This window comes from Pleurodeles waltl, chromosome 5, assembly GCF_031143425.1.
Source record: "Pleurodeles waltl isolate 20211129_DDA chromosome 5, aPleWal1.hap1.20221129, whole genome shotgun sequence".
Taxonomy (NCBI): Eukaryota; Metazoa; Chordata; class Amphibia; order Caudata; family Salamandridae; genus Pleurodeles; species Pleurodeles waltl.
This window is the reverse complement of record NC_090444.1, coordinates 219444548-219516636: the sequence shown is the minus strand read 5'-3', so window position 1 is coordinate 219516636 and position 72089 is coordinate 219444548. Positions and strand designations below refer to the sequence as shown.

The 72089-nt window shown below is 42.5% G+C and overlaps 1 protein-coding gene across 1 annotated transcript; it reads right to left on the bottom strand.

Annotated features, from left to right (window-relative positions):
• Positions 1 to 14382: 14382 nt before the first annotated feature.
• On the bottom strand, positions 14383 to 63585 carry RD3 (RD3 regulator of GUCY2D). The gene is made up of 3 exons (XM_069233936.1): positions 63281 to 63585; positions 22443 to 22751; positions 14383 to 15838 (listed from the first exon to the last, which is right to left on the bottom strand). Exons 2-3 carry the CDS (start codon positions 22739 to 22741, stop codon positions 15541 to 15543), a joined length of 597 nt encoding a protein of 198 aa, XP_069090037.1. The 5' UTR covers positions 22742 to 22751; positions 63281 to 63585; the 3' UTR covers positions 14383 to 15540.
• Positions 63586 to 72089: the final 8504 nt, after the last annotated feature.

The window sequence follows — 72089 nt, the reverse complement described above, 5'->3', positions numbered from 1 at the left end:
AGGCACATATTCAGTTATCCTAATAAAACAAGAATGTGATTGAAGGTGTTTGAAGAATAGGAGCAGGAGACTGAATTCGTCAAAGGGTACACAACAGTTGATAAAAGGTCTTCGAAGCAGAATGATAAAGAACATATACAAATACACATGTATTCGGGCATAAAGAATGTTTAGTTTTTTAAGCATTGTTAGACCTAGTATAAAGGATGTGTAGGGGATTAGGTTGAAGTTTAGGGTCAGAGGTGGCATGATGTTTTTCCACAGCTAATAGGTAACTATGTAGTGATTCATTGTTTGACGTTTTGTAATAAAGTATTATCTGACTCTGTATAAAAGAAGCTGCATGTGAAGCAGCAAATTGAGACCGGCTGTTTACTGGTATGGGCTTGCCACTCTCCCTGTCACGATAATAAAGAGCGGTTTTTACAATGCCAAGAGGAGTTTGTATTTCCTTTTATTTTTTAAGTTACCCTGCAACATGCCATACAATGCCAGCATTTGGAATGTGATATAAGTGTGCATGTTTGTATCCCACAAGGGGTCCAGTACAAGCTTTGAGGTACTGTGAAGCATAGAAACTTCTGTTTGCCTTCCTGAGGTATTTATCATGGTTTTCCATTAGCTCGGCCCAGTATGACTGTGCGTTCCTTTCGGAATGATGTTTGAAAGTACTATTTAGAAATAGCTGAATTTTGTAATGAGAATAGTTGGTTTATTTTGACATTAGGCCCGTTATTACTCACCAGTATTCCCCCATTTTTTTATGTAGTTCACAACTAGTTATTCAGTTATCCCACTGTTTACTCTCCAAATCTGCCTCCATACAGTGTGATAACTTGTACATATTGTCAACAGGTCGAATCAGGGATCAAGAATTCTGTATGCAGGTACACTGTTGCTTTTTAATATATTGACAGTGACAATGTGTTTTACCAGTGTGATCCTGCTTGTTCCCAGCATTTCCCATTCATGCAAAAAACTTTATATGCCCTTATTATGTCACAGGGCTGCATAATTGTGTACTAAGAAGTTCCCTCAGTTCTCAGTGTACGTGCTTCCACATTTCACGTGTGGCTCATATCTTGCGGTTGGTGCTTATGGCAAGAGATGACTCTTGCATGTATTAAGGGGTACTACCAGTCTGGCTGTTGAAATCAGTTATTTTCAATAAGATCCAGATCAGGGGTGTCTGATGTGGGCCAGTTAAGTACAGTAATTGGAACAGCATGTGTGCCATGTAGTAAGTACGCATGTGAGGCATGAATAGACCCCCAGATGTAATTTGTGCATGGAAAAAAAAAGTATGTCTTTGGTAAAAACAAATGTTTTATGTCTTTATCTAGTTGAGCCTGGATTAGAGGGCGTATCAATAGGTCAAGCGTCCCAAACATAAAATTATATCTGGCCAAGATCATCATTTTGCCCACTTTTACTCTGCCCCATATTGAAAGTTCTAGTTGTGTCTAACTTGTAATGTTTTGATTGTTAAGGTGATAAAGTTATATTTCACTATCTATTCTAGGCACTCCTTTAGCAAGATGCCCAGATATGTTAAGCCCTTGGGACCTATTGTATATTGTATTGACCTAATGTGTCTCTTTGGGGCTAAGGGACTTTGGCAGGGCTTTGTACTTTCCCCAATAAATACTATAGTCCAAAACGGCTAAGAAGTAAATTTTAGACATTGAAGCTCCTACTGGTTGATGGAGATTAGTGAATGCCATTAGAATATCGTCAGCATTTAAAAACAATTTCACTTGACCCCACAGCATTTCCATTCCTTTCATCTTGGAGGATTGTCTTATTGTAGCCGACAAAGGCTCTAGAGCCAGAAGAAAGAGTAATGGAGAGAGGGTAGTTGTGTCTCATTCTGCAATTGATTGGGAATGAGTTCAAGTTAAAGTCACAGCAGTAGTTAACATGTGCAGTAGTTCCACTATAGAGCTAACTTGACTTTTGAAATTAAGGGTCATGCGACCTATACCATCCCCCTACCGCCACCATGTGTGCGCCGTATTTAAAATACTGAGCACCATGGCGCAAGGTAGGGGGCAATAGTGTCATTTTTCATGATGCTATTGATGTACCAAAATATTGGCGCTACTCCTGCAGAGTACATAGGGGCCCATTATGAATAATGGAAGCCCCCTTTTAACGCTTGCTCTTTCACAATTTTTTTCGACCCCCCCTAATGGGGGAACGCCCCTTTGCATACATAATGCCTGCCTCAGGAATAATGTAGCACAAAGCATTACAAAGTGGCGCAGTGCATGCATCGCGCCACTTTATAAATGTGTCGTGAGGAGTTTGGCCTCATTGGGCCACAATTGCATCAAATAAAATGGCACTAATGTGGTGTAAGGTGGTGCTAGGGGCTTATAAATATATGCTTTTAAATGTTGGCCTACACCAGCTCATATAACTAGCTTCATTCAACACAATTAAATTACATTTCGGTATCAAGGGAGACCACTATAGCTTCCTGTGGGCTATTGCATATTTCAGAAAGTAGGTGGAATAGTGTTCACGTTTGGTTGTGCGATCAGCGGATTTTTGTATCAGTACTAAGCAATGACATAGGGGGATAGATGCTACATTTGGAATGGCTTTTGCCTTCCTTTGGAATGAGCGTTATTATAGCCTTGTTAAAAATGTGTTTTTGCTTCTGTAAATTTTTTGTTCAACATGCCTATTAGTATATCTCTACCAGTTTTCTAATATACAATATAAATGTATCTGGGAAGTCTTCCTCACTGGGAAACTTTTTGTACAGACATATCTATCTTCCTTATCTGTCCATAGATGTAGAACTTGTAGAAGGGGTTTCTGTATCAATGTAACATAGGTGGGTAACAGTACATAACATATTTGTTTATCTAGTGTTCTAAGTTACATATTTGACAACTTGAGCTTCACTCTCATGTATTTTATCCCATTCCAAACCGCATGGGAAAAACCTCCTTAATATTTATTGTTGCCCATCGATCATGTTCACTAAAAACTCTCTTGATGATTCCAAGAAGTTTGAAGATTCCAAGAAGTTTGATAACTGTAAAACTGTCTTTAATTAACAAAACAAAACCTCAACCTGTGGTACGAGCTTAACATTGTGACCTGCATGCTTCTTTCAAATCATGACTGATCACACCTTGTTAATATCAAGTATAATATGGGCCCCAGGTTTGCTGTGTTATAGATTTTAGTGGAAGACTAGAACCCCTTATTATACTTCACATTCCTGCTTTATTTATAACAGCAGAAGGTCCTGACAGTTCCTGTGATAAATTAAAAAAGATTAACTTCTTTAACAAGTATGGAAAGGATACCAAAAAGAGTGTGGCCATTTTGTTAGGTAAACCATTAGACACAATGAGTCCAGTCTTGAAACATTTTGAGATGGCAGAACAAGCCAAATAATCTAATCAAATATGACCATTAATCCTTCAGAACTGTTGAACTGAGTTCAACGGGTTACTTCTTGATTAGGAAATGCCTAATCAGCCATATCACAACAGTACCACAATGGTCTTTTGATTAGACTTGATCTTATATTAGATGTGATATATCCACAAACTTGCTCTTTAGCTCAGAATAGGTTCTTTGGGGACAATGTGATTAAAGAGATCTCTAAACATGTCACAGCTTTCACATCAGTTGACAAAGCACAGTCTTCTTTAAAGAAAGACGTTGATCCTCTGGTTTTTGCCTGGACCGGTAGATGCAAAGGACAAGTTGATTTTCACAACTCAAATAGAGGATTATTTAGATACCGATATTCCAGACCAGCTTTCTTCCCCTAATGGAATAGACGTTTGCATCAACACTTTAACAAGTGTCCATCAAAATTGTCTTTACCAACAGTAAGAATTCCAATGAATCACCCATTAATTGAAGAGCATATTGAACTACTTCTAAAATAAAGATCTTGTTTTATAGCCACAGATATATGAGTAATTCAAACTGACTAGGGGTTTCAGAGACAGCTCTATGACGATCCAATTAGGATTTTTTCCCCTACTTTTACCTTTCGTGCACAGATACTCAATTGTTAATCAGGAAATTCAAAGACTCAAAGATGTGGTGGTGAGAACACACTTACATCATATACTTTTGGTCAAAAAAGAAAGAAAACTAATCATCCTTTGTAATTTTAAATAATTAGTTACATGTCAACAGATTGGCTTGTAAAACTGGATAAAAAGTGTTGATTTCACACTTGTGCTATGTTTTGTTCCCTGGCAATTTAGCAAGTGTTCTTGGAAGGATCAGGTGTATCAATTCATTTATTTCTTTTGACCCCTGTTCTACCTCTCAATGTATCACAAGAGTCTTAAAACGTGTACTAGACATCTTTCTCATCTCTTAAGAGATGGACTTCTTCAGAAGTCCATCTGCCTACTACAAAATCAAGGGTTTAAAATCTATTAGGAACTGTCTCTTCTACCTGCATTTCTGACTAACAAGTTTTTGAGAATTCAAATCAACTCAGTTGCATGCATACTTCGGTGGCCACAATCAAAGATTCCTCTAAGAAAGAGAGAACATTTTTCTCTTTGTTTACTTTCACCCATATGGCACTCAGACAACTGGTGTGAGTCACCAGTCGCGAAAATAAGCTATTTTATTCAGAATTGATCCCTGTAGACATTGAAACCAAAGGAGAATCCTCCAAATGTTTAAAACATTTTGAAGCCTAGATCTGCAGAACTATTTTTTATTTCATCCAAGATCTTGTATTAGAATCTGATACAAGTAAGTCATGCTGGAGGTTTTGTTGCAGTTGGTTCTCAACTAAAAACCATGGTCTTTTAGGTGCATCATTTGTGTAGAGTGGCTTGCTGGCCTCTTTGCCATTCAGTCATTCTCAAAACATTGTGCCCCTTGTCCATTTTTTCAAAGAATGGGTAATTGCTGCAGTAAATATGTAAATCAAGAGGGTTGGAGGGGCACAAAATTAAGAATTCTGTCTGAACTATTTGGGATCTTTGTCCTCAAACATGTGTCAGTGAGGGTGGAATAAATTCCAAGCATATGCAATAGTAGCAGACTGATATTCCTGTGATGTAAAATGTTGCAGGTGGGGACTGGATCCAGCTACCCTTCTCATGGAAGTGTTTCTCCAGTTTTGGTTTCCAGATCTTCATTATGCTTTTCTTCCATTCCTAATGATTCTCAGATACCTGTTCAAACTATGGAGGAAACAGAACAGAACACTGTGATGCCCCTTTTTGGAATTCTCAAATCTGGTTCCCAGATCTTCTCTCAGTTTATCTGTGCCTCATTATCAACCTACAGGCCTTCTCAATGAACCTACAGTTCAGGCAATCTTTATTTGATGGCTTGAATGTTTTCTAGTCAAAACAGTAATTTCTAGACATGTTCTTTCCATCACATCAAGAATTCCTGGGTGTCTGGTACCAATAGTATTTACTGAGTGAATTCTTCACACACCGCAGTGAAAATGGAAGCAACATCTGTTTAGAAAATATGCCTAGATCAGAGCACAATTCTGCTGCAGCCTAATTAAGTTTCTGCCAGACAGTTATCAGACACATATAATTATTAATATTATTATTTATATTTATATAGCGCAAATGTTAATTTAAAAGGGTCCTGGTGCTGATAACCTACTAAAACAGATAGTGGACCGAAAAAACTTAAAGAGCGTAAAGCTTATTAATAAGCGATTCTGTGAAACTCATTAGAATGGCACGCAAACGCAGTGAAGGCGGAAGTGAATTCCATTGGTGCGCAGTCTGAACAGAAAAAGCCTGTCCGCCAGCGTGCGCCTCCCTGAACTTGGAGCATTGAGAAGATAGATGTTGGTAGAAGGTAGCAGTTTACTATGGTTGCTATAGCTGTTTTGTCTTAGCATGATCACATCGTTGTGATGCTATTAATTGTGTTTGACCAATGACTTTGTGTTTCACCACTGCGCATATTAGTTGCTCAATGTTCACCAGTAGCACATTGTATGTTTTATTCAGTTTAGCCACCTATTAGCTTTGACATGGCATTAGCCATTACTTTTTGTATTCAGTTTAGCCACCTATTGGCTTTGACATGGCATTAGCAATTACATTTTGTATTCAGCTCAGCTGCCTATTGGCTTTGACATGACATTAGACATTACATTTGATATTTAGGTTAGCTGCCTATTGGATTTAACGTGGAGTTAGACATTGTAGTTGAGACATTGCAGAGATGTCTGTGTTTTTCCAAGCTATGTTTTTCCACAAGATGAACCAAGCTGTTTTCTTCACACCAGACCTTAGCTGATAAGAGCACGTAGATTTTGTGTTTACCTCGCAATCCAGTCTGAGAGTGGAATGGCTCAGAGAACTGGCCATTCTCCAAGGCCGTTCAAATCTCACACTGAGTTTGCTTTTAAGGATGACTCTGGGCTACAGTGAGTTGGATTCGAATCTGCTTGACTTCAGGCTGGAGCTAGATGCCAGTTGCCAGTCTCCCGTTTGGGTAGATAATCTCTTTCTCGCAGTTGACCGGACTCATCAACTTGCAGACCCCAGAAAGATGAAGCTGAAGATAGGCCCTACTTGCCCATACGGTGATGAATTTTGACTTTTATGCTTTGCTATACTATAATCATACATATATTTGCTGTGTACATTGCAACTGAGAAGTACAATGATATATTTTGCTTTCATTGCTGCGACTACGTGTGCTTGAAATCTACTAATTTTGTCTCTCAAGAACTTGTGGGTGGGTGAGAATTAACAACAACAAAGATCTTCTTTGAACTCAGAAGTGCATTCCAGAGAGGTTCTCCAAGCTTCGATAGGAGATATGTAGGAAAGCAGAACATTATGGCGTAGTCAGCAGTCTTGAAAGTCGAATTATAGATTTCTACGTGCACAATTTAAAAGTGTAATTGTTTTTTGTTGTTTAGAGAATTACAGAAGCACGGCAGACCATGTTTGAAAATGCATGTGTAGTTAAACTGCCTGATGGTGCTGTGAGAAACATGTTTTCTTGCTGTGATAAAGCATATTTGAAAATGTGCCTTTTGAAAGCAATGATGTTCCTTTTGTTCTGGACAGAAGGGTTTGGAAAAATGCAGGAGAAATGTAGGCAGTTAGAACATGAAAATAAGAATTTACGTGAGCAAATTAGCCAGAACACATTAATGCAAGATAATGCTGAAAGCTATAAAACTGCTGTTTTAGAAGAATCTGGCTTTTCTCGTTCCAGTAATGAGGGGGTTAAGACAGCTGTGAGCCAGTCTGAGCCTCCGTGTGAGCCGGGTTTTTTGGCAGTCGAAGTGCATTCCTTAACTGATAACACGGAGAACAGAGCTCAGAATGTGATTTACGAGGTACCTTCGCAAAATGTGCAGCTACTGGTACAAGTAAAACAAAAGATTTTAGAGCTTCTTACTGTTTGCACTAAGCAAGAGACACTGAGTTTTTTATTTGCTTGTTAGATTTTTGGAAACAGTATAGCCCTCATCTGAGTGAAATCTTAACACTTTGGTATAAAGTCTCTAGGAAAGAATATAAGCAGCTGCACGCTTGTGATTTGGCAAATGAAATAATGTAGACTTTAGGTTTCTGCGCAGTGCAAGAGGAAAACACTGATTTACATGTAAATCGGGGACAGGGGAAGAAAAGAGTGCCCCTAGCTAGGATCATACACTGGATCTGGTACATGCAAGACAGGGCTAGAGTCACTTCAGCCCTACATGAACAGGTGCCACAAGCCCCTTTTCAGGATGTGGAGAGGGTGCAGGGAGTACCACAGGTAAAAGAGTCACCAGTGAGATTGAATGCACCATTTGAATTTGTGTCCCCTGAGGATAAAAAGCATGTTTGTTTGACTAATGATTCATTGACTGAAGAGCTGTTTTCTAGCACAGGAGAAGGAACAGCGTTTTACAATGTGTGTCAGACTTTAAAGCAAGAGCTGCGTGAGATGTGTCATTTTTACACTGATTCTTGGTTAACTGCCAATGGTTTAGCCGTTTGGTTTTCCACATGGCTTGTACATAACTGGTTCAATTCCCTTGCAGATGTTAAAAATAAAAATTCAGAGTCTGAAGTGTACACCCAGAATTCTGACTTAGTGGGGATGGCTAAGTGGGTGCACCAGAAATGTGGACAGCTGGGAGAAAAAGCCACTTACAGGTGGGCAGAGATGAGAGAGATGCACATTCTCCTAGATTTGATAAAAACTGTGCAGCACGCACAAGAGCAATCTGTCCCACAAGCAGTCACAGAGCAGTTGGGGAGAGAAAGGTTACCAGGACAGATATGGCAAATTGATCAGGTTATAGGGCGAGAGATTGCTGCAGATTAACAAGGGGAAATTAAAATTATGCTGTTAACTGGAAAAGAATCTGATTCATTCATACAAATTGGAGACAGAATGGCCCAACTTGTCAAAAATGCAGTGAATTGAGGTTTGGTAAAGAAGGAGTCTGCCCCAGCCCTTCTGACAGTGCAAGAAAAGGGAAGCTGTGGTGCAGCAGATAAAAACCTCAGTGCTGAGGTGTGGGTTGAAGCCTCAAGTGATCCTCCAGAACCTGCAGAAATCATAACAAAGGGCCCCAAAAACGTCCTGCTGATTATAAAACAGGGAAAGGAAGAGGAAGGGCACATTTCAGATGACAAATGTTATTCGCAACAAAAGTCATACTTTCTTCTTTTGCAGATCCTACCACGTTTTGCCACTGTCCCTGAGTGTGCTGTGTGGTCTCCCTTGGGTGTGTGCGTGTTTCCAAAGAAGTATTTGTATGCTGCCAATTCCCGATTGTCTGCTTTCGAGAGATAGCACCTTTGCTGCTGAATGAAGGTATCTGTTTCTACTTGAAACTTCAAGGCACTACAGTTGTTAAAAAGCAGAGCTGATCAGAATTCTTTTATGGCTTCTCTGCTTCCAGCGGTTTTCATACATAATAGATGTTGAATCGATTTTCATGTCCAACAGTTTATTACTAAATATTAGAACACTGGAATATTGGGAGGTCCACTGAGACAGTGGATTGGCCCAGGGCCAATAATGTCTGGTTCAAACCTTCAGCTCCAACATTCCAATATTTGTCTTTCTCTTTCTCCCTTAGGGGCATATATACAATCCCGAGCGCCTCCTTGCACTGCCCTAGCGTCTTTTTTTTTTTACGCTAAGGCGGCATTAAGTATGCCTTTTCCCTACGCCAGATTTACAAAGTGGTGCAATCCAAGCACTGCGCCACTTTGTAACCCCTTGCGCCACATTATGCCTGCATCAGGAATAATGTATGTAAGAAAGATGTTCCCCCATTAGGAAGCCCAGAAAAATGGCACCGTGAAATTTATGAGATTTCACTGCACCATTTTTCCTGTCATTTTTAATGCCTTCCCAAGGCAGGTGTAAAAAGTGATGCTCCCAATGTTTCCCATAGTCCTCCCCATGCATTGCTGGACTAGAGCCATAATTTTTAGCGCTAGTCAACCAATGCGCCACAATAGCGTCAAAAAAGTTTGACGCCATTGTGCTAACGTACGCCATGGTTGCCATATTGTAAATACAGTGCTACCATGGTGATGTTAGGGAGGCATGGGGGGAGGGTGGGTGCAAGAAAAGTGGCACATCATAGATGATGCACCACTTTATTGTTAATATGCCCATTAATTTTTAGAATATTGTACCCCAGTGGTTAGAATGTTGTAATAGCATTATAGCCCTTCTGTACGAGCTATACCAATTGTTCACACCCCACACCCTCATTCTAGGCCCTGGTCTGTGGCTCCAGCCTATAACTTGAGTACAGGGCCTATAACAAACATAATTTGTTTACTTTCAACACTGACCACTACGCCGTCTTGACTTCTGTTGTCACTTGTTTATTTGCCAGTAGGTATCTAGGTAATTATTTCTGAAATGTATCCCCAATGCACTAGTAACCTTCCTGCAACTGAAAACTTACAAACTGCAAGACGAGCCACACAAGAAGCTTACCTAGGGGCAACTTTTACTGTCCGTTGACACATAGATGTTGTTTGTTCTATTATCAACAGCAATTCTCCACCCAGGGCTATCCAGACTCACCACATAGCAGTGTATGTTTTTTCATGTTCAAGCTGCCAGATGAATTGCATCCCAATCTTCACCCCACAGTTTATAAATGGGTGTTGGACAGTAGTGGATAAACAGTTTATTGCACAGCCTCACCACATAACGCTTTTTTCTTCTTTCACTGTCTTACTAGCTGTGACTGCAGTTCATCCCATTCTATTCTACCTACATTCCATCATCCAATCCCCTTACCCTTTCACACCCCGTCTCTCAGACATGTCATTGTAGGGTTACTGTTAATAGTCATGTGCATGGAAATCTAAAAAAACAGATTTCATTAGCCTTCAACAGAGTCTTGGGGATTTTTGCACTAGAACAGTGCCCTTATTGTAGCATAAAAAGTGTTTTGCGTTGCATTGAGGTACTTTGGCCCATATTTATGAAAAATTATGCACAACTGCACTAGCGTAGATGTGCGTCATAATTTTGAATGCAAGCTAACGTCATTCCCTAGCGCCATCCTTGCACCACATTTTAAAAATTATGCACAATGGCGCAAAGGAATGGTTAGTGTCATAATAAACGACGTTAACCATTGTGACATGCCTTAAGGGAAAATTACACTAATGCAGCAACAGTATTTATCACACAAAACGGGTTAGGGCCATTTTTTTACAGAATTAGCGTCAGAAAACAATGCACAAGAAAGAAAACATACAAATTGAAACACAAGATGGAGATTGCAGGACAGTAGAGACCCCAGGGAGACTCCAATCACCCAAGTACCAGCTAGGAGGGTCCAGCAAAGTTCAAGGCGAAGGAAAAGAGGAAGCACAAGTGTATGCACTCGTAAGATCCTCTCCCTCCTTCTGCACTGCCTACGTGCTGCAGTGGTGGTGGATGGACCTGTTGTCGTCGTTGACGTCTGCGGGTGCCAAGCTGGATCAGTGGCACTTCCATGTTGTCCTGGAGGTTGCTAATGCTCCTTACTTGTGTTTGTCTTAAGTGGTAGTGTGTGGCCTCTCTTTAACTCCTGGTCTGACCAGGCGTTACATTTTTTATGCAAATTGGCATTAGCGTCATTTTTTTTAGGTCCACCTGCTTAGTGTGCATCGTTTTAGCGGCGGAATGCAAATATGGCACTGGAGGGCTAGCATAATCTTTTGGAAGGAAATACCTACCTTGCATATCATTGTCACAATGTGATGCAAGGTGGGTTGGCACTTCCAGAAAATGATGCTAACTCAGATATTGTGCGGCTAAGGTGGCATTAACTTTCCATAAATATGAGCCTTTGTGTTGAAGGGGCATTCCATGGGTGGTAGTTGGGCATTCCAGCACAACCACCTATGGTTTTTGACTCAAACCTCTGTCTATTAAAATTGTTAGACTGGTCTTTGCTTAAAAAAATTATTGCTTCTTGCTTGAACGAAGTTGGAGAAATCTTTTTATTTCTAACATTTCACACATTACATATGTGCCGAACTGTACAGCACACATCCAATGTGTGAAATGTTTTAAAGTGTGTCTAGCCCTAAGATTTAGTACTGGAAGGCTGCCCTTCCGTATAAAATGTATGCTACTCATCGCACACACACCTTTGAACCATGGTGCCAGCGTATGCTTGGTGCTAGGCAGCCTGTTTGTGCACCAGTGAAGGGCAATACATCAGCAGCCCATATTTAGTAAATATGGCTCTGTGCTGCTTCCTTCCCATTGCATAAACTTACGTTGCTGCAATGTGTTGCACTACAAGTTACTAAATCTCCCGCTTAGTGAGAATAAGGACAAAGCTGAAAATGTCAAGACATAGGGCATTTATGATTGCTTCTGTGAATCAGGCACATATTATTTGTGACCAAACTAGTCCTTAGGTGTTGTACAATTGCACATCTATTCCAAGCCTTAATCAGCGGGGGCCCGAATTAGAAAAATACAGTCACGTATCTGCGAGGAGCATTTTGCTCCTCACGGATGTATAGCTGTATTTGTTCTGCATGCATGTCCTGGACCAAAAGGCAGACTTTTATGGGGAGGAACCGACTGGCAGCACAATTGCTTTGCTGTCTTTCCTATTTTACCCTCCATGGGAATAAAGCAGCATAATCCCCACCCCTCGCCCACACTGTTTTACTGTTTGTTTGCTCCCATGTGCACGTGATTGGAGAGACAGGAACCTGTTACTGTCAGGAGGCCTTCGACTCATGAGTCAGGAAATGTAGTTCCCATCAAGGGCATGGAAATGCAGTTATGGTATGTTACCAGCATTTGTGCAGGACACAACAGCCATTCAGCATGTCATACAGAACATTCCAATCCTAAATCAGGAGAGGGAATGTAATCCGGTATACCAGTGTTCACAGTTTGTAAAAGTTTTGGTGTGCAGGGAATGCAATTCCGACAGAGGATACTTGTTCTGTGCCCACTTTGCATTTTTCCCACAGCAGTCCTGCAGCAGGCACAAACTTTGATAGAGTGGGCAGCGTGTGGGAGGTGTGCATTTGCGCACATCTCTCTGTGATTAAAGAATTGCACAGAGAAGATGTCATACAGAGTTATGTATACATGTATCACTTCTTGTGCATGGACAAATTTGTTTGAAGAATTACCAAATGCGAAAAATCAGTTTTTTCCTGATAAAGCAAAAATAAATTTGTGAATTAGGTCTCAAGAGTTTAAAATATATTCTTGTGAATTTTGTCCTTTTGTTTTAGCTTATTTAGTACAATAGAACTGCATCTTTTTCACAAATTAATAAGGACCAGTTAGACATAGGAGATAATAACTGACACCATTTGCGTCCCAGTTGTTGCTGCCTCAGGTAACCCGAAGGATGAAAACCATAAACAGAATAGGGATTACGTGCATGCATTTTAACTTTCGAAAGGATCCCATCAAGTCCATACCAAAAAATACCAACTAAGGCCCTGATTTATACTTTTTTTGCACTGTAATAGCATAATTTTTTGATGCAAAAGCGGCGCAAACTTACAAATTACAATTGTATTTGTAAATTTGCGCTGCTTTTGCATCACAAAATGACGCTAATGCGGTGCAAAAAAGGTATAAATCAGGGCCTAAGTGTACCCTCCAAAAGCGGAGTCGAGCCCGCCCTGGTTTTCTCCGGGTAAGGGATCCATGATGAAGCATGCCACACAGAAATACTCTGGGTGAGACCTTTAAAAAAGATAAATGTTTTTTCTCTTCCCTCTGGCATGGAAACAAGACTTTACAGCTTGAGGGGCACATTTACAATCGTTTGACACAGTGCAGCTCCACAAGCCTTCTTGCTGCATTGCATCAAAAGTAAAGGAAAGTATCTACAAGATATGGCACAATCCTGTCCTTTTCTCCTGCGCTGGTGCACAATGGGCTGCCATGCATCAACACAGGCACCCTTGCACCATAGTGCAATGATGTTTGCGTTGCAGGGATGATTGTTTTCCTGCAGGAAGATGTCCATGGCTGCACAAAAACTCAGGAGAGGTGTTTTCATCATTCTATGTGCGCTTCAGAATGGAGCACACATAGAAGAAAGGGAAAAATGAGAAGAAATAAAGGTATTTCTCCTCGTTGTGCCTCCCTTACATGTCCCCTGTGGAAGCATAAGCTTTTGATGCATTCCCAGGTTTAAAAATCCTTGTAAATCTATGAATGCATCAAAATCCATGGGTGTTGCGTGGGATCACCCAACGCAACACCCATGAAACGCCTCTTTGATGCACAGTAAGGCACCACAGTGGCTTGTGCTGCGTTGCCTTAGTCCATATCTACAAGGCAATGAAAAGCCGCGCAAAGTGGCTTTGTGTGGTCTTGTAGAAATGGGCCTGCAGTCTGTGCTGTCGGTGCATCAAAAAAAGTGATGCACCGGCAACACAAGCTGCTTGTAAATACAGCCCTCAGTTCTGTTTGGTAGGTTTCTTCCTTGGTATAGCGTATTGATTCTCATGGGAAGATATGGTAACTTTCCTTAGGGTACAAAATCTTCTCCCTCTCCTGATTACAATATATTTATAGCACATCACTGATTTCCATGGAGAAGTTAGCCACTCATACACATACAGTATGTCAAAGCTCTGAAATTAGGATGATACTATTAAAGGAAAAAGCTGCAAATGTTGAGTGAATGTCCATACTTGCACTTGTGGGTTATAGCTCTGGATACAAGTTTGATGGAGAGGTAATGGTGTGTGGATAATCATTTTTCCAAAGTCCAAATATTTGTAAAGCACCAAAATGCAAGGGTATCCAGGCACTTGCCTGAACCTCAGAACCTGCTAAACAAAACGGTTTTCATTTGCATTTGTATTTTTTCTACAGTGGATAGATTGTTTTTTAATTATCTTCAATTTACCACCCACTATAATGTAAAAATCAACTGAATATTTTTATGTTAGGGAAATGGTGTTTTGTTCTACCACAATTACACTGACTACATTAAGCAACAGATAAAAATATTTACCGACCATAAATGTTGATGCATGTGCCTTGCTCCAACGTCCATTTGTAAGTTGTCACTAGATAGTAAGATACAAAACATCCTGCACAGCCAAGTGCAATCAAGAGGTCAACCAGATAACGTTCGACCCTCCCACGTATGGTGACTATTAAGAGAGGACAATTGGTACTTCCAAAGACTTATGTAACATGGAGTCACACCAGAACAAAGTAAAAGAAAGGATAAATACATAGTGATTCCACACAGTATAGTCGCTTCTGCCAATATGTGCAGGAAGGGCAGTTAGTTGGCTTCTGTCTCTGCCCTTCCATTTGATGTTGGTGTTGATGGTACGCATGTCGTACCAGAACAAAAGTCCTGTGCGTCACCATTAAACTGATAGATATGCATTAGAAGGCGCTCATTGCTAACCAAAACCAACCGGTCTTTAGATAAAAGCATTTATCAATTTGCATCGTTCTAAAAACAGTTTTTTCTAGAATGTTGACAGTGTACTTCTGAGATCACCAGAAATAAACGTTATATCCAGCTTTTGTTGACCTCAGTTTTCAAGAGATATCGAGTCGATTTAATTTAAAGAATGGCTTTGTGTTTTTGATGCTCAGTTCCTCCTGTACTTTTCAAAGACTGATCTCAGCAGGGACTTTTTTCTCCCAAGGTGTGCATGTTGTAAGGTAGAACAGATTTTATGACTCGAGAAGGAAAGCACACAGATGCAATACTACATAAGCGTCTGAGGCCCACACAAGTCAATGCTTCTAATGTTGTGTTTGAAAAGTGACACACTGCAACATCCTTGCAACTCATGTCTTGGTGCCCTTAAAAGTGTTACAACCTACAATAAAGCATACCAAATCATTTCCCCCTACATGGTAACAAAACAATCCTTTTGAAAAAAGGCCACATAGGGCTTGGAGAATATGCTGAGGTTTGTCTCAGAGATAGAAACAGGAGCTTTAATTGTCATACAATAGAGTAAGTCATGTGCCATTGTTAAAAATGCTTCAGAAGTTGAATCCAGATAGGAAAAAGAAAAACAAAGAAAGGTGAAAAATTCACAGATCATGTCAGTCATCTTTAGGGGTTTGGAACTCCGGCATGCTCCACACTCTCCTGGCGGGCTCTGCGCCGTGCTCCACATCTTCAGAAATGGTCTTGATGTCACTGCTGAAAGGGTAAATCCTGGACCGTGACTTAAATGTAGTTAAAGATAGGCTCAAGGTTCGCCTTGTGTTCCACTGACTGGTCAGCTTCTTTGATTCTTCTTCCTCTTTCATTTTGTCGAAAGCTTCCTGCAGCACAGAGCGGAACAGTGGTGCCACCTCCTGCACTTCAGGATCGTACTCTGTGATCAGGTGCCTGAACCTGGGGAAATAAAGGTGCATAACTTTTATAGTGAACATTTTCTTTAAAGGGAACACTTTTGAACTTCAAACATTAAACATATTTTTCTTTAAGCTTTTAAAAATATTTGCAAACATTAATAACCTGCAAGACTTTACACTCTTTCAAAATCCCTATGGGAAGTTGGCATCTGACAAATATATTCCTTTTCTTCCATATGCAGTTGCAAGCAAATTTAGGATCAATAGTTCAATTACTTTTCCCGCTTGCAGATTGTAGCCATGTAGGTCCTTACCCTGTGGAGGAACATCTGTTCCATCCCCCTGCCTGGCTTTCTGGGCTTTTAACTGTTTCTTATTAATTATTTCTAATTGTAGTTGTAAATGTATTTTTATAGCCCTTACGACTTCAGAGAGGCATTGAAGTGCTTTTTTGGGGCAAGGAGCACGCTCCTCCGGAACTCAAGATTAGTAGTAAGTCAGACAGTGCATTTGTTTCTGTTTTTGTTTTTTCTTGTGCATTGTTTGTGGTAGGCTTTTAGTACAGTTTAGGGTAGAGATAGAATGATAGGAATGGATTTGAAAAGGGAGAGTTAAGAGAAGGTATATAATGTTAGGAACTCAAAGGGAAGTACCAAGTTTTCTGTAAGTAGTTGTCTTGTGCTTGTTAGTTGGGTGGCGCGGGTAAAAGAAGGGGTGTACGTTTGATAAGGATGTTTGGGAGCTCTTAGAAGCCAGAAAGATTTGCAATGAGACAGTGGGCGGAGGGATGGGATGGACGAAAATAAATTTTTTTAATAGCAAAATTTAAATAATTTATATACATGATTCTTGGTAAAGATAGGTTTGCTTGATTAAACTCCACTTCAGCCATGGTTTTTATGTAACTGCATTGTCTCTGATCATATATACGCTCTCCTAATTAGCACAATTCAATGCCATGTTTAAGGGTCATATACTTTATTTTGCTGATGTGTTTTTCATTTATTTCTTATTCTTTTTTAGACATCCTTGTGTATTTAAACTATGTTGTTAGATTAGAGTAGCTCAAACAATTTAAAGCCAATAACACCTTTTTGCAACAGTAGCAAAAATATGTTTTTGTGCATTTAAACTACAAAGAGTTTCTATCAGCAGCAGCTCCTCTGTTAAGGCGGAGAAACATTGCCCCACTGCGTTCTCAGCAGTGAAAAACAAGTAAAATAAAAAGATAATAAAACAGATTATTATCATTTTATGTTTCTTCGCTGAGCTGAGACAAGGGCGGGGTAAGGCCGATTCATCCTGTTTGAAAGTAGCAGTGGGTACTGAAGCAAAAGTGCACATGTCGGTTTGGCAGGCTGTCTTAGGATCACCGAACTGACATGCGCACTTAGATTTCTCTATCCGAGCTGTGGTGCACACCTGGGTGCAGAACAGGCACGGCTCCCAGGGCCTGACTGAGCATCAAACCAGACCGCTCAGACCAATCCCGGTGCTTCTCTCATGCTGGGTATTACCAGCATTAAAGCAGAGTTTGGATAGTTGAGTCTTGGAGCCTGTGCATGGACTGCCGGGACTCGAGTGGAGTAGAGACGCACACAAGCATTGAGGTGGTCAGTGCTAAAGTGCAAGTACTCTGTGTAAATTGTAACTCTAATTGACTGCTCCATGATTGGCATATTTGATTTACTAGCAAGTCCCTAGCAGAGTGCACTAGAGGTGGCCAGGGCCTGTAAATCAAATGCTACTATTGGGCCTGCAACACTGATTGTGCCACCCACACGAGTAGCCCTGTAAACATGGCTCAGACCTGCCACTGCAGTGTCTGTGTGTGCAGTTTTAAACTGCCAATTCGACCTGCAAGTGTACCCTTTCGCCATGCCCAAACCTTCTCTTCTACTGCATGTAAGACACCCCAAAGGTAGGCCCTAGATAGCCTCATGGGCAGGGTGCAGTGTATTTAAAAGGTAGGACATGTACTGGTGTGTTTTCCATGTCCTGGTAGTGAAATACTGCCACTTTTGTTTTTTACTATTGCAAGGCCTATCGCTCCCATAGGTTAACATGGGGACTGCCCTTAAATATCTTTTAAGTACAGTTTCTGATTGGGAGCAGATAGGGATGTGGAGTTTAGGGTGTCTGAACTCCCAATTTAAAAATGCATCTTTTGGTAAAGTTGACTTTAGATTGTCAGATTGATTGAAAATGCCACTTTTAGAAAGTGAGCATTTTCTTGCTCAACCATTCTGTGCCTCTGCCTGCCTGTGGAATCCGCGTCTGGGTCAGACTGGCAGTTGGGCTGTTTGTGAATTCCCTCTAGACAGTGACACAAAGGGACTATGGAGTGTTTTGCATATCCTGATGAGTCTCCTGGGCTAAAGTAGGGAGGGAGGAGCTGAAACTTACACCAGAAAGGGCTGTGCCTGTCCTTACACAATGCAGTCTCCAACCCCCTGGTGTGTGTGGAGGGCCAGCCGTGTGAAAGGCAGGATCTTGTGGACAACAGAGACTTTCCTTTGAAGTTTACCTACTTCAAAGGCAGAAATTAGTATAATTAGTGAATCCAAAACCACAGACTTTTTTAACACTTCTGGATCAAGAGGAACCTCTGCCAAGGAGAAGAGCTGAAGAGCTGGAGGAGGAGTACTGCCCCTTTGCTGTGTGTGCTTTGCTGGGTTGGCCTCCAGTTGCTGCTTCTGCCTTAGGGTGGACAAAGACTGGACTTTGCTGTGTATCCTGCTTGTGAAGTTTCTCCAAGGGCTTGGACTGAGCTTGCCTCCTTTTAAGAAGTCTCAGGGACAGCAAAGACTTCACCTACCAGCCTCTAGGTTCACTTGCTGTGGACTCTAACTTGCCAGGTGGTGCCTATTCCAGTTTCGGTGAAAGATGGTTAAAAATCAAGAAAAACCAAGTGCACCAACTTCCAATGACGCCAGGACCGACGCCGTTGCCTGACCTTGCTCCGCCGCCTGCAACCAAAGCTGTGGTCCCCACTGGAATGCGACGACCCCGACCGACATCGCAGGCCTGACACCGCCACAGCCTCACTGAAGTTCCACGACTCCGTGAGTCCCGAAGTGCTGTGTCACTGACATCCGTGAAATCTGACTCCGCCACGATGTCTGCAGCCCCGTGACATGACCACAACCCCGTGAGGTCGCCCAACGCATCTTGACCTGCCGGATTCACTGACCTCCTCAGATTGTCAGGAACTGACGCTTTGCCCTGACCCCACCTCATCTCCACAGCTCCGCAGCAAGGACCCACCGCTTTGCACCATCGCCTCCGTTCCAGTGCTTCCCAGCACCGAAACTGACGGTGCACTGGATCCAGCGGTCTCGCTCCCTGACTCCGTGCACTGGCTAGTTTCCTCACTTTCAAAGGTACTCTACCCAGGGGTCCGTGCAATCCCATGACCGGCGCTACTGGCGTTGGATTGTTGGGAACAACTTTGTCATGATGCTGTGATAGCACCAAATTGAAGCATTTGTATTTCTAAGCACTATATTTAAGTTTCATCTTTGAAAAATCATAACTTTGCTTGTATATGTTGGCTTTTTGTTGTTTGGGTTTTGTTTTACTCAGATAAATATTGTCTATTTTTGAGTACTTTTATGGTGTTTGCACTGTGGTACTGTGTGTGATGGTACAAATACTTTACACATTGCATCTAAAATAAGCCTAACTGCTTGTGCCAAGCTAGCAATGGGGTGAGCAAAGGTTATCTGAGCTGTGTATCTCCCTTATCCCGACTAGAGTGAGGGTCCCTGCTTGGACAGAGTGCAAACTGACTGACAACCAGAGACCCCATTTCTAACAGAAGCCTTGGGCTGATATATTAAAGTTATGTGCAATAGTTAATTTGTATTTAAAAATGTAACATGGTTGCCATGTTTAGGTTGTAGAATGTAGCATATGTTTACAATAAAAATAAAAACAAATTGCACCAGGTTACCAAAGTCAAGCCTATTGGCTTTGTCAGTGCTGTTCATCTTATCTTGGACGTATGAGGAGCTTCTCCAATTAACTTTTAGATAAGGCAGAGGATGTTGAATTAGATTTGTTCCTCTACAGGGAGCCAGTTGAAGCCTTCTAGCTGGGATGCCCCTGGTTGTCATTTTTGCTAATCCAAATACGATGCACCCAGCCCCACTTGGTGCTTTTGGCAGTCTGTTGATCTGGTATGATGAGAGACCAATTATAAGTTGCTGCTGCAGTCAAGGCACAAGTTAATTAACTGTCACAGTAGGGTGGTTTTCTGGCATGATGCATCGAAGTCTTATTTGAGTAGTGTCATTTGGAAAAATGTGCCTTTTACTACTGCTCCACTGTTTGAGTTGAGGCTGATGGCAGTGTTCAAGACAATACCCGAATGTCTTACTTTTGATACGGACAAATTACTCAAACAAAATGAGGGGCTTGAAGTGTCACTTTGATTGACAATGAGTTGAGGGACAAAGAAGCGAATTTTGTTTTTTGAGGATATGGTAGCCATCCAGGTCTTGATGCCCTGAATGCCATTGTTTATGACCACATTCTCCAACTCCCTAAGGTAGCTTTTGATGTCATCCGCATAGGAGTGGAGTGGAAGTGGAAGTGGAGGTGATGGTCGCTGAATATTTCCATGACGAACTTTGATATATATATTGAGTATAAAGAGCTGCATGGGGAGCCCTGTGGGATCTCACAGTCAACTGGACTGGTTGGGGATGAGAGGTTGCCAAGTCTTACTATGTGTCTGTGGTTGCACAGGAAGGATGTGAACCACTGACAGCTTACCATTGGAGAAAGTGCAGCTAATTGAAGTCTGTGTAGAAGAAGTGCTGGGTCTACAATGGCAAATGTGGCAGACAACTCGATATGCTCCATATGTCCTGGTTTGCTGTTTTCAGAATACCATCCCAAAATATGGGTCAGCTGACTCTGTTTCCTGTTTAATTTCAGCAGCCATATAGATGGGGATGTCCAGTAGGCATTTGTTATCTACGTGGGCCTGCAGCTGGGATGTGACCACCTTTTAACTCTAGCCTAGCCTGTTACTGTCAGCCTCAGCCAGCAGGGCATCTGCAACTTACAAGAAATAGTGTCCTGACATTTCTTGCACTTAGGAAATACTTAAAAATGTTGAAAATGTTGTGGTGTTCTCTAAGAGGCTGTATTAGACCCAGTCCTGAAGAGTTCCGGAATGTCATCTATGTAGTATTCCTGTTAGTGCTCAACCGCAGCTGAATGATAGGTTTACAAATGGAAACATTTTAACTAAGGTAAAACAAAGGTGCATAGTTTGTAACGTGTATTGCACATTCCAAGGAATTTTATTTTTGAAAAACATAATCAATGAGAGCTCCTGTGAGCGAAATGCAGGTTTGCTAAGTGTTGCTTAAGTATCCTTTCCAGCATTGACTGCTGGACCTGCATGCGGTCCATTGCAACAGGAATGTCTAATGACCTTGCACGCTCCATCCTCCTTGTTAAGACCCTTTCTCTCACCTGGAGCGTTTATTTCAAAATGTCTGTCTGCATTGAGTGCACCTGCTCAATGTATTCAAAGCTGTGGGATTATGATTGGCTTAAGACTTAATTATGAAGGTAAAATCTGTGATTGGTCCTTGGCTTTATCTGACCACATTGATTCATGGGTCATCTCCACCTGAGCCCTGTGTCTTGTCCAAAGTCCCTTGGGACTTAACAGATTTTCTTACCTTTACTGCATTTTACGTATTTTTGGAAACAATTGAATTTACTTTTTTATCGTTTGACCCTTACTTTTCATCTTATTAATGTTTATTGTTTGTAGATAATATATTTCTGGTTTGGAACTTTAAGTTATTTATTGATGAATTGTATTGATGTTTGAATTATATGTGACCTTTCACCCCCTAGAAGAGCTCTCTTTTAGTAGTGTTTGCGCTCTGCTAAGCTGTCAAAAGGTGAGCCAGATGGTACCCTCAGGGGAGAAGTTGGTTGCCACTGTGGCGTTCTTTTGGCAATCTCGTGCTAGTGCTCAGCCAGTGCACACATAAATGCTTTATCTCACTCTGTCAGCTTGCCAGTTGCCAGTCTGTTCTTGAAGATGAACTGGAGGTTCTGGAGAAGAGCTTGCCTACAATGTGGTTCTATTATATTATTACTTTACTGAGTAAGGGTAATAAACCAGGGGCTGCCAACACAATCTGAATATCTCCTACCCAGACTGATGCCTCACTAGCTACCTTGGACCTGGAAACTATGAAGACAGCTTTTAGTGAATTACCTAAGAGAACAATTTGATCCCCACAATCAGTAACAAGTTGTTCTATCATCCTTCTTCTAAAGTTTTAGAACACACAGATACACATTGTTTACAGCCCTGCATTATTTTCTCTGTATCCTGTGGTTTCAGATGACAATACTACATGTGCTGTTCCACAACAGAAACTCATCTACACCTACTCTATGTACATCTGAAATATCTTGAGCACGGCAAAAGGCTTTTAAACCACTATGGTCTCTTCAGGTGAAGATGTAATTGATGCGCCCAACCAAGTTTGGATCACCTCTTGATGGCCTGGTCAGGAAAAGTTCAGTCATGAAATATTGCCCTCCTGCTTTTTCAATTGTAAAGGGCAAGCACCTATTCCCTTGCCACAAACAACTCCCCTTACCTGAGAATAACAGGTCCACAGTAAGAGGGGTGAATCTTTGCACACAGATCTTCCAACTGTAACCTGTCCCCAGGGTTGATTTCATAGCTGTGCTTTGGATAGCTGACCAACCAACTGTAGTCCACCCCCGTCTTTATCTTACGGTACTCATTTTCTCTTTCTCGCTGCTGTTTCTCTGTCTGCTTAATTTGCCAGTTCAATTCCACCATCAGAGTCTCCATCACCATATCCACTGGGCTCCTCTGAGAAATTCGACATTGTGAGTCATTCCATCTAAACCAGGAGGCTAAAGACATCATCTGCAGATCCCTGGAGTAATAGAGAAACAGGAACACAGTTATCTTTTGATTGCTGAAACTTGCCTCAATATGGGATTAGTTCGTGTGTGGGTAAATAAAATGACGATTGCCACACATGGAGTCACTACTTATCTGGAAAATTAGACTCTCTGTGGATGGGCAATGAGTTAGGGTACAAAGCATACAATCTGAAATTCATGCATACAACAAATTATAATTCTGGCACTGCTTAGAATCTGAATTATCTATAAACGTGATATGTACTAAACCCCGGAAATGTGTGGTTGTTGCCGCCCACAAAGCACAATACAAACACCTCAGAAGGAATAAAAAATGCAAATTAGGATCAGTGTTACCCATTTTAGTAGACAAAAATAGGGAAAATTCAATGCAAAAACTAAAGCATATAATATTCATATAATTGTACCGTTCACCCTACTAGTAGAAGAACCTATTATCCATCAAAATATTTCAGTGATGTCCAAACGATCTAGAGGCATATTTATAAGATTGTCATGCAGTGCAGCACAGCAAGTCACATTGCTGCGCTGTGTGACAGGGAAAGAACAGGAATGTGCTGTATTTAAACCAATGCACCATGGTGAAAGGATGCCTCCACTGCATGCAAGCAAGCACATTCCTGCATAAAAACAAAAACCCTGAGGCTTTTTCCTCTTTCTATGTGTGCTGCAGAAAGCAGCAAGCGTAGAAAGAGGAAAAAAAACTAGAAGTATATTCCTCCTCATTACACCTTACCTGTGGAGGTGGAGGTTTTTGGCACATTTCCAGGTCTACCCGTTCTGGTAAATCTAGGAATGTGTAAAAATCCATGGATGTTGCATGGGAACACCCACGCAACACACATGGTAATGCCTCCCTAGTGCAGAGTAATCCAACACAGCAATTTGCACTGCTTTGCTTTACTCAAGATATATGAAGCCACTCAGGGCCGCAAGGTGGCCTTGCATGGCTTGATAAATCTAATTTTTCAGGTGTGTTGCTCTTGCACCACATTGCGTGTTCCAACAGTGATGCAAAGGGGCTCCTAAATATGCCCCATGGTTTTGCAGGATGTCTGGCCCACCCCTGACAACACCAAATTGTGGTGAACTTACAAGTTTACCTGAGGACATCACTTTTTTTAAGGAAGTCCATGTCCTGCTTTATCATGCCACTTGAAGGTATTTTGGCCAACTTCGAAGATGCCATTTGGATGCGTGTGCATAGCAAACTTCCCATCCTAAAGACACTCCTACAGAAAGTCAGTGAATTCATCACTTTTTTGTTAAGGGAAAAGGTGCCAAGCTATCTTATTTCTGAGGATTCAAGGCGCATGCTGTAATGTCATCCAGGTGCAGCGTGCCTGTGACTGAGCGCTGAACGGATGGTTCTCTCTTTTACAAGGTGTATCAGTTCTGCAGCTTTCTGAGTAGACAAATGGAGTCCTGTTGTCGAGAGCAGGCAACTCAATTAGAAGGTAATATTAGTTCATGTTTTCAAGTCCATCTGTCTTACCGCACAGACTGGGCATCATTTCTAAAACCCTTCACTACCTGTTATCCTTTATCAAGTTCTGATTGCCTTTAGTGCATGGGCCTTTGCTCAGACATGAAATAGATTGGCCTACTTTAGTATGACAGCGAGCTATTTTACACTATACCCAACCATGCTAGTAATAACTGCCTTGGTTGGGTTTAGTTTTAAGAGTGTGTTTTATGGATCATGGATCATTTATGGATCATGAAGAAACATTGTTAGAAGTGGATGTATTTTAATTTACAGGCTTTTAGACAGAGCTACGTGTCACTGGCATATTGGTGAATCTTGTTTGGAGAATTGTAATTGTGTGTTCCAAGTGCTTCTGTGTCACAAGATGAAAATCGTAGGAGAGATGATTTTAAAGGGACGATATTTATGACTTTTGAGACATAAACCAACCAAGTATGTGTAGGTGAAACCCAAGGTCACTGAAAGGATATTGAGGAGGTTTTGTTGGTCAACAGTGACAAGTACTGATGACAAGTAAAAAAACAAAGCAGGATTTTCCAGTGCTACAAGGAGAAGTGCATTACCAGCTATTTAGATGGGTGGGGAGAGCATGAGTACACCTTGGTTGTGGGAGTCAAACAAAAAAGTTTTTCAGTGTTTTTGGTTAAAGGAAATGGATATTTTTGATGAGGAACAGCACGTAGAAGCTGTGAGTGATAGCAGCGATGGGCTGCAGAGGAGACATGCTGGGCATAAAGTGCAATGTAGTCTTTGTCATAGGCTTGTATGTGACACTGAGTACGGTGTGCCTGAGGGAGCTCTGGGGTTATGTACGGTTAAGGTGACATAGGTAGTTGACATTTGTGGTGCATTTGTGTGTGTGGATTTGATGCACTGTGCTTATAAGTATGATAGTTATAGGTATATCGTCAAGAAAAATACATGTGGAGTTAAGAATGTAAATACAGCTGTATTTATTTTCATGATTTGGTTGTTGACATGGGGGTACAATATTTTGGCAGGACAATATTTAAAACGTAATATTGTGATATAACGCCGACTACCCCAACACATAAGACAGGGTTACCAACAGCAATGTTGGGAAAAGCTTTATCAATATAAAATACCCCCACATGACTAATGAAGTAAAAGGCACAGTAGCAAGTGCCCACTTCCACAAAGAAAAGAGTAACAACTTCAAATCCAAAAAACACACAATGAATTAACATTGGAAGTGCAGCTTTAAATATGTTTTGGATTTTCAATCATTTTGTTTTCGAACATAAGCATTTCACTTTTTCAAAATACTCATTTCTATCAAATACCTTTCATTTTGGGAAAACACTCCAAGAACATCCCATCTTTGTTATGCACGCTGTATGGCTGATAGAGTTGGGGCTTGCGAAGTGACAAATCTCCATGTGACTTTGCTAAATTGAGAGGGGTGAAAGGCCATGTTGCAGCCCTGGGATGGTCGTTGGAGGTTGGGGACTTTAATTCCCACAACGCATCTGGCTAAATCCTTAAAAGTCCACTGGACACATCCAGGCTGGGGACTTTTGTGAAAGGTGGTGCAGGCCATCTTTGTTAACCTGTTGCTTTCAGGGAGTCCACACCAGCGTCCTCTTTGAAACTAGGGAAAGTCATTTGAACTGTTGTTCCAGTGTGCAACAGGAGCAGTACTTCAGTGTGCAGTCCTTTGGGTTGCAGACCAGAGTTTCTCCAAGGCACTCCTTCTTCTTATTGTGGTTTCAGGCATCAGATCTGAGTTCCAATGCAGATCAGCCACTTTTATTCAATCATCTTGGAGGACACTCAGTGCGCATCCTTGTCTAATGGGCTGCAGGGTGCCATCCAGAAGCCTGACAACTTCCTTCAAAGTGTGGCATCTTCTTGTCCCATAAAGCACTACACTTTAACATTCCAAGATGGAAGATTTTCCTGCAGAGGAGCAAGACCTGGCTAAACCAACCCACTGGTGTAGCTCATTTCCATTAACGTCTCCCTCTGGACATGTGCAAATTATTTTCCTAAGTCCACTATCTATCTCTGACAATACACAATGAGGGTCCCCTCTTGTAGAAGCCTACAAAAATGTATTCAAGAGTTAAATCATATAGAACATAATATCATAAAAGTCCAAGTCACACCAAACAGGTTCTAGAGTCCACCGATGAATCCAAAATTTATTGGGAAAATTCAGAACATCAAAAGTAGATTGTATTTCCAGCCAACACGTGTTTCGTCTTGGGAAATGTTTGCATCCCCTACGACTTCTTCAGGGCTTGTAAATCCACCACAATTCAGAAGCAAATAGTCAAAAAAATATATCCAAATCAATGTGTGCTTCAAATGTAAATGCTATCCAATTAATACTTCCAATCCAGATCTGTAGAGTCAGCAAATAAGTATTAGGAAAAGCGGCGTCTCCAACTACGGACGCCTACTTATTTGCTGACTCTACAGATCTGGATTGGAAGTATTAATTGGATAGCATTTACGTTTGAAGCACACATTGAATTGTGGTGGACTTACAAGCCCTGAAGAAGTTGTAGGGGATGCAAACATTTCCCAAGACGAAACACGTGTTGGCTGGAAATACAATCTACTTTTGATGTTCTGAATTTTCCCAATAAATTGTGGATTCATCGGTGGACTCTAGAACCTGTTTGGTGTGACATGGACTTTTATGATATTATGTTCTATATGATTTAACTCTTGAATTAATTTTTGTAGGCTTCTACAAGAGGGGACCCTCATTGTGTATTGTCTTAGTTCTAAGGTTGTGTATACCTCTAAGGGTAGGGTGTTTCCCTTGTGTGGCTTCCCTGTCATAATATTTAGGGTATTTTGACATCCTGAGCGCCATATCTCCTCACTTTGCACCCTGTTTAATTTTCACTATCTATCTCTGGGCTACAGGGTAAGAGGGCAGGCCTGGCTGCATTCCTTTCTGACTAGCTTCCTTTTGAAGCCTCAGCTTGATTTACCCAGGCCCCTTCCTTGCCTGGCCTCAGCTTCTGCCAACCTCCCCCATCACATAACCTATGCTCAGTGCAGGCCACTTAACACCTCAAAGAAAGTCTTATAATTTATTTTCTGTACTAGTTATGATACATTCAACAATGGCAAGTTGTTGGGTTCATCATTATCATTCGAGTCCTTTCATTACACATTTAGCTCCTTCGTATCAATATTTCTGCTTATGAAAAATATTTCCATTTTAGCCTAGAAAGCTAACTTTCTACAATGAAAGAAAATGAAAGGTGCACTTTTTCCCTCACCGGGGCATATAAATAATATTTTATAATGCCCCTAGTTATAGTTAGATGGCACCCAACCCCTTGGAACCTTGGGGTGACATAGATAAAAATAAGGTTGTTTATCACTTGGGAAGTTCCTTAAATTCCAAAGTCGAATTTGCACACATTTCACTTTTTAAAGCCAGTCTGCAAGGCAAAAAATCACAGCAGGGAACACAGCAGTGCACACTCCGGTGCAGGAAACCTACTGGGCGTCTGAACTCCCCTGCCTTATTATATACTAGGGACATACCGGTTGCTTAAATCCTCGTGCCCTGTTAGATGCTGGGGACTTTCAGGAGTCGGTCACTGCCAACTGTAATTGTGACACTTTACCGCATACCTTTTATTCAAAGCACTGGCCCAGTCGGGGTCAGTTACCACCAGTATCAGTCAGAAAACATTATGGTGAACATGCTAAAAAGATGACTTTCTCACAGTGCTCTACAGGGAACTACCACCATGGTAGAGGCAAGCTACGAGTAGGTCCAAAGCTACCTGTTGGAAAGGGTGGCAGAAATGTCTTTCTCTGTTCTATTTGACCGGAACGGGTAGATGGAAGATTAAGGTCACGTAACCTGCCACTGACGGTGCTAGCCATGGATTCTTGAAGTAGGTAATAAGATGTTTAGTTTCTGAAATACTGTTTCTGATAGTCTACATACTATCAACTAACATATTGGAATTCAGGCCACAAACTGGAAACTATGAATGTGTTTTGGCAACCTGTAGCAGTGACCACGAGAAGCCCATGATTCCTGCTATAAGTTATGCTGTCCTGTTGTTCCAAGGTGGATGCTTTAATAGTTCACGCCTAACAATTCCTATTCACAGTCCTGATTAGAACTTGCAGGTACTCAGAAACGAGGCCACATGCACCCAAGGCTTTGCATGGTAGATCTCAATTGTACACAGTATTTGAATGCAGTCTATGAAGAGAAGGCGATTAATGCCTACATTATTGTATGTGTGGTTAATAATCAGGTCTAGAATAGACACACGTCCAGGACAGGCAAGTATAATGTATACATATTTGCCTGTCCTCTGAGATTGTTTTTATAGCTCCATTACTCAATACTGGCATGGTGCTGAATAGCCTTGTTCAGTTTTGCATGTCCACGGCAGTCAAAGTAAATAATGACCCCAATGCAAATAATTTCTGTCATCGATGTTGTAAGGCTCAGGAAGTGGGGTTTCCGATAATTAGTGTTACAAACTCTGATTTTAAAAGTACGTATTATTTGATAGTAATTGTTTGAGTCCAGTGTACGTCTTTACTTGACACCGTATCTAGCGCCACTCATATATTCTAGGGGTTAATTCATAAATAACTCTGTTTTAAGTTGCTGCAGGAAGAAAAATAGGTAGAAATCAGATTCAAGCCCTAGAGAGTAGCTCGTACATTATTATTGAGCAGAGAAAGTGGGGCATCTAAACTCACATCTCTGGAACCGAGCTTTCAGAATTCTGAGTTAGTTAGCTGACCACAATTACCACGATGTATGTTGTGGTGAAATTAGTTACAAGCTCGATAGAATACCTCTGATTTTCGGGTGCATCAGACATGCTTTGCTCTCCACAATTTGGGATTCACCTCATCATGAAACCATTTAAAGAACTGTGACAAAGCAGGGGATTTGTCAGCACAATTCTCCAGAAAAAGTGGCTCAAAAGTTATGTGTATTTCAGGCAGCTGATAACATCTGTTTTTCAGGATGCAATATTCTATAATTTGTCCCTGTCTATGTCACATCATCCTTTACTTGATTTTTCTACCCTCTTCCTTCCAAGCCTTTCACAGTTATATTTCATGACTGAGAATGGAGTTGGAAGGAACAGAGTGGAAAAATCAAATGTTATACAATGCTCCCAATCACAAGGCAAACAGTCGAGGCTAACAGGTTCAAACAGCAGTGCTGCTCACAGGATTAGACAGAACCCAGTTTACAATGCTTTTACCTGCTCAGGCCCCACTTAGCTGTTGTGAAGATATCAAACATGATATTATTAATGTTGATGATAAAGTACCTACACACAAGTCATGAGATAACAGCCATGGCAGCAGATGCCCTCTGGTACCAAGACCAAACTCAACAAGGTCTCAGAATCTCACCATGAAGTAACACTCAGATATCAGCCTGAATATATTTTACACAATCAATCATTTTATTCAAAACAGTAGTTTATTAATTTCTACATATTTCCAACAAGAGAAGCATGTCATGTTTATTATGAACAGCATTTGTCCTAAAATGCATGAGTTTCATTTTTTTTATAGTAAATACATCTATGGTCCTTCAATATCAGCCTGTCATTTTGGTGAAACATCCACATGTACTATTGTCACTGGTAGGGAAAGTCTTTCTTCGTGCACAATTATCATCATTAAATATGAGGTTTGTTCATCATTTGGCAAAGGGTTTCAGCACCATTATGCTAAAAATATCCAGACATTAGTGGAAACGTCAGCAATATGTAAAGACAGGGCACCACTATGCCCCAGTTAGCCAGGTTGTCATCAAATATTGCCCACACTATTACTTTCCACTGCATAACGGTACACAGCCACATCATGTTGAGGCATGACTGGAGCCCTCAGGATCAACATCTAGAGCTTCCAAAATTGGTCACACTCTAAACACACACTATACCAACCAGACAAACTATGCTGAAACAGAAACAGGGGGGGTGAAAGAAATGTTCATGGTCCAGTACACACACTCCCATTTGATAGTGTCTTCACAAAATAAGGCCCATATTTATACTTTTTGACTGAAAACTGCGTTTGCTGAGTTTTGCGTCAAAAAGTATAGCGCCGGCTTGCGCCATTCCAGGACGCTAGCCAGGCCCATATTAATGGAATGATGCAATCCGGCGCAAAGAGTAGGCTAGCGTAAACATTTTTTACGTTAGCCGGTCGGGGTGGCAGTATGGGAGAAGGGTGTTTTGCAGCAAAAAATGACGTTAGGCTGGTTAAAGTCAAAAAGATTACTCTAAGCAGCCTAGTGTAATTTCTTGATGTAAAACCATCCATACCTCATGCCCACCACCCCAATGGCCAGCACAGGGGACAAGGGTCCCCTGGGCATGGCCACTGCACACTGTGCCATGTAAGGGGGCCCATTTCAGGGGCCCCAATGACATTTTAAAAATGTGTTTAAAATACTTACCTCTACTTACCTATGCTTAAATGGGATGGGGTCCTTCATCCTGTGGTGTCCCTCTGGTGTGGGTGGGGGTGTTCCTGGGGTTTGGGCAGGGCACCTGTGGGCTCTTTCCATAGTGTTTGACCATGGAAATGGGTCCACAGGTCCCATAACACCTGCCCAGACCCAGGAGTTAAATAATGGCGCTAAGCAGGCTTAGAGCCAATATTTTTGCACGGGAGGATAAATAAGGCGCTAGGGCCTTAAGGTCATTTTTTGGATGGGAACGTCCACCTTGCATCTCATTGAGGCAAGGTGGTTTCACACATCCAAAAAATTACTAACTCCAATATTTTGGTGGTAGACTAGTCTAGCATCAAAATATATATATGGAGTTGAGTTTGCGCTGAATTAGTGTAAAAAATGATGCTAATTCAGCGCAAACAGAGTATAAATCTGGGCCTAAGTGTGCAGTTCTGTCTTGTGAGTCCTTGGATCCACATGCTTGACCCAATCCAGGTCACTGGAGATAGCCTTAGTAGGATATAAGACCCTCATCCACTGAAGTGACTTTCTTCCACATCAGGTCTTCTTCTCATTGGGCGGGCACTGGCATGCCCAATGGGTCTGTTGGGGGGCGGGTTGGTGCTCTGCCCAGTGGTCAGGGAATTAACCTGCCATTTGCCTTTCAAGTTGTGGGGCAATGGCAGTGAACTGGATCACAAAGATCCAAGGAAGCTTTGGCAGCTCAAGTTTACCAATGAGCAGAATTTCCCATCTTTGGAAGCCCAACTGACGTTTGGGATACTTCAGCTCCAATCTAGATAACGCAGGATTTTTTGTACACTGAAGAATTAGCACTTATTAACCTCACAGTGGTCGATATGATTGATTATCACCTCCCAGCAGCATCTCATGAGTGTCTACCTGATACAACTACTGTACCAAACAACATATTGGAAAACAGGGGAGATCATCTTGTTGATTATCTAGCAACCCTCAGCGTATTACCCACTCAAAAGTCCACAGCAAAACACCTACAAGTAACAACGAAAGTGAGCAACATTAGATTTGATGTGCCAAAAGAACTAACAAACTCCTACTGCCATGTTATGACAGCTGATCATATTGCTTTCATTACAAATGATCCAGTTTTTTTGGTAGCCCCAACCCTCCATCAATCAGAAACAAATGCAACTATACCAATACCCCTTGTTAATATTCCTGGGACATCTACTATGCAAACCACTAGGAAGCGGGAAGGTAATGCAGATCACTTGGACTGGAACAGTTTGATGAAAGATACCGAAGAAACAATACATCCTTGGATGGAATGTATGAAAATCAGAAGATACTGACAAATACGATGAGTCGCTGCCCTCCAGATCCCACCTCTCAACCTGAAAAAGAGCAACAGTCTGTCAAAAACATCAGCAATAACAGCAGCACCATAGATAAAGCAATCACTAGTCCACAGCCAGACACTAGGACGGGACTATTAAGAAGTTTCCATTCAACAGTTGACACACTGAATTACCAATCTAAAAAACTGGATATCCTGGTAGACCTCTTAAATATGTTGGTGGTATCTGTCTCTGGGATAGATAAGAAACTAGCTGAGCTTGACAGCCTTATAAAGAGTGCACAGGAGACCGAAATCCACACAATACAGTGTTTATGCTCACCAGTGAAAAATAGGCTAGGTACTGCTCCAAGGGTTCTGAACTTATTAATCACTTAAATAAAAACCTATTCAAACAAGTGTGCAGGAATCCCAGCTCAGATAATGACCCGGTCAAGGTTCCTATGGGAAACATCACAAGCACTAGAACAGAGGATCCAAGCAAACTAACTAACACAGAGCGGATAAAGGAGACTAAGAGAGATAACATAGATCCCATTATTGCAACAAATCAGTCATTAAAATAATTGAAACGATGCAGGGAAGGAGAGTCTAAAACTACAAGTGGAAATACACAAACAAAGGAAAAGAGGATACCCAACTGTACCTGAAAGATTCAAACAACACACTTAGGGCCTCATTACAACCCTAGCGGACGGTGGTAATTTGGTGAAAGGTACAGCCAACAGGCTGGCGGTACCTTTTACCAAATTATGACATTGGCAGTTTGGTTCAAGCCAAACTGCCAATGTACCACTCCGTCCGCCAGGGCGGTAACAACCTCCGGGCTGTAGACTTTGGTCTCCAGCCAGGCGGCCGTTGCAATCCCACAATCCCAACCTCGGGATTATGCCCCAGCCTACCACCATGCTTTTTTGTGGCATGCGTACTGCCACAAAAAACATGGTGGTAGGCACTATCAGTGCCAGGGAGGGGTCTCCCCTGCCCCCTACCCCTCCCCAGAGTCCTCCCCCACCCTCCCCCTCCCTCTCCCGACCCCCCAACATCCACACACCCACACATGCACACATACACACTCATACACACATGCATACCCACATCCACCCACGCATACACACATACAAACATACCCACACCCCGCAAAACACACTAACATACATTGTAGCACACACGCGTTCACAACACACAACATACACGTACACTCACATTCATTCATAGCAGCAGCACCACCTTACCGCCGTCCGCTGCCATGACCATCGACGGAATACCGGCAGCCTTCTGGCGGTATTCCGTCTATGGTCATCATGAGGTTGGCGGCTGATAGCCACAGCGACGGTATGTTGGCGGCTGTCACCGTGGCGGTAGGCGGCATTTACCGCCAATGTCATAATGAGGCCCTTAATGACGAATTATATGACACTGGTTCTGCACTTCCGAAGGCCATGACGAAAAGGCAGAGAAAAAAAGCAAATGAAAGCCAGAAACAAGGTCAACAAGATACTGAACTGACCATCTCAACAAAAGTAGTTTCCTAAGTTTGAAAAAAAAAAATCGGGTGGCAACACTACCACAAGCAAATAAACACACAGAAGCCACGGTAACGGACACAAAAACTACAATTACAGAAACGCCAGTAGTACATGCAGGTTCCAGCTTGCTTTAACTAGTAATGGAAAAATAACTAGAAATAAAAACGGACCAATTCCTGACTCAAGTATCACAATCAGAAGTGAATGCAACACGAAAAAATCAAGAGGGACATACGGAGAATGTGGAGATACCTCAAGCAAAGCGATATCTCAACCTCAACTCTATGCCAAAATAAAAATAATGAAATGCAGGTTACAGTTACCCAATCATTACCACAGGAAAAAACTTCTTTAGATTTATAAGATTTTGATATACATCATAAACAAGAGGCAAAAAAAACTTTTTCATACCAAAATACCAATCAAGAGGAAGTCATGATATATAAGTAACGGCAAGACATTAAGGCTGCTTCCATCAAGATCAATGTTTTGCAGCATTACCTCAAGTGACATTGAGTGTATAGAATTCCTCCCAACTCCCTCAAGTCAGCTGAGTGAACCCACTTTAGTAATCTGGGCCACAAACATAACAGCGAGTCAGATCTGGGGTGGGAAATCCATATTAAAAAATTGGGGTATACAAGCCGTCCCATACAAATGTCCTTGTTACCCCCGCCCACTCTCTGTACCATTAACGATTATAAGAAAAAAAGAGTAAAAGGGCAGAAAAACCGGTGTATTCCATACTTAGAAGTGCGATAGGAGGAACGTCATCAGCATCCAGTATGAATCAGTATCACCACACCCATGAGCTTTTAAAAACTGACAGACTGGACCCGGCTGCCGCTCTAAATCTTGAAACGCTGACGACCGAATACCATCCACCTCCCCACCCACTAACTGCTTTGCCATCTGTTCATGGAACATTGGGGGTCTAGCAAACCAAAAACATGACCTTGGATTATTAAAATTCTGGGGATAACAAAGTGTTAATGCTGCAGGAAACCTGTCAATGATGCCATTCCAATTCTGGGCTTCGGTGACTTTGTTAATCTAGCAGTCAAGCTGAGGAGAAATGCCCACCCATAAGACCGTCTTGCAATTTATACCACTTCAGCCGTTCAAGATAAAAATGTAGCTTTAACATTTGAAGATTCAGGCATCCTGATGGTATAATTAGGCAACTGGTTACCAGGAAGTCGGACATCTTTGGTATTACTTAATGTCTACATACACCCTGACTAAATAAATCAAATAAAAACTCACAGAAAGGCTGACCTCTATCACCTAGAATCATTCAGTTCAAAGTGAAATTCTGATATTGGGAGACTTCAATCTGAATTTGATGTGCAGACCTGAACCATATGAGGAGTGGATAGAGCAGGATTAAATATAGAACATCTCTACTCAAGAGAAGTGTCATGCAAAGGGGCGGCACATAATAAGAGCAATTCATAATGGAAGTCGAACAGGTAGGGCTGAGGGTCCTAAATGGGAGGCTTCAAGGAGCTAGCCCCTCTGTCACAATACACTACCCCACCAAATCGCACTCCGTACTCGATTACACAATAGTGATTTTGCCTGAAATCTTTTAAAATAGGACAGAGGCAGGAAAATGATCACTTGCCACAAAAGATTGAATTGCTTGTAACTTTATCATTCCATCTTCCAGCAAATACCTCTCTTGACACTGCATACTGTCAAGAGTAATAAATCCAAGAAACCAAGCAGGATTCTACAGTGGTACAGGCACCTCAACTAACATCCTAGGCCATTAATGATTGAGCTATAACTGAAAAAGCAGACACCACAACCTTTCGTGCTTTGTGGATTTCAAAACCACTTTTGAATAAGTTCAGTGTAAAATATTATGGGGAAACTGGAGCAGCGGGAAATACCGTGTTCCCCTCTCACAGCCATCCCACTGGTGTACACATATACTTGGGTGAGGTTCAAGATTGGTAATGAAACTTGCGTTTCAAGCCAGATTGACACTCAATTAGGCCTGGAAAGGTGTGTGCCCTGGCGTCCCTGCTTTTTAATCTGTTTTTTGCCTGCAGATCTGGATTCCATAAACTCTCACTCTCCTAAACTCAGTGGTTGTCAACTATCCAAATTGCTATATGCAGATGACATTATTTTGGCAAGCCAAACCAAAGTGGGTTTGCTAAGGCTTATTGACAGCTTAGCCAAGTACTCATCAGAACTGGTATGGAAATAAACCTAGCAAAAACTAAGGTCAAGGTGGCTACTAATAAAACAAATAGAACCCACAAATGACATCCCAAAGGAATCGAAATTGGGAAAGTCAAGGGCTACATGTATCTCGGGGTGATTATTGACTCAAGAAGCTCCTTTCTACCGAAGGAACGTCAGTAAAATGCCAAAGGCTGCTCCCTGATGGTAGTATTTCAAAGATTATTTAAAGCACCAACGACCTACGATCTCACCGATTTTGAAAGTAATATCCGCAAAACTGCTACCAAATTCTAACTTACAGAAGCGAAGCACTATGAGGCTAAATGCAAAAATGTTAAATAGCATAATTTCCAATATGTATCAGTACTTCCTTGCACTGCTGAGAAATGCAGCTCCTGTTCAGACACGTCTTGAGTTTAGTTTAACCAAGCAACCAATAGCTCGGCAGGGTGCCTCTGCAAAATGCTGCTACAGATTGAGAGTCACAATGCAAAAACCAATAGATCTTATTCTGTCAACTGAAATATAATTGGGTCAGAACAATCACCAGCAAGGAGGTACCTGGAAAATTCCCTGGACACCCTTCAGATATGACCCATATGGTACGTCAGCCACGCATACTTCTTTCAAAAACACTTTTAACACTGTCTTTAAAAAGCTTTCACCGACAGACGATAAGGTCACCCTGTCCAAAGGAAGACATGCGTGGAGACTTGTAAACAATTACAAGTCTCTGAAAAAGGCAACTCTTTTTTATATTAAAAAAGGGCTATGAATCTTCGGTTCGGGAACCTACACTCACTTGATCATTCTCCTCTGTGGCTGAAGGAAATAGAGAGTACAGCCTGTAGGATATGCTGGCTCATAAAGAGCACTTGGTCCATCTAGTCTACATCTGTCAAACCCATGTGAAGAGTCAGAAAAAACTACTACGCAAAGCTTTTAATGTGCAGCACATCCGTACATGTAGGTGTGCAATAATTGCTTGCTTTGATCCCTCAGACACATTCCTAAACTGTTGATTCACAAAATTCTTGCTAAGTGCAGATAAACAGATCAATACTCTTACATAACCAACCAAACGTGGAAAAACAAAGGAAGCTTTTATCTGTCATACCAATTTGGTAAACAAACTATAGGATGTACTTTAGTTGAGATGTACATTTGAATCTACATGCTAACTCAGATTCCTTGAGAATTATTTGTTTATTACTCTTACTTAAGATGCTGCTTTAACTTCCGCAAGGTAATACGTATGCATTGATTTAACTGGGCCTGAACTGAGATGGCGTGGTGTGCAGAGTAATGATGGATTTGGAAGCGGGCCTGAGTGATTACCAGTTGCTGAGGTTAATTCAAGCATTCCATCTATTATTGTTTGTATACTTATTGTGTCACTCTAAATGAGGCGGGTATGCCCAGACGTGGATCCCATGCCCACTGGAACCAAGCCGCACCTGGCTGATGAGCCCATAACTGGGACGAAAAAATCTGTCCTGGGTTGCTTGTAGTCCAGTTTAGGGAGACCTATCTGAGCAGTTTGGGCTGGACTGATCTGCATATGGCTGGGTCCAAACTGAGGTGGCATGGTGTGCAGAATAGTGATGGATTCAGATGCACCCTGAGTGATTACGAATGGCTATAATTAATTCAAATGTTCCATCACTGTTTTGTATACTTATTGTATTGCCCGATGAGGGGCGGGCATGCCCAGACGTAGGTCCTGTGCACACTGTGTCACTGGAATCAAGCTGTATCCTGCTGATGAGCCCATATCTAGGGAGAAACGGTTCCTGGGTTGCTTGTGTTCTGGCTCAGGGAGGTCCTGGATTGGCAGTTTTGGCAGTATTGTTTCTACTGGGGCAGGGTCAAGACTGATTTGCCTACCACTGTGTCCAAACTGAGGTGGCATGGTGTGCAGAATAACGATAGATTGGGATGTGGCCCTGAAGTGATTACCAGTGGCTATAACTAATTCAAACATTCCATCCATCACTATTTTGCATACTTATCACATCCATCAAGGAGACTCTCTTTCAATGGAGAATACCTATTATCTGTCAAAGTCAACACAAATGTGGTAGTTTAAAAACCCTGATTATTAATTTCAGATTGATTAGTAACAATGGCCCCAAATCCAAGCAGCTGAAATCCAATATAACAATGGATGCCTTATTCTGTAAAGCTGGTGCACTGACATTTGTTTTTAATCTCTTTAAAATCAAATTTCCTCTGCTGACTCCACACAAATTTGGTATTTTTCATACAAATTCTCAAGAAGGCAGTAAGAGGTGAAAAACTTTTAATAAAGCGAGAGTAATACACAAATAACCTAAATGACAACTGATCAGTGTCTTTCATTGTGTAACTGTCTATCACCCCAATTGTCCCTGAAAAATTGACCCATCAATGGTTGTACACGGAGAGCCTATGTACCATATGATTGATTCCTTCTGCTTGTTCTCCACTAATATATTTATTTAATGCTTAGCACAGCAATGTAACACAATATGAAACAAGCAATAGCCTTGAGCAAGCTACAGGAAGACATAGCCAGGGCAAAACACATGTTGGCTGTTCAATATAACAAAAAACACAACTGTACATAAATCATCTATTACACTCTATTATACAAACACATTTTGGTTTTCATTTCTAATAATATACAAAGAAGTTCTTAGAATATTGTACACTGATCCAGTTTCGTCTCTTGATAATGTCTTGAATATCTTATCATGTAAGAAACCTAAATAGTAGTATTCATGAGAGACTATTGCAGAGATGTCAAGGTAAGCCCTGACTAATGGGACGTGATAGATCTCTGTTTACAGTGGCCCCATCTTTTGATTGGCTTTAACCACTAGCCCCATAGGCACAGCTTCAAGTGCACTAAAATAAACACTGACACTCGAATGACAATATGCACTGATTCTACACAACGTTAGACCCCAGACCACTTGCCAGCACAGGTGCCTGTCCAATAAACAGCACACCAGGGCTGCAGATGAGAAGACAGTACTACAATTTCAGGCATCAGGTTGCCAAGATGTAAATTACATATACTTTGCATGTTCGTTAAATGGAACTAATGCACTTTCATACAATGTTGCTACTGTGTAATATGGAATGGGGCACACAGACATGGATCTAGTCCACAGACAATTAGCAATAAAAGAGGTGGAATGTTGGCTTGAACTTCAGGAATGTTCCTCATTTTAAAGTGATGACTGGTATCCATTATTATGGACAGATATGCTAAGAGCCAGCAGAAGGGTTTCTAAAAACATTATTGTTGGTTTTATCTTAATATGTCATCTCTCTTAAAGACCAACCACCTTCTTTGACCTTCTATGAGATTCACAATTGTTTCCAAGCCCACCCTACAATATTATCAGCTCACATCCTCTTGATTTGTTGGTACTATTAAATCTAGCCCTCGGGGTTAACTTCTGCCACTGAGTCAAATAGTTAGATGTTATGTCCTATATACTGATGTATAGTGCAGGTTTTCCTTGTGGTGCTACACTTTGGATTGAAGTATTATTAAAGTCATGTTCCATGTTAGCCTCTGAAATACTGCCACGCAAAAGCAGAGACTGAAAACACTTTGACCATGTCTTGGGTAAGTGGGTTGTTGTTAATTCATCTGAAATTTAGGCTATGATCCCTCAGTGAGATGTGATAATACCATGTTGATTTCATAGGCCTTATATGATTTTGCAACTATGAAACTAACTTAAATTACAAAACATCCTCAGTTGTTCTAGTGGTCCATGCCTGAGTTCAAAGCAGAGACAGAAAATCTTAATTGCCGGGATCACTCTTAGAGATTCAATATGACCCATGGTAGAAAATTGGTACAAGCGACATCACAGGAAATATACTAGGTGCTGGACAAACTCCAAGAAAAAAATACTTTTGTGCATGCTCAGTTTTACTACTATCTTCAATTAATTTGAACTGTCCTTGGACCAACCTTTCACTATTACTCCCTAGCCAGAGTTGTTGGAAACTTCAGCAAGTTTTTAAACACTAAAATATATGTGACATTACACCTTTGACTAATTCAGAGTAATTCCTGCTCCCTTTAGCTTATATCATGCTGTCTGACTCTCACTGGCTTCCTCTTCCTAATTACCAGCATCTTTCAGAAAAATACCTTAAGGTCTATGTGAAAGACCTTAGGCATTTACAAGCTGAACACCTATTTATCAACAGAACATATTATCATGAAACCTGCTTTAATGACGACTCTCCTGGAAAAGTTTGTTAAGGCGAGAGACCCTAAGAAATGTCCAATCCATCTCCTACTTACCCTACACAGCTCAAATCTTAGACTCAGCACTGACTACTCGACTCCACTCATTAATAAAACAAGGCCAATCTTGGAACTTTTCTTGGGTTCTCCAGTTATCAGTGCAGATGGATCATGTTAGCTTCAATGGGTGATCTAAGAATGGAAGTGGATGCTGGCTGTGTAGGGGCAGACTCTGCTAGAAAGCAAGCCTTCCGTATTATTTACCATCTATGTCTACTCCAGCACTTTATTGATGCTGGTATTAAGGGCACCATTCCAGGCTTTGATCTTCCTCCTTGGGTGTCCCCTGCAGGTCCCCCTCATGGACTCCAGTCTGCTCCTCTCCTCAGATGTCTGCTGTTATCAAGAAGTGATCAACTGAGGTAGGACTTCGGAGACTAATTATATTATTTTATTCGTGCGTTTAATGTCTTTATCTCATCTAGGCAAGAGTGTGCAACAAGGTCTACAAAACCCGGAAATTCGTACAGAATTCATAAAATATAGTGCTGCTTCTCTATATGTTTGAACTTTAGAAAGTTGACAATCCCTCTGTGCCTTTATGCTCGCTTCGTCTGCTAGCCATGGCAACGTGTACCCAGATCTAGGCACTCAGTGTTGGTAACTGGGCCTTTTATAAGTGGACTCACATTTCTTAACAAAGTATTTTAAACACCAAAAGTAGTGCTCTTTCCGATTTACATTCAAACTACTGTGCGACCCCCTAGTTCAGTTTAAATAGGCTAGCAGACAGAACTTTCAGAGTCCCTTCCTGAGTTGTAAAGCTGAGGTCAAATAGCTGAAATTCCCCAAACAAAACATTTATCTAATCACTTGGTTCTTGACACTGTGCAATTAATCGATGTTCCTGTCAACAGTAGAATGAGAACGTGTGGGGTAAGCGCAGATTAAAAACACATGTATCTATTTTTACTTTGTTTAGATAATAAGACATTAAACAAATTAACATTTTTCCTCTCTTTTGTAATGTGAAAGAGGACATTTTTGCTCCATTTCACAAAACACAGTACAAAATCATTGCCTACATTTTTTAACAAATGTCCTTCATGGGTTATATAAGCTTTTATTTGTTATAAAGTTGTATCTCACAAACGTAAAAGTTTACGTGCAAAGGAGTTGTTATATATTTTTTGTAACTATGTCACAAGCTTTGCGTGTTCGTCCCAAGGTAAAAGTGCTTAGGCAGTGTTTACTGGAGCACAGTATGTTTGCTGCATTTCATATTCTACAAGCAACAACAGTGGGTGCATCAGAGTAGTTTCCTTATTTTGACACCACTCCAAACCTTTATGCGTGCATAAGTATTGCAGAATAAAAAAAATAGAGGATCTACAGTTACAGTTAAACAGGACAGAAATGGCATTTCTGAATCTTCGGTAACTTTACCTGTGGGCGAAACTACGCAAAACCTAACGCCCGAGTTATTCCTTTGACTCGTTTGTTAGTGTTTCATTAAAGTTCATCTCGGAGGGGCAAGTATTGTAGTGGGGGCTACACTTGCTAAATCCCATGTTAATACCTGTATGGAAAAAACTGTCATACCTACAGCAAAAACCGCTGAATTGACTTCAGCGAAGCTTGAATGAGGTGAGGTGGTTTGGGGCACCTCACAAACCTTTTTTGCTTTAGAGAAAATCTGTTGATTTTTTGCACAACATTTTTTAAAAACTAGAGCCGAAATAAGGTAAAATAAAAGAAGGTGCACATATCTTTACAGCTGTTCTCTCAAGATGGATTTGAGAAATCTGTCAAACAAAATTCGAAAAATAAACAATTCTGATTGGACAAGGGGGCATTCTTTACTTTGTCCAGTGCAGGATTCACATATTTTGGCAGGATCTACAGATCTTTGCAATCTGATTGGTTAGTTCCAATTGGAAATATTTGTTTCAGTTGACCATATATGATGCGAGAATATTGCAAGTCCTGCTTCACAAAAATACACAATGAGTAGAGGTTTAAGGGAGCAGGGGTTTGCATCCTCAATTGTAGAATTAAAAGTTCCCTGTTTCCACTGTGGTCTCAGCAAATCCAGCAGTGGATCAGTAAATTACGAGACCACTATTTACCGTGCACTTAGGCACCAGATCCGAGCCAGAAATGCCAAAACCAGTTATAGCACGGACCCACATTGCCATTTTGGTATCCTCTAATCTGCACAATTCTTAAAATATGTAACAAAAGAAATCCACAGTGCAACTGCCCATCCCTGAAGGCTCTGTGTAGTGGGTTAGGTCAACATGGTGGTGCAAAAAATACTAAAAATGACTGTAAGCTGTGCAACTCATAGCACGAAATTTCTATTTGATGTTCTTGACTTTGGGCATGATAGCAGTCATTACATCTCAAATGACACCACTGATGGCATGACTGATGACATTTTAAGTACAATCTCTGGCATCACTACACTGATGAAATCATGCGTAACATCAGCACTGTTTAAGATTTGGGAGGAATGTCTGATGCAGATCTTTTGGGAGTAGATGGAGGGGGAGGAGGCGGCAGTAGGAATTTTTGCTTGTGACCAAACCTCATGAAACTAGAACTTTACTCATAATAAGGCCTTTCAGTGCTTTGGTGTAAATCTGCTTAGCACTTTTTAAGATATTTGCATTATAAAATGTGACAAGAGGACCTCAGAGAGTTAAATTAGCTTCATCTGTGCCCATTAGTTGGCAGGCGTGGGTCAGTTGACTCAAATTTGAAAAATGAACAAATCCCTATGGATGAGGAAGCATGTTCTCCAGTCCTTCAATGCAGGTCTGTAGTTCTAGAGTCTATGGACCCACGCAAGCTGATTGGCTGACCGCAACAGAAACAATTCTCTTGCAGCTGTCATTTAATGCAGGGCATGGAATACATCCCAAAAAATGTAGGGAGAGATACGAGGGCAGGAGGGTGTAACAAACTGAGTTGTTGGTTGGGGGTGGGGGGTGGAAGCCTCACTCAGGCAACAACCACAAACCTTTTCAGGGTGAACATAAAAGTCACTAAATTAACCTGTGCTTAACCCTCAGATAGCTTAGCACAAAGCAGTCAGGCCTAATTTAGAAGCAATGTGTACAGTATTTTGCAGCACACAAACAGTAATCAAGTGAAAACACAACACAAGAAAAAATCACGAACCAATTTAGACTAATAAAATATATTTTAATTCATAAAATGATGCCAACAAATATCCAATCAGAAGAACCAGAGATATGCAATCTCAAAGTTTTAAGTATGTATAGCGCCTAAAAGCTCAAAGTGCTACTTGCGATCATCTGGTCTATGCAGGAGTGCATGCAGAAAGAGGAGCCAGGTTAGTTCCGTTGAAAAAGCTACATTCTCTTAATCTGGTTTTAAGAGTTACGTTCATGATGGAGGAGGCTGCGAGAAGCAGGGAGAGTGTCGAAGATGACTGTCGCTCGAGAAGAAGGCCTTGTGTTGCATTAGCTGTAGCGGGAAGTGCAGATCTCACGTTGCCGGTCGTCACCGGTGGTTGCTGTAGCGCGAAGTGTTGGGTTCACTGTTGCTTTGCATTGGCAGAAGATGTGGGTGGCAGAGTCTAGGCACGAACAAGCCCATTTGTGGTCGTGAAAAGTCCAAAGCTTAAAAATGTCACCTTTTCTTGTACAGGAGCGCACTTTGATGACAGCCAAGGGTCCATGACCTGGGAAGGTACCTCTTGGGGATCAGGGCCTGACTCTAGCAGAAGCCAGCAGGGCTCAGTCAGGCCCAGTTGTAGGTCCAGGTTCACTGCAGCAGGTCAGCTGGGAATTGCAGGGAGCCTCTGGAGCTTGTTGTTTCCCTGTAGCTCAGAAGAACAGGAGGTCAGCCAGCTGATACTTGGAGTCACTCAGGTAGCCCGGGATGAAGGGAGCCGGTCCAATCTTCCTTCTCAGAGATCAAGGCAAGTCTCAAGCAGTAAGAGAGTCCTATGGGGGACAAAGCAAGCCTCAAGCAGCAGGGCAGTCCTCTGGGGAACAAAGCAGGCCCCAAGCAGCAAGGCAGACCTCTGGGGGAACAAGCTAGTCTTTCCTCTTGTACTGCCTGCAAGTCCACCAGTGTTCTGATGAGTGGCTCTGTAGGTCCAATATTTATACCTGGTACCAGCCTTTTAAGTTGGTGATTTCCTATACTATCCCCACATCTGATTCTGGAAAGTTCTTCCCTTCCACTGTCAAGCTCCAAGAAGTCTAGGGTGACAAAGGATTGGTGTGACGTTCCTTTGTGTGTGCAGGAGGCGAAGCCCTTTAAAACAGCTATGTGGCTGGATACAGATACAGGATTCCCCCTCCTGTCCACACCTAATCCTCATTTGTATCACTGTCTGGAAGGAATACACAAACCTCAACAGCAGAGCTGTTCAAAGTCATGTGACCCAGGATACTGGCAGAAGGCACATGTGGTTACAACAAGAAAATGTCAACTTTCCAGAAGAGGCAAATTCAGAACTGTGGCTTAAAATCCGACTTTACCCTTAAAGAAGCTTTTGAATTATAATTCACTTAAGTGCACACAAAATATTTCTATCTTCTTCCAATCCACAATTATCACTTCACTTATTAAATGTAATAAAGTAACTCAGTGTTAGTCAATGGGAAAGACAGACCTTACAACAGTGAAAAATGACTTTAGAGGATTTTCTTACTGCCAGGACATGTAAAACTTAAACTCATATGTCCTACTTTTTTAATGCAACGCACCCATTCCTATAAGCCTTTAGTACCTCCCTTTTGGGGTAACATATGTATTAAAAGGGAAGCTTTAGGCCTGGCTAAAGTTTTATTTGGCAAGTCAAAATGGCAGTCTAAAACTTCACTACAGGCTGCAGTAGCAGGCCTGAGGCTTATTTTAAAAGTCTTCTTCATTGGGTGACACAATGAGTGCTGCAGGCCCATTAGTAGCATTTACTTTATAGGCCCTGGGTACGTGTAGTACCATTTATTTGGGACTTACTCGTAAACAAAATTTGTCAATTAGGTGTAGTCTAATGTTACCATGTTTGTTTTAGGGAAAGAGCACAAGCACTTTATCACTGCTTAGCAAGGAAAAGTACAGAGGCCTAAAGACAGCAGAAATTGATTCAGCAACAGAAGGCAAAAATCTGGTGGAGACCCTGCAAAAAGGGTCATGTCCAACAGGGGTCCCTTCATGACCACCAGGACTATGAGCTGGTGCACAAGAAGGCATCTACAATGATTGCTTTCTATGCTATTTGTAATTGCCCAGCTTCCTAATTTTGGAAAGAAACCACTGTTTCTAATAAGCTAAATGCTTCTTCACATAAGCAGAAAAACAAATGTATGCAAAGACTAATGCATATGTGTGCTAATAAAACATTTAGTCACAAGTAGAAAAACAACAGTGCAAGCCAAAGAACAAAATCATTGAAAAGAACAAGCTGAAAAAGCAGCAGCCGCCGCCGCAGATCTCAAGGGGAGGGGCGGGCAGGGGGAAGCATGGGGTATGGGGAATAAAAAAACAATAAAAAATGTTTTTAAACGTACCCGTTCCTGACATAGACGCCGTGCTTCTCTCCTATTCGTCGGCTGTCCCAGCAATCCTGGTGCTGCTTTCATGCTAAACCTAGCATGAAATCCGCATCAGGATTGGTCTGAGCCGCTTGGACTACTGCTCATACACAACCCTGGGATCTGTGCAGTTTCTCTAGCCCGGCTGCTCAACACAGCCGGGTTGGAGAAACCTAAGTGCGCATGTGTGTTTGGCAGGTCTAAGATGGACTGCCAAACACACATGCGCACTTAGGTGCATTCTCTCCTCCTCCTCCTTCCCCTTCCCACTTCCCCTCCCATGGCCCAGAACCGCCCCTTCCTGAACACGCTGCTGGCTGAGCCAGCAGCTGAAAGATAAAACGATCATTAAACACCATTTTATCTTTCAGCTCCTGGCTAAGCCAGGAGGTTGGCGCATTGCGAAGGAGCCGTCCCTGTCAAAAAGGGATGGAAAACTGGGGCCGATAACATAAATTGTGAAACGTTGTGCACTTTTTTCCCAAAGCTAAACGCTACGGGACACCACTTTGCTTCTTCTTGAGATGTACTGTGTGGAGCATAATCTGCAGTGCTCCACTAGTCCTTTTAAAAACGGTCTATTTTTAACAAAATGGGTCCCTTTAATGTGCCAATTGTTAAAATGGTGGTACAGTTCGTTATATTGGTGTTTGCCTTTATTCGATGCCTTGTTTGGCATAGAAATACCCACCTGAATGCCAAATAAAGTCCCTTTGAGCAAATTATATATTAGAGAGCCATACTTAGCAAAAAGTTAATTCTTTAAAAAGGAACTTCCGGTGCAGCCGGAGCAGAAAGTATGCAACGTACCAAGTGCAAGTCATACTCAAAAAAGTGCACCATCCAGCTCAATTTATATAATCCTTCAGTATGTGTAATGAAAGACGTAGTAGCCCAATACATGAGCACGGCACCTTAATGATAACTTATCACCGCCTGCTCGGTAGGCGCACTACTGCAGACTGTTTTAGGCTTATTTCAGACACCTTTCTACTGCTTCCTCTGAAGTAACATCCTGCAGGCCCAGTTCATTCTATTTAGCAATTGTAGAAAATTGATGGCCTATTCACTTCATTTCAGTAACCCTGCTCTTGGCTGGAGAAGGTAATGATTTGTGGTATTTTCAAGTTAGTGCTGGTTTTGCGGCTGAAACATCAAATAACTCAAGTGGATTTCCATTAGTGCGTTTTAGAGAACTAGAATAAAAAACCCACTTGAAGATTATTCTAGAGGCACAGAAACAGCGCATAAAGCGAGTGCGATGAAAAGAAAAAACGCAAATAGAGCGTAAAACGTATTACTTAATACTATATCGGGATGTCCTTTAATGGGGGAGAGACCGGCCTCTGAAAAACCGGAAGGCAGGCACGATTAATCCCCAGTTGTCGGGGGAATCTAGTTTCCACCTCACAGTACCACCAAATATAAAGCTTTAAAGATCTCTATTAAATGTGGTTTTTATTTGTATAGTTGTTACAGATGGTTGCTTGCATCATCAAAATAGCAAATAAACCCATAAAAAATGTCATTCACCTAAAACGTATTCATATTTAAGAATGTCTGTTCAGTGTTGGACAGCTCTGTTCAAAACACGTACAATTATTCACCCACATGGCATGACTCCCAGTAGTAAATGACTCATTTTTACTTCAACTGGATAGAATTTAATGGTTTCCAATTACATCCCTAAACAACTATATGCCTGGGGAGTATCAGTGTGTAATGTAATATGAGATCCAGTACCCTTGCCAAAGCCAAGTCACTAGACACCCTAAATGGATTAGGAATGGATTAGGAATTGCATTATTCGATGATTGAATTCTATGAACCATTTTGATGTCGATGCAGCCTTTTCTGCGCAAAAAATACAGGAGGAGAAAACAGGCGGGTGAAGTTGGTTGAGCAGAATGGGACAGAACGGCACCCAGTTCCGTGGGCCAGCAGTACCTCAGTCTTTTCGCCATTCAATTGAAGGCAGTTGTGATGCATCAGCCTGCCATTCTAGTCATGGAGTTGCTGAGGCTAGACTGCCTGGTGGCAACATCTGTAGTCATGTAGATGATAATCGTTGTACCATCAGCATAGAATGTGATATTCAATCCATGCGATGTTGCCAATTCTGCTACTGGTGCATTCGATATTAAATGATGTAGGGCTCAAAGAAGACCCCGGGGCACGCCACTTTGTATGGTGCGTTCTTGTGATTGGTAAGATGCGCAGGTGATCGTTTGTCTCCTATCATTAAGAAAGGATTAAATCCAACTCAGGGTGATTCTTCCTACACCAAATTTGATGAGCCTGGACAGTACAACTGCATAGTGATGGCGTGTCAAACACCACAAAGGGGTCCAATAACAACAGGGCAGAAGTTCCTCCTTGGTCCCTGCCTCTCATGCCACCTTTCTCCACTAGCAAGCAGGGCTCTGTACCATGTGCTGGTATAAAGCTGGATTGGGAACTGTCCAGAAGACTGTTATTCTCAAGATATGCAGATGACTGCATAGTCACTGCCTTCCCCAGGATCTTGGCCTGCAAGGGAAGTGAAAAAGGTTTGAAGTTTGAAAGTAAAGTGGGGTCAGCAGTTGTTTTATTTTTAAAGGCAGTATAATCATCGCTTTCCTGCAGGAGCCAGGAACCATTGCCATGGCAAGCAATATGTTACATAATGTAGTATGTTAAACTGAGGGTCCCTGCTATAATATAGTAGGTCAGCCAGGGAAACTACACTACACAGCTGTTTCATTGACTGTATCGATATATCATTCAAATCAGAATGTTTTCTATATCAAGAGCAGGCAATAAGAATTCTTTGAACCAATGTTCAGATAATTGGATGTCTATATTTGTTTTTATATTAGTATGGTGGTATTTTAGTATATGATGTATAGACATATTTTGTGTTAGATCATCAACCGTTCTTCGTTCCTTGAATCTTAGGTTGAGTCTGGTTTTCACTGAGTATGAATGAGCTATATATGTTTGTTGCTTGTCGGTGTGTGTGTGGTAGAACATCTGGATTGCACTATATTGTATTGTATTATATTGTACTGTATTGCTTTTAGGATTTTTGTATACTATTGTTCCTGACTTACTTGTTGTCGCAAATTGATATGCATATGGATATAATAAATATACTCAAGAAATATATGAATGATTCAAGTAAGTAAGCCTTAAATAACTAAACAAGCATACACATATGGAGTGCTGTTAGATCCATTATGAAGGAAATAAAATGTTATATATGAATATAGCATGAGAAACAATAATCATCTGACATATCATCAAATATATGCTCATTAGACATTAACTGTGGTTGTTTATATATATCCTTATAATATAATCTAAGAGTAGCTAAACTATTCTTATTTCTAATTGCATAATGTAGTAAGGCAGGGACATATCTAGAGAACTGAAGAATTTTTAGAGGGTACGGGTCTAATGGAAAGCCAGATTTAGTTGGGATAGTGAGTGTAAAGTTTGTTCCCCAGATAATAATGAAAAGAAGGTGATTGAGAAATGACATGTCTAACTGTAGGAAAATCACACTTACTGATATTTTTAGGGAAATCCTCATAAATGTTTTATAATTTTGTTCTTGAAAAAATGCCAGCTCCTCCCAAAAGAACTGAAATGGCAAGATGGTGGTGTCATTAGTTTTTGGATGGAATAAACTATGAACTATGAAACATAGCTCCTGAGCAGAGTTTTGCAATTCCTTTATTTTGGATGCAAAGAATTCTACTTTCACTTTTTATGAGACCTTTCTACAACCTAATAGCTGATCTATACTTAGGTTTAGGATGCGAGCCAGAGGCTAAGAGCTAGAGAACCAGGGCGCTAAATCCCTGGAACTAGGGGACGTTTTACGGTGCTTGGGATCTATGGTATCCAAAGAAGAAGAAATCCAGGTCTTAAAATTAGTTGCCAAAGCGTCCACATATTCATCATTCTTCAAATAAATGCGATGAAAGGGTCACCAAAGCTTTCCTGGTTGACTTTAGCCAAAGAGCAGAATTTGATAAAGTTGACTTGGGCGTTGTTACGATCCTGCAGTGAAGCAACTACATTAAAGAAGTCTCCTGCATGATCTGACCATAGCAAAGGGAGCTGAGCCCTTATAACAATTAAGTCATTGCTGGCACTGTCGGGTCAGGTGTGTGGCAGTCTGTTTGGCTAGTTGTGAAAGTCTAAATGCCGTCATTGAGTAATTTAGACTGACAGTTTCTGAGTTATCCAAGTCCTCAAACAATCTAAATCTCCTAAAATTATAACGTTAGAAGCCTAAATAACATATTGGTCAAAACCTATGGTAGTGCTTGAATAAAAGTAGCTCATGGCCAGGGTGCAATACATAAGCACACTGGATGTAGAAGTGGTTGAATTAGGCTTTAGAGTAAAAAAAAGACCCTCATCATGAGGTATGTCCGAGACTAAGACTGTTCAAGGAAAAGAGGTTCAAGGAAATGAGGTAATTGTTATATATCTTCTAGGACTGTCAGTGAGATCACAGTAGTTAGCAGGGATTGCAATCCGCCATATCAGGTCCAGAGGAGTCCCGTGGCCATGTTTTCATTTGATAAAATACATCTGGCTTGTTGTCGCAATTAAAACCAAATAGTTAAATGTAATATTTAGGACAACACCTAATAATAATAATGTATATCACAGAAGTAGATATCAGTGGATGACTCCTAAGGCTTTGGGGTACAGGTTTGACGGACTGTGTAATAATAAGCTTGGATGGGTGGCCTAAAAATGTGGAACATGCAGGTTTTGCACACAACTGTGCAGCATGAGCCTAAATCGAAAGAGGTTCTGAAGAGGGCTCCTGGAGCTGGGCACGGTCCAGGCACAGATGGGCTTGCTTTTGGTGTGCCTTTGGTGCTCCCGCAACAACAACAAGGTGATGGATGGAATGCTTGAATTAATCTCAGCCACTGGCAATCGCTAGGGCTGCATCCCGTGGCTTGGCTCTGTGCTGGTGACTGTCCCTGTGGCTATCTAGCTACCAATATCCTGGGATGAAGCCTCAGTGTGCTGCATCATCTCTGGTAAAAAAAGGGAAGGAGTGGAATAAAAACCTGACTAGAGCCCAACTACTTCAACCTCGCCAGGAAGACTCCCACTCCTGCAAGATGTACTGGGAACAGACAAAAACTTAATTAAAAAATGGGAAAGAACAACTCATAAAATGAATATCTTTTCCAAGTTTCTTGGTGACCCCTTGAAAAAAATTACTATACTCTAACACACAGGTTCCCACAAATTCATCCCTTCATGGGTCACAGTGTGATGTAATTCTTGTTTTGTGAGTGTAACTTGTGCCAGCCAAATCTCAGTGGAATATTGCAAAGCAAAATCCAACTTGGAGGAATTTCCAAACTGTTAGCCAAAACTGCCTCCAAAAACTGAGACATGACTTTATTTGTGACACCAAAACCAAACCTGCCCTCCAAGACAGCATAGGCATGCCTGAGCTTGCTGTGAAGTCAACAGGCAGGCCTTTGACATAGCACTACTGATAGTTTTGATAGGAAGACCTTCTCAGTTAAAGGACCTGATCAGAAGGTGCATTTGTTAATAAGGTTAGTAAGGTTAATCGTTAACATATCTGCCCCCACTTTCTGCCTTTTTTCTAGGAAAAGATTTACATTTTAGAGCAATGATTGATCTCTTTCAGGAATAAAATATGAAATCATCAAACTCGAATATGTCAAAGAGATATTCAAAACTCATCTCCAGATTTAAGCAAAACTACCGATCTGGTAGATAACTCAAGTGAATCCCTTCCACGCTTTCTAGTTATGAACATAGAGTTTCAATTTAGTTTGACTTACATGGGAGAAACCTGCTGAAGGCGGATAGCCTGCTTGGTTATACACTATGTCACAAAGACATCTTTCTCAAAAGTGAATAGTAAGGCCAGACTTTATAAATCAATACATAAACAATGCATGTAATCAAACACAGCCAATAGTGTTTCTACAATTGCCAATAATTATGATTTACACTTCCTAAAGTCAACCTTTAGTGCTATCTTCATGTTAGGACAGGCCTGCAGTAGCACATATGTAGTTAATATGAAGGGAAATGGCATTTGGCAGAGAGAATCATATGCCTAGCTTATGTATAGGGCACAGCAAAAGTCAACACCTAAGGGCCCAGAAAGCAAAGAAGCTGAGGGTTCATCAGGTTAGGTGAGTTTTCCTAAACCTAGTTATGAACTTTGAAGCCAGGAGGCCTTCTAAATTTTGGACTATAGCCCGCAAATCTGGAATCCATCTGGCTGCAACTATGACAATGTTTTCCACCTGTAAGTCAGCCTGACACCATGGATAGGACAACCTGGTTTGTGGGGAGGCTTAGTCGTTCCGAACCAAAAGGTTCAAGCCAGTGATACCAGTGGAAAAATCTGTTATACTCTGGCTAAAGATACATATCACAACCCGAACAATAAGACAAAGAATCACCCAACCCTGTCTTGGCAATTGAACTAGTGATCTGCATCTCTAGGAGGCATGGAAAGACAATATCCTGCTCAATTGAGGACCCATACTTGTCTTATGCACAAGCTGCCTCATGGCAGGTCCCCATGGTGAGCCTTAGAGAATGAATAGGCGTACCAGACTTTGAAGAATTCCTACACATGCCGCAGTGCTTAATTTGTAAATAAAAATGTGCCAGTGCCCAAAGCACTCCTTTGAAACACGTAGCTGCTGCAATTATATGTGCGAGCACAGAATACTGTGGCAGCTTCATCCTAAAGCCATCAAGGGCTTCTTTAATCAATTTCCAGCCACTCCCTGCCCCTTCAGCTCACTCTGTCAGCTTTCTGCTTTCTCCCTTTGTGGCGCATTTTAGTTTTTCTCTTCCTCGTCTTTCCCATATGTGTCTTTTGTTCGTAGTAAATGCCTGATGCAAAAAAATAAGTGCCTGCCTTCAAACATAGGTGCCCCCCCACCGGAAACCACGGGTTCGAATTATGCACTAACATGCAGATTAATTTGAATGTATTTTTTGCCTTCTCTATAGGGGGGACCAAAATAACAGAAGTCCCCTTCTTTTGTTACTTGGTTATTTAAGGCCTTCTCTAGAGGAGTAACCAAAATAACGAAAGTCCCCTTCTTTTGGTACTTGGGTATTCTGTTTGACACCCGTGGGACTTGGGGAGGCAGATTGCCCAACGAGTACTCAATATGGGGGCCACCTCTGATGCCCTATTTAGAATTGCTAATTGGCTTGGTTGCAAACCTATTATGGAATTAGTTCAAGAGAACAGAAGTAAATGTTTCTCGCTTGGGTTGTATGGTCCTGGGGTGTGGGGCTGCGTATCACTGGGCCGAGTGCAGGCTGCTGAGAAGAAATTTTTCTGTTGATTGCTAGCCTAACCACAAAGTACTGCAAGTTTTATTCTTCATTTAGAATTAGGTATGGACTATATTGAGGATTTTGTGGCTATGGCTCCTTTGTTGCTATCAATAAAAATATGGGTCACCCCAAAGGCTAATTTTCGTCGTTTTGTATTAGAAGACTGCCTAAACCTGGATAACTGGCATACCATCCCACGGCTGGCATATGCCAAAAGCCTTTTTCATAACCTCGATCTAAATGCACTTTTTAATTTTCCTGACAAGATCCGCCCCAGCTTAAAGAATGTGTTAAAAGGCGTTATTTGTCTCACACTGAAGAAGGGCGCGTCACAAGGGCCCTAAATATGGTTTCAGTGCTGAATTTTATGCAGCTTGATAATATTTCAGGGACAAACATGTGCGTGATATGGTTATCTAATCCCCAGCACAGGTTTTATATGACAAGGCTGAGGCTTAACTTAATTCAATATTTGGTTGCCTTCCCAGTGGCTGACTCAAGAGAAACTATTTGCATTCAATGTCTCTGTGATAGTGTTTCAATTCAATCTACGATGCACTTTATGCTCTTCTGTAAATTGTATTCCGTGGTTCGAGGTTATTTTCTCCGGCCATTTTGAAACACATGCACCTTACGTCACTCATAAATGGCTTGAGGTATTTGCAATCTGCTGCCACACCCGAAGTTTGCCTTGGCATTGTGAATTTTATTAGGGCCACCTTAAAATCACGAAAGTTATATGGCTCCAGGGTCTGAATGTTTAGCCTGTTTTTAATTTTGCATATTTAAGGTAAATGTTTTAAGTAATTATATATAGGCCCTCATTACAACTTCGCCGGTCTTCTCAGAAGACCGCCGAGGCAGCGGGCGCCAGAATACTGCCAGTGCTGGCGGTATTTCTCCCTATTTGACTTTTCCGCTGGTTACAGTGTTACCGTCCACTGGCCCAGCGGAAAAGTCACATCACCATTGCTGCTGGTTCGTAATAGAGCCGGCGGCAATGCTGATGTGCAGCGGGTGCAGTAGCACCCATCGTGCATTTCACTGCCCGAAATTCGGGCAGTGTAATGCGCGATGGGGCTATGCCAGGGGGCCCCTACACTGCCCATGCCAAGTGCATGGGCAGTGCAGGGGCCCCCAGGGGCACCCCAAGTCCCCCTTACCGCCAGCCTTTCCATGGCAGTGGTTACCGCGGTGGCCAGGCTGGCGGTCGGAGACTCATAATCCCCAGGGCAGCGGTGCTTTTTCGGCACCCCCTATGACCTCCTTTTCCACTAATTTCCTCACTATCACTGTTCAACAGTGCCCCTCATCTCTCTATAGTCCCTCTCTGACATACATTTCATTTTTTTTAAAGCGCTACTCATAGTTCAGCCACAGGCAGTTTTGTAATCTGCATGGTACATGCTCTTTACAGCAGGCACTTTATCCCTTTGCGCTACTTTATGATGAGTTAAAACTGCCACTAGAAAAAATTCTGACCTCTTACCAGCAGTAGCATTATTCACCAGACTTATCCTGACATTTTTATTGTTGCCACAAACTGGTGTACGCAAAACGAAGTTCAAGCGCTTTTAAATCCATAAGGTATTTTTAAACACAGTGGCCCCCACCAAGGACAGCGTCAGGTGCAGCTGCACTGGTCGCCTGCCCTAAAGCCGGCGTTGGCAGGAAAACACATGCGCTCTTATAGAGCAGTGTTCCCCAACCCCCGGGCCGCGGACCGGTGCCGGTCCGTGGATCAATCGGCACCGGGCCGCCCGAGGAACTTCAACTTCATTTCACTGTGGCGGGCGGCCGAGGCGCAGAGCATTGCGCCCTCCCAAGCGGGCCACGGAAAAATTATCCAACATTTACCGGTCCGCGGCGATAAAAAGGTTGGACAACACTGTTATAGAGTACTTAAACAGTAAGAAAAAAGATGCATGTGAAAAGGGGGGTAGTCGAGGGATACAAATAATACATCCATGCTCCAGAGAAAAACACAAGAAAGGGAAGGAAAGATCACACACACTAACAAATAAGAAGCAAAAATGAGAGTGACAATGAAGTCAACCAATGGTAAGTAATAGACAAGTTCTATGCCCACTGTAAACTAACAATGCGTGTCACAATAGACATCACATATCCTGTCTAGTAGATGAGACCTAAAAATTGGAAATTAAACTGAAAGCACCTTGGGTGGACTTTAAGTGCATCCAGGCCTCTTTATTAATAAAGTGGTGTTTTCAACATAACCACAACTGTTTATCTAGATTTAAAATACTTTGGGACGTGTGAGACTTGCCTGGACCTTGGGGGGACGCCGTGGCTGCTGGACCAGGGGGGCGGAGCCAGCATTCGCAAGCGCGTATAGCACGTTGCTCTCTCCCGCTGCGCGGGACGTGTGAGACTTGCCTGGACCATGGGGGACGCCATGGCTATTGGACCAGGGGGCGGAGCCAGCCCTCGCAAGTGCGTATAGTGCGTTGCTCTCTCCTGCTGCGCGGGCCGCGCGCAGGCCGCACCCGGGCGGGCCCGTCATCGACCCTCAGAGGCTGGGCTGGGCCACCCCCCTTTCATCTTTCTGTGGATGGTGAGTCTATGATTATTATTCAATATTGCCAGCGCCTGGAGATCTATTGTGGGAGAGACTGTGTTTCAAATTGTGTTTTTTTTTTTAGCTGTGACTTTTGTTGCCCTATTTTAGTGAGGTGCCACTATTTGCAAAATGGGCAGGAAAAAGGGTCAGTTAACTGGAGCTATGAGTGGTGGTGGTAGGCAGGGTAGTGTAAACACCACACTGGACACCTTCCTCGCTAGAGCTGTTGGGGTTGTGACTAAGGAAATTGATCTGGCGGAGAGGAGGCTATCCATGGAGATGGAGGACTGGTGTCATATCCCAGTAGTTAGTGATCCCCCTGAGGGCTTGGATGAGGAGGCGGCCTATCTTGGGGGAAACTAATGTGTTGCTGCTGAGCACGTCCATGTTGAGACAACAAAGGATTCTGGTGGTCCAGGGCCTTCAAGAAGAAGTAAAAGGCTCTTGTTGTCCTCTCCTCCGGCTTGCCTCTTGGACAAGTGCAGGCCTCCCCGAGGAAGAAAAAGGTACTAAAGAAAACGGTGCCCAAAACGAAAACATCTCTTCTGGAAATCCCTAAGGGGATGAACAGTGGCCCTGAACTTTGCCAGCCTATGGGTTGTGATGTAACCAATCTATTGTTAAAATTTAAGGAAAGGATTGAGGGTATTTTGTACCCTGTTGTGGCGAAATTATTGGCTACAGAAAAAGCAGTTTCTTGGCTATGTGAGCAAGGAAGCCAAGGGAGCCAATGTACGGATGGATGTGTGGCCCCGAGCTTTCTGTCCCAACCAAGTGAGGAGGCGATCTTGCAGGAGGAAGCTGCTGGGACCTTGGGGCATTTGGGGAAAATGCCACAGCAATTGGATAATCCTACAAATTTTGGGGCCCAAGGTGCTTGTGCTGAGAATGCGCCGGATTCACCTACTGCCCTACCAATGGGCGGGGGCGTAAATAGATCTAACAGTAGCAGGCAACCTGATTATTAATCTGTGGCAGTTGGGGGGATCTGCCAACAGTTGGATGGGAAGTATAATCAGAACCTGCTGAAGAAAAGGTCTTTGTTGGTCTGTTTGGAGCTCCCCCCGGCTTGTGCCCCTTATGTGGTGGTGTTGACAAATGTCCCTGCTCTGGCCCCTGGGGTTAATGAATCTACGGCCCAATTAATAAATAAGACTGGCTATTGGCTGAGCAAAAATTGCGATTTTTCGTGTAAGGATCTCCAGGACATTTTGTTTGCTAGAAGAATTGATTGGGTCGGGCCCAAAAAAAAGGAGGGGTATGAAGATTGTATTATTATAAATGTTAGATATCCTGGCCTGGCACAACGGCTTCTCTCTACTCACAGCCCTGCTTTTCCAACAGTAGGAACAATTGGTATGGCCCCCCCTGGGTTATTTTTATAATCATATGCCACTGGGTGCTGAGTTTTCCCTTGAACTTGGCAGGAATCCCCCCCAGGTCAGAATGCACTGCGGATATCCAGCAGAAGAGCTGATAACAATAGAAATCTAGACTTGGAAGGGGTGGACTGACAACGCACCAAGACTCTGATCGCGTGGGAGGGGGTGATTCCGCAGTGCGGTCTTATTTCATGGAATATTGCGGGGTATGATGCCAAGCTATCTGACCAGGCTTGGGTTAGGTGTCTGGCTAATTACGGTATTATTATGCTCCAGGAAACTTGGTCGGATGGGTTGGCTGCGTGGGATGGGTATGATAGATTTGCAGTCCCGGCTGCGCAGTCCCTTGGAGGCCGCTCGAAAGGTGGCCTGGTTACCCTAATCCGCTTTTCTAAGATAGTGGGTGCATTCCAAATTAATTGTAACCACGAGGGTATGTTGCCTGTATGAGTAATTTTTCCTAACAATTTTAATGTTCTGTTGGTCAATTTTTACAATGCTGTTTGGGATGTGGGGTGTCAAATTGGGGCCCTCTTCTCCGTTCTTCAGGTGTTGAAGTGTAGAATGGAGGAGGTGGGGCTGGAATTCTGTGCCATTGTGTCAGGAGATTTTAATGCAAAGTTGGGATATCTTAGTACAGTGGTAAATCCCTTTGAGTGTGACTGTGAGGATTACTCAGCAGATGGTGTTCAGAATTCTAGAGGGAGGGTTCTGATTAAGGAACTTAGGAAGATGGGCCTTCTGAATTTCTGTGACATGGAAGTAGTAGTTACTTATCAACTCCCAACTTATGTGGATAGAGGGTCTGGCACCACAATTGATTATATTTTCGTGTCTCCACTACTGAAAGATCTGATGATTGGAGGAGAGGTGTTAGGGGAGTGCATTAGTGATCATAATCCCCTTACAGTTTGCTTTAAACTCCCAGGGGCTTTATGTAAATCAGGACGGGGTGGGCCCGCATCAGTGGAGATAAGAGATCAGGGCAGGTGACTTGGTTGCAAACAGGTAGATCCCCAACAAGTTGTAGAAAGGGTGGTGGGGGACAACCTACATTTGTTCACGGAAATACTTTTGATAGAGACTCCTAGTCCGAAGGAAGTTATGGATGCAATAACTGTAGTAAACATAGCAGTTCGAGATTGTTTATTTTCAATAGGCACCCGCCCCAGTAAGCGCAGATGTGGGTGGTTTGATAAGGCCTGTTATGATGCTAGGGCAAACATGAATACGGCCCTCAAGAAATATCCCAGAGATAGGGTTCTTGTGAAAGAAGCAAGGATTAAGTACAAAAGGGCTTTGAGGGAGAGTAAGATAAAACATAAAGAAAAAGCTTGGGAAGAGTTGGAGCATGCCACAGTCCTGAAGGATCCTGGTTTGTTCTGGAAGGTGGTAAATAGAGGTTTTTTTGTAACAGAAACATCTGAGGGCCTGGGCTGCTACACTGCCCCGGAGGCCTGGGTAAACTATTTTTGTAGAATTTTTGAGGGAATCCCCCTAAGAAATAACCGGGATAATGAGTATGATATGGCTCTCAATCTAGCGATCAGGTTTTCACTCCAGGAGGTTATTGATGCACTCCAGGGTAGTGCTAGTAATAAAGCCCCGGGCCCGGATTCGATCCCTAAGGATTTGTATAAATCCTGTCCCCAGCTATGGGCACCTATTCTTTTAAATGTTCTTAATGCGGCAGTTACTGTGGGTATTCCTGCCTCCGGGAGATTGGCCTGTATTATCCCAGTATTCAAAAAGGGTGATCGGTATGATCCTAAGTCTTATCGCCCCATTTCCCTCCTTGATTCTTCTGCGAAGATTCTAGGACGGATCCTCTTAAGGCGTATTGAGGCCTGGATGACAGAAAATGGCATTCTAAGCCGGGACCAGTACGGATTTAGGGAAGGTCTTGGCACGCGAGAATCTATTGATGATGATTGGGAAATATGCGCAAGCTAGGAAGGGCACCCTCTACCTTGCTTTTATGGACCTTAGCTGTGCTTTTGACAAGGTAAATCGGTCTATACTGTGGGAGAGGCTAAATCAGTTAGGGATGGATCCTAATATTATAGAGTTGCTCCGGCATCTCCACACAGGAACGGCTGCAAATGTGAGGGTGGGGATAAATGGGGAATGCTCAGAGGCTTTTAAGCTCACAAGGGGCGTTCGCCAGGGGTGTGTTTTGGCTCCCACTCTGTTCCTTTTATATACAAATGGATTGTCGGATTTCCTGATGGAACACTGCAGGGATGTCCCTAAGGTGAATGGTATTAATTTCCCTGTGTTGACGTATGCAAACGATGCGGTCCTTATGGCCTGCACTATGAATGACTTCCGTGAAGTAGTTAGAGCTTATGCCTCATTCATGTCAGTTTTGGGCCTAGAGATTAATTATAAGAAATCACACTTTATTGTATGTGGTAGACCCTTGAGTAGGGTGGGGGAGCTAAGGATTGAAGATCAAATTATTAGCAGGGTTCGTGAATTCCCTTATTTAGGGGTCATTTTTGATGATAAAGGTTCTTGGAAACCCTGTATTGCCAGAAGGGGTATGCTTTTCCATGCCACAGTTGGTGCTACATTTGATTTTGCTGTAAGAGTAGGAAGTAAACCTATTAAGCCTTTGCTTCAAATCTACAGGCGGAAATGTCTCCCTGTCCTGTTGTATGGTGCAGCACTTTGGGGGTATATGAATACCCGAGCCCCTATTGTAGAAGAAAATTGTTGCTACTGGGAGTTGGCCAAAACACTTCTGGGTTTTGCCTTCATTTGGAACTAGATCTCGAGTTTGTACATTACACTATTCAGTTGGCTCCCCTCTTGTTATGGATCTCTATTTGGAGTAATGAACATGCCACTTTTAATAGGGAGATTTTAAGGGATTGTTTGGCCTGTGACAATGTAAAGAATATTCCCTGGCTGACGTATATAAGAAAGACGGCCCATGATTTGGGGCGGCCTGACTTGTTTGATACTCCTGAGTGACTGGCTAGGCGTGATAAAACTTGGGTTAAGGATAATTTTTTGAGAATTCAAGGGGCCAAAAGAGAGGGGGAGGTCTTAGGGAAAAAATCAGTCAGGGATTTTATTATGTTAAAGATGGGGGCGGGCCCTGAGCGTTATCTTTTAGAGATAAATGATGTGAGGGAAAGGACTCTCATTACTCAATTTCATTTGGGGATCATTAGAAGTAATCTATGTTTCCCGTTAGGCCAGTATGGTGAAAAATCTATTAGACCTTGCCCCTGTGATGGGGTGTCCCTGCAGACCTTGTCCCATTTTACATTATTTTGTGTTTTTTATTACCTTTGTTGAGGCCCAAGTGTTTTGTGCAATATTGCCCTGCTTTTATGTGGCTGCAAATGGCTTCAGATGCATTGGTGTGGAGGGGGTTGGGATCATTCTTGAGGGGAGCTATTACTTGGCGTAGCAATGTAGAGTTTTTTTAAAGAAATTCCTTTATTTTAATTTTTAATAATGAGGTTTTATCTGTTTTTATTTGATGGATTTTTTTTTATATACTGTTGTATTGCTATTTTGGCTTATGTATTGTAGTTTACTTGTTTTAATGGTTGAATTATTTCATTCCGAATAAAGTCTTTCTTTCTTTTTCTTTGGGAATAAAGTACATGTTCTCTTGCTGTGCAACATTGAGTGAAATAATAGTAACTGAGCCCCTGCATGGATTAAAGAGGTGCATATGTCTGTGCACAAGGATGTTATTAGCGGGGTGAAGGATGGAACAGCAGTGAATGTACAAAATGTTGCGTAGACAAAGCACATTTGAGAACCAGGACTAATCCATAATAACCAAAAACGTGATCACTCCAATCCTCTTAGCCTTAAACAGGATTACAACCACTCTAGAAAATGTGTCTCTGTGCTTTGCAGTGCAATGGGCCTGCTTCTGTTGGACTTTAATTTCATCATTTGCTAAATCCCATTACCAGACGTTTCTCAGTTCCTGGAAGGCGGGGGCGTGTCCCTTGTATCAGGAAACTGCCTGGTCATGACAGGGCCTCTTCAGGACCTCTTCACCACGAGGGCCTGGTGACATCAAGCATAAGTGCTGGGCTCCCCTTTGCAAAGACAGAGACACAGTGACCTGTCTAATGAGAACAGATGAAATGGAGCGCACACTGGCTGTGTAGCACCTCTGCTTAGCAGCTCTTGTTCACGTAGCAATGAGAAAGAAACCTCAGGAGCAGAGCCACGAAGACATGTAAGAGAACGTAGAAGCATGTTTCTGTAGTACTCTTTTCATTACTCTTACGTGCCTCTCTGAATTGACCATAAAAAATCTAAAATCGAAAACATTGGCAATATTTGAGTCATATTTAAATGCCATTGGTACTAATACAAAGGATTGTGCCCACTTTGCACTTTTACTAATAGAAAGTTAAATGTTTCAGGTCTAGTTCACGAAGTAGTGCAATAGTACGTTGTATTACTTCCCCTCTTATAAATGCTTTTGTGAATCGGCCCCATGGTGTGTCTGGTGGCACATGTAGATGGTTGCAGTCAGCGTTGGGAGCCAGGGACTATTTCAGGCCACCCATGACTATAATCATGGTGTGAGCAGCTAGTAATATTTTCTTTTTAAGGTATACTGACCTATTAAACACTGTTATTGGACTCATCTCCTAATTAGCATGACAGCACCACCAAGTGTGGGCGCTAACAATTACGTGCCAGTGCTGAGCACCGGAAACCATCACCTCAAGTTAAGCACTTTGCAGCGTCTGTGGTTATAGGTCAGTGGTTAATTTGTCAATAAAAACATGCCGGCGCCCACAGCTCGCCTCTGAAACATGCAGCTGTTGCATTTAAATGTGTGCGCAAGGAAAACTGAAACAGCGTAATCTTAAACCCACCTCTTTAATCCATTTACAAACACTCCCTGCCCCTTCAGCTCACTCTTGCCACTTTCTCCCTTGTGACGCTTTTTCTTTTTTCTCTTCCTACGTCTTTACCATATGTGTCCTTTCTGCGCAGTAAATGCTTGAGGAAGAAAAATAAGTGCCGGCCCTCGAAAATAAGTGCTGGTGCCCACCACCGGAAACCACCGGCTCAAATTAAACATTGTTATAGCTGAAGGCTGCAGACATGCTTGTGGACCGAAGACATATGCAAACCAGTATCAATGAAAGAGGTGTAGGAAGGGCCCTACAGATCTAGATAACTTGCAATGATGACCTCGAGATGTTGACAGAACCCAAGTTTCAAAGGTTGCCGCAGAACAAGTGGCAGATGTGTGATGTTTAGGTTCCGGGTGCATAATCCAGATAATGAATTAATATACAGAGGTGAGAACGAGGTATCAGGTTCTACGACAAAAGCGTGCATTTTCAATTACCCTGCATCAGCAGCGCTATTTCTTGAACATCCCTGTGACTGAATTTGCTGTAAATTAGACTCTATTCTTGTAGATAAATATGTTTTGATATCGTGGTCACTTACGGTTGTACGTAGTGTGACATGGGATGGACATCCTCTGTGCAGCAGAGATGCTGTGCACATTGCACAAGCTGTTGGAAAAGTAAGTTTCTAAATTGAGCATTGAATGCCCGTTTGTGTTTGTACAGCTCTAAAGACATTCCTACAGCTGCTTCCACAGTGCTGCAAGCCCATCTCTCCCACTGGCTTAAGTTTTTTCTGTTTCCCGTCAGATATTATTTTAAAAATCCTTCCTCGGTACTTTCAAATTGGTGTATAACACGCTGGACATGTCCGAATGCACCGACAGACATAACACTTCCTATTCAATGTGTAGTAAATAGACTCCGCATATTGCAACTGCACTGTGCCTTGCGAGTGCCTTCCCCTGAATTTAGGAGAACAAAGGGAGAAATGCGGGCATTCCACTCAACCACTTAAAAGAATTTGAACTGAATTCAGTTGCTGGAAAACAGAATTATTGGATATCTAAAAGTGCAATGAATTTCAGATGCAGCTGGTTGTCAGTGCCCAAAAGCATTTTTTTTACTGGTAGAATTTCTCCTTTTGTGTTGGATGAATATATAGTCTAACGACCGAACACGCACACGCCTTAAATAGGTCCACTAGTGACCATTTGCAAACAGCAACATTTCTAGGTAACTTTTAGCTCTTTTTGTTACCGCAGAATAGCTGCCAAAACTGCTAAAACTCAAAATCTGGTGAGAAAAAGCGCAGGCAAAAACACGGGGACATGTGAACTAGAATCCCGGCACGATACTCCATCCATATACCAAAGTATCTAGAACAGCCGCCTAGACACGATTACTGTCAAAACTAGGAGCAAAGTTTTCGTTCTGCGTTTTGAAAAGAACGAGAAGCGCGCGGAGCATCGCAGGCGGTAATAAATGACTTACTGGTGTCCTGGAGCAGCTCCCCGTCACCTGGGCAGTGCAGACACCCCCCGCTGCAGTGAGGGAGGCTGTTCCTGGGGCAGAGGCTGGCTTCGCGAGCCGGCGCACCTGCCTCCGCCGGACAGACGTGTGCTCCTCCGCCTGCGGGGCACAGAGCTGGGCTTGCGCGGCGCTCCGGTGAGCAGGACCCTGAAGAGCAGCGCACTTGTTGCCTCTCCTCCTCCCCGCGGGCCTCCAGTCAGCGGAGGCAGGGCGAGGCTGAATCTAGTGCTCTGGTGAAGCCCCAGCTCTCCTCCTCCCGGCGCACGGTTCGCAGTTACCATAGAGACCCATCTAAGCCTATTTGGCCACAATAAGTATTATCTGTGGGGAGAGCATGTTCCACGCGCCGCTCAGCGTGAAGAGAAGACGGGGCGGGATAACAAGAAGGCACATGGCGCCTAATCAGGACCGCGCTCCCAGGGCAGGGGAGGCGAAGCTGGCAGGGCAAAGCGTCCCACGGGCACGCAAAGTTATTTACAACACGAACAATCATTCTCCAGCTGGTACCAAGCGCGCTTCTGGAGTTTAAATCTCAAGCATTTGTCATTTAAAAAAATAAATAAAGTGGGTCAACTGATTCTAACCGCTAAAAATTACCAGCTATTACTATCGTTTTACTTAATGGTGTATTCAATGATGCTCAATTTACTGTCCCCCGAGCAAGGGGTTCTGAATTGGGATTGACGTGTCTGTACTCGTGTTGTGCAGATTAAAACAGATGAAAGCTGCGAGTGTAATTTTTCGAGCCATTTTGTGAAGGTCTGCTTGTCCTATACTTTGATACTCAAGCTTCCTCAATTTGTGATGTATTGACACGTCAGATCCTGCTGAGGCAACGCAGTGCATGAAATGGCATATTTTCTTTTCATTCGTGTACCGTAAAGTGACATTTTTCAAAGCATGGTTGATGTTTTACCTATATGATAATACCTTATCTGGAGTGCGCGAGATCATTGCAAACACAAGAAACTACCAAGTAACCTGGGGACTGTCACTGTCATGCACTACTGTTACTCACACCCTAGTCACCAGTAAGGGACTGTGGGAAAACCCTCTACGCTGGGATCACCAAACGACTCACTAAAAGACTACAAACCACCATGACCTCAGCAGCCAGACACATCCTCAACCCAGTGGTGTAACAAAGGCCCCCGCAGACCCCTGCCCCGGTACAGGGGGGCTCGAGCTTCAGGGGGCCCCCTCAGCACAGTACCTGTGCCTGAAAGCTCCTGAGTAAGTTTGGAGGGGGGCCCTCCATGTACTTTGCAGGGGGGTCTCATCAAGTTTTGTTACACCACTGCCTCAACCTCCCACACAGAACTCACATCATACCACCCCTCAGGGAACTACACTGGCTCCCGATACACAAAAGTGTTCAATTCAAACTCCTCCCACACAAATTCAGGCACTACACAAACTCCTCCCACACAAATTCAGGCACTACACAACTAAGGCCCACCTACATGAACAGTCACATCTCTCTCCTTCAACCACCTAGACACCTAAGGACTCCTGCTTGCACAGATCTCACACATATACAGCACCAGACAAGGAGACCCAGGGTTCTCTTGTATCACTCCTAAAGCGTGGAGTGACCCCCTCCCCCCCACTTCACATTAGAGTCTCATACTCTTGTCTTCAATCCCGCAAGAAGTTGAACACCTGGCTTTTCAATTAACCAACCTACCATAGGCAGGGCTAGGCACACATACCTGCTCAGTGCCAGGATACCCTCATGGACGATAGTGCGCTTTACAAATACACATAACATAATATTAGCAAACTTTGCTAATTATTGTTAGCAAATTTCATATTCCTTTTGATTTTCTGTTAATATCTGGTAAATAGCAGGGTTTTTAAGGTTGGGTTTCATACTGCTCTTCTATTGAAGTGAATTTTTTTGTGATACATTTTCATAGGTAAAAGTGATTTTTAAGAGAAGTAGTGTTAAATGTGTTGATATGGGATCGGGATCTCTAGACCACAAATATATTAACTATTGGCAAAGCCAATAGGTCTGCCATTGGCTACCAAACCTTTGACATTGTCAATGCTCATTTTAATTTATCATGCGTTTTGTAAAAAGTTATTGTTGGAGGAGCATCTGGGCTCTTGCCAAATAAAAAAAAAAATGTTAAAAACAAAAATAATTCTTGGATCTCAAAAAGCACATATTTCCATAGTTGTTGCGGACGCTGAAGGGAACTGCTTTGTGTGTGGATGTGCTCCTTGTGAAAAGCTAAAGCAGTCACTCACAGTGAAGTTAGCCAATGACTAAAGTGAGCTGATCCAGTGCCCCATGTTTTATGCTGTAGAGAGCAGAAGGAAAATGAAGGTGACACAACAACAGCAATGGATGAAGAGGTTGGCCAAAAGCAGCAATAAATATGTTAAACATATAATTAATCAAATCAGAAATTCTTGGATAACGTCAGCCCTGAGGATATACATTTCAGTGGTTTTTAGGTGCAGGTTGAAACCAGGCTTGTTCTGGTTTTACAATGCTGTCACTATGACACACATGCACCCATATAGGTGGCCATAGGCATTTTCTGACTAAGCCCAGGCCCCACTGGTGCTAAATTTGAGCTGTGTTTGCCTGTGCTTGGCAATGGTACTAAAGTTTCAACACCGGCAGTGATGACAGTCTGCCACATGGTTGTGCTGTTTGCCTAACGTTGAGGGAAGCATAGTAACAGAATGTTTAGTTATTCAAAATACATTAAAAATTAGTAATACCTTCTGCTTAGGCTTTTCGTACAATGTTCAATGACCTAGAAGTGCATGAAAAGTCTGGCATTTGTAGGAGTGTGATGATTAGTAGTTCTGTTGGCATTGGCATTGGCTGCCTGGCAGGGCCAATGGAGGTGCACGCTTCAGTGGCCTCCAGAGAAAGGCCCTGACAATCCCTTGTTTACATATTAACCACTAGGCCTGACGTTCAAAGCCATTTTGTGGCTAAAACCCCTGCAATTCTCAAAATCCTCAGGTCTGTGACCACAAAACAGCTCTTTACTTTGTACTGACGTCAGTTTGTAAGGCCGAAAAGCTTCTCCATCTTTAAAAAATTGGTTTACCAACTTATTATGATTCACAATTAGGAAGGGGCATGGATTGCGATTCCGAATGATATATATAAATGGTTTGCAGCCCTAATTGTGGTCACAAACCACTGAAAAGCTATTGACTTCTCAAAGGAAGTGGTAACAGATTTGCAGAGGGGAAGTTGTCCATATTGAGAATCTTCTCCTTCGAAATCATGTCAGGCGTCCTTGTGGATTAATGTGTTACAAAATATGATTTTTTAAAGCAGCACTGGATTCTTTAAAGAACACTGGCTTCTTTAAAAAAATAGATGTTTCCTGTTTGAGAATGCAAACACAGAAATTCTGGTCTGCGGACTGCCATTTCACTGTACCTGACTGAAAGCACATGTAGACAACTATTTACTAGAGAATACATTTATTGGGGTGGTGTAACACCCCTAACAACTGCCCCCACTCCAAAAGCTACGCCCCTACATGTCACTGTCTAGAAGGGTTCAAATCATCATACAGGGGAGAAGTGCACATGGCGAAGGCTTGATTTGCTGACTGGGATAGTGTGGTGCCACACTGTTGTAGTCAAAATATCATCCAAGTTAAGTATCATGTTCCAAGTATTGCTTACAAATTATTACTCATTGAAGTAATTAATAGAAAATCTGCATCCAATGCCAATGTAAATGATATTTAGAATGGGACATTTATGTAGACATGTTTCTGTTACATTATGACATACAGCTCTTATGGGACTCTATTTACACACTCTCTTCAGAGTTCTCATTGCTCCTCCTAGGTGGTTGGCAAAAACAAGAATTAAACCTGTAATCCCATGCCACCAGTACTCAATTTGAGACCACTGCCAATGGGAGATGATGTGGCCTAGAGGCCTAAGCTTGCATGCTCTGGTCCCAGCATCTGGCTCAACAATGTCTGATTCTGGGCTGGGCAAATCACTTAATTATTCTGTGCCTTAAAAATAGAAGAATATGACCTTGTGCAATGTAAACCGGCGCACTTACAAAGGCTCTAATGCCCTTGGGCCAAGTTTATGCTTTATAAAACTGCACAGAAATACGGTTCCAAGCTCCACTTGCAATGCACGCAGAGCTCTTTTCTTAAGGTTGGGAAATGGATACACTTCAGCTCCTTGCAAATGAACGTGTCCAAAAATGAAAGGATCATCATAGACATAAAAAAAATTCAACAGCGAGCTGAGCTGTACCCACCTCTGTCACTTATTTGCAGAGAAACTATTTTTTTGCAACCCAAAATCAAGCATCTCAGGCCCTTACCAGGAAAGTTCCCGCAGTCGTTAGAGTTAATAAAACGAGTAATTCTTGTTTCTTTCGGCTACCGAAATTGAGCAAGACAAATTCTTCCTTTGGGGCCAAGGGCGGGCACTAGGACCGAAGCAGAAGCTTAGCTGCAAAACATGGAGGAGGTAGAATTACACGAGAGTGAGACCTGACCCAAAGTTCCTGGAAGGTCCACAAGGCTGTACCTGCTCGTTACTGCCATGGAGACCTGCTGCTTGAAAGAGGGCATGTGTTGAAACACAAACGCCATGGTTCAGAAACATGCCCGCTGGCAAAGAATACTCAGGAGGACATGACGGGTCACATGGTATCCTTTCTGATGCAGTGCTCTGCACCACTCAGCATCTTCCAGAGCCTACACCTGTCGGCGTGCAGAGCTTACGCTTGCTGTGCCTAAACACAGACAGGGGTATGCCGAATCACTCAACCATTACTCCACTGCTACCATCTCAAGTCAAACACCCACAGTGTAGAATGCTGGTGTAGACAAACACTGGGGATTTCACTTTTATAGTATGAGTCCAGCGTTTTAACTCCATTCGATCTCAGCGGTAGGGAGACATCACCTTCCCTGGTGCACTTTGATGTTCAGTGGAGCCTGCATGTAAATAAAGTCAAATTTCGATGGCAATCACATAGCGCCGACTGGCCAGTCAACGATTTGTGAGTTTGCTTCAGGGTTTCACTGTACCAGAGTCCTTAGCCCTGCATCACTATTGACAGTACGCCTTGATTGCTTGCCCCCGCTTTCTCCTGTGAGTCAAAGCCCAATGAGGTATCTGCTAAGGTACTTTTGAAGAATACAACCATACCACTGGCTTCCGTTTGACCTGCATCAGCATAAGTGTCTCAGAGTCGGTGTCAACTTCTTGGCTAAAGCGGGTGGTGATTGTAGGTATGCTCAACGTAGTCTGCCTCCCTGGTGGTCTTCACCAGCTTCTGTAGGATCTTATGAACACCCTGCCCAGACCGCTTTCTACTGTGTACTCAGGCTCCTGTGTAGTTAGAAAATCATGATTTGTCCCTGATATCCATAAGCCACACCTCGGCCATTGCCACTGGTACATGGAGTGCTCCAAGTGAGTTGATGGAGTCAGTCCATGGTTGGAGTTGTCCCGTCCTCTGATACGTCCTCGAGGGAGCTTGCCACTGCATCACCAATTTGTTTTTCTTTCTAGGTGCACACCATTGTGACTGACCTGGCGTGATGGTGCACCTGCACTGCCCGCCCATGCAGGGGAGCTGTCTTCTTATATATACTGGGTGAAACAGCATGTCTTGAGTATTAGGGTGTCTCAAAGCGAGATCACCCGGACCCACTTCAGGGATGCCGCGAAGCATGCCGGGTGGGCATAACAATGCTCGGTGATAAGACCTGTTAAAGGCACGCGCGTTCTATCAGGCTGCACAATGGTTCACAATACTGTAAAACTAGCTGCCTCCTGTAGAGCTGGAATATTCAAAATTATTAAAATCAGAGATGCATGACGCATCTAATTAGTAATCCATTTTTCCCCTGTCTCAAAGCTTCTGTACAGAGGAAGGCTTGGGTTGTACTTCAAGCTTTTCACTCCTTTGTTTGTCGTGGAGTTTATCTGGGAGAAAATAATACAGGTTTCAGTTACAGACTCCATATTTACCTTTATTGCGAAACTCAGCGTTTTGAACATTAGGTAAAGCAGATTAGTGAGTCGCTGATATTTTGACGCCTGGAGAAAATCTGTGAAAAGATAAGAAAATAATTTGAGCGGTTTAGATTTTAAGTGTTAATGTCCATTCTGAAAGGCACTAGCTGTGCTGTAAACAAGTCCATTACACATACTTACCAAGTAACACCTCTAAATGGAGTGGCATACTTTCAGTACTTTAAGCCTAAAATTGCTCATGATTCGTATTATTAAGGTCAAAATCGAGAACAAAACATGCCCTCTTGATTGCGTGGCCTAGTGTGGTTTTCAATTTCTAAAACCACTGCTTTATAATGTGTGAAGTAAAATTCAGGATAATCATAGAATGCAGTTCAAAATAACAGAAGTAAGCCAGTAAAATCCAAAGTTCTTCAAGTAACAACAGGCAAAGAACGTACCTATGGACCAGCTAAACCACAAAAAGTCTATACATATTTTTCATCTAACTTGCTAATGGCTTTTTAGGCACAGGTATTTGGCAAGCTGATGGAGGTGATGGGTATACCATTGCAACTTACCCCATTGAAAGGCCTGCTGGGGATAATTCCAAAGGTACAGACTAAAAAGATGCAGTATAAGTTTCTTAGACTGGCGCTAGTGTTGGTGTAGAGGCACATAGCTATGGAGTGATTTAGTCCAAGGGGTCCCAGTATGGTACTGTGGATCAAAGATGTGGTGGAGCGGGCAGTAACAGAAGAAACACACACAAAATTGTTGGGGAAGGATGAGAAGGTAGTAGAAGACCTGGAAGTGTGGGCAGAGGTTCTAGATATGTTCCTGATCACCACAGAACCAAATGGACTGCTTGAATTAAACTCAACCACATCCCAAACCATCGTTTTTCACTCACCATGCGACCTCGGTTTGGACTGAGGTATGCAGATCAGTCTTGACCGTGCTCCAATGGGATTAGTGCAGCCCAAACTGTAAGGCCAGGCCCTCCATGAACCGGATCACAAGCAACCCAGGACCAGTTTCGCTCTGATTAGAGCTCATCAGCCAGGTAGAATGGTTTCAGTGGCACAGTGTGCACGGGACCCATGTCTGGGCATCACTTAGGGTGACACATTGAAGTATACAAAAAGTGATGGATGGAATGTTTGTAGTCGCCCAAAGTTCTGACCCAAATACACAAAAAATTACTTGCCATTCTGCAACTCTCTCTCTCCAGACTCAATACCATTCTCCAAACATGCCATCCCACTATTTAAAAACAAATAATATTGTTTAGTTACCCTCCGTGTCCCGAACCACCTTCAGTAAATCCCACCCCTATCTAGTCTCCAGAACCTGAGAGAGGCAGGAGATATGGAAGACTATCACCCCCGCATCTCACCAATTCCCTTGGGTTTCTGGAGATCCAGGAAGGATGATGGATCAGAGCACCCTGGATCACAGGCTTTGAAAGCAGAGTTTCCATTGCTCTGCTATCAAAGCAATGAAAGGCAAAACTCAATGTCCATTGGTTTATGATTAGAACAGCAACTAATCAGTTTTTGCAACCCATATCTATGGAGATGGCTTTCTACAGAAGACATGAACATATGTATTAAATTGGCACATATTGAACTGTGGTTTGTCCTAATGAAGCATCAGGTAAAAGTCAGCAAACTTGCTAGCAAGATATTCAGGAGATTTTGTGAAGTGTCAGACTGAGAAAATTATGGGATGCTATCATACTTCAAAATACATTTTGACATGTGTAACTTCATTCTGTCTCCAACTGTCATCTTTATACATTGTTGGTGCAAGGGGACTGCAACATTCCTCCAGAAGTGCACTTTTGTACCGGTCTCAAAACATCATCTCCCTTTTTCCAATATACCTGCTTAAAATTCTAATTTGTGAATATATCCAGGCACAGTAAGAAATACAAAAAGCTGCCAGAATTTATTTTCAATACCTCAAATTAAAGCAACTTTGATAATTCTGTCAAAAGCAAACATAAGAACATAAGTCCATGAGAAAACTATGCTTAAAAATGTAACAGTTAACCATGAAAAATTCTGGGGGCGTGGCCTGACCAGCAATCATGGCGGATGAGTAATCGTCTTGGTCCGTCCGGGCCCGTTTTTTATCCTTAATATATAGCCTTGAAGGGGGGGGGGGTCGGTAACGGCCCATACTTTTGAAGATCGCTTGGGGTGAACCGGCAGAGACTTTGGAGCCGGCTGGAGCCGTGCTGGTGGACTGCTGAGGTGTCGGATCTGGAGAGCGAGGCGGAGACTGGTACGGCGCTGCGGCCTACGGCAGGTTTGCGGAGTGGTGCGTCTGGACCGCGGTGGATGGGTGTGGCCCCAGGGTTGGAGGAGGCCATCTACGTCTCAGGTGGGGAGACGGGGCTGCAGCGCTGGTGTGGTCTTTGGGCAGACTGAAAAAGAGGTGGCAGCCCTGAGGTGTACGAATTGGGGCACCCCCCCACACTTGTCCCAATGGAAGGCAACAGGGAGCCATGATTCGACGAGATCAGTAAAGCGCCCTGGTGGTGTATTCCTGCACAACGATACTATTTTGAGCGACCAAACTAGAGAGGATAGGAAGAGGACCTGAAGAGGATCTTTCCTGGCGGTGACCTACCCCCTGAAATTGGGCCCTCCATGGACCGTGCCTGCTCTGGGGAGAGGCTGAGTGATCCTGTGAACGGTCGCCGCGGCCGCTGCTGACCCTCCGTTGGGGGTGCCTTCAGACTGGCCGCATGTCTACTAAACACCGTACCAAGGGA

Coding starts and splice junctions, on each gene's coding strand:
- RD3 (XM_069233936.1), bottom strand. CDS start 22,741: ATGATGTCTTTAGCCTCCTGGTTTAGATGGAATGACTCACAATGTCGA. Junction 15,839..22,442: donor TGTGGACCTGTTATTCTCAG/GTAAGGGGAGTT, acceptor TTATTTCCCCAG/GTTCAGGCACCTGATCACAG.